At 32.7% G+C, this 66,425-nt stretch overlaps 7 protein-coding genes across 9 annotated transcripts; 4 read left to right on the top strand and 3 right to left on the bottom strand.

The window, feature by feature from the left end:
* Positions 1-11,684: 11,684 nt before the first annotated feature.
* LOC110629928 (beta-1,3-galactosyltransferase GALT1) lies at positions 11,685-17,516 on the top strand. Of its 2 annotated transcripts, XR_006350708.1 has the most exons (9): positions 11,685-12,004; positions 12,391-13,421; positions 14,619-14,833; positions 14,928-15,209; positions 15,355-15,483; positions 15,550-15,729; positions 16,382-16,489; positions 16,661-16,801; positions 16,953-17,093. XR_006350708.1 is itself a non-coding variant. In XM_021777147.2 (8 exons), exons 2-8 carry the CDS (start codon positions 12,659-12,661, stop codon positions 17,163-17,165), a joined length of 1,890 nt encoding a protein of 629 aa, XP_021632839.1. In that variant the 5' UTR covers positions 11,694-12,004; positions 12,391-12,658; the 3' UTR covers positions 17,166-17,516. The 2 variants fall into 2 exon arrangements, 1 of the variants encoding a protein (XP_021632839.1); XM_021777147.2 differs by lacking the exon at positions 16,661-16,801 and having other exon boundaries at positions 11,694-12,004; positions 16,953-17,516.
* A 151-nt stretch (positions 17,517-17,667) lies between these two features.
* LOC110629937 (pentatricopeptide repeat-containing protein At2g36730) lies at positions 17,668-19,656 on the top strand. Its single transcript, XM_021777158.2, has one exon. The coding sequence runs from the start codon at positions 17,804-17,806 to the stop codon at positions 19,352-19,354; it is 1,551 nt and encodes a 516-aa protein (XP_021632850.1). The 5' UTR covers positions 17,668-17,803; the 3' UTR covers positions 19,355-19,656.
* A 160-nt stretch (positions 19,657-19,816) lies between these two features.
* On the bottom strand, positions 19,817-21,705 carry LOC110629944 (amino acid transporter AVT1I). Its single transcript, XM_021777167.2, has 3 exons — positions 21,435-21,705; positions 20,650-21,257; positions 19,817-20,559 (listed from the first exon to the last, which is right to left on the bottom strand). The coding sequence occupies exons 1-3, from the start codon at positions 21,586-21,588 to the stop codon at positions 20,044-20,046; spliced, it is 1,278 nt and encodes a 425-aa protein (XP_021632859.1). The 5' UTR covers positions 21,589-21,705; the 3' UTR covers positions 19,817-20,043.
* Positions 21,706-29,581: 7,876 nt separating this feature from the next.
* Positions 29,582-30,831, bottom strand: LOC110622046 (amino acid transporter AVT1I). The gene is made up of 2 exons (XM_021766398.2): positions 30,242-30,831; positions 29,582-30,163 (listed from the first exon to the last, which is right to left on the bottom strand). The coding sequence occupies exons 1-2, from the start codon at positions 30,731-30,733 to the stop codon at positions 29,642-29,644; spliced, it is 1,014 nt and encodes a 337-aa protein (XP_021622090.1). The 5' UTR covers positions 30,734-30,831; the 3' UTR covers positions 29,582-29,641.
* Positions 30,832-36,366: 5,535 nt separating this feature from the next.
* On the top strand, positions 36,367-39,235 carry LOC110622032 (aquaporin NIP2-1). 2 transcript variants are annotated; one of them, XM_021766381.2, is made up of 6 exons: positions 36,367-36,478; positions 36,577-36,728; positions 36,850-37,074; positions 38,092-38,286; positions 38,381-38,442; positions 38,801-39,235. In XM_021766381.2, the coding sequence occupies exons 2-6, from the start codon at positions 36,600-36,602 to the stop codon at positions 39,054-39,056; spliced, it is 867 nt and encodes a 288-aa protein (XP_021622073.1). In that variant the 5' UTR covers positions 36,367-36,478; positions 36,577-36,599; the 3' UTR covers positions 39,057-39,235. The 2 variants fall into 2 exon arrangements, with proteins under 2 accessions (XP_021622073.1, XP_043812672.1); XM_043956737.1 differs by having other exon boundaries at positions 36,427-36,444.
* A 3,309-nt stretch (positions 39,236-42,544) lies between these two features.
* LOC110622612 (gibberellin-regulated protein 4) lies at positions 42,545-43,667 on the bottom strand. The gene is made up of 4 exons (XM_021767181.2): positions 43,507-43,667; positions 43,344-43,388; positions 43,225-43,258; positions 42,545-42,954 (listed from the first exon to the last, which is right to left on the bottom strand). Exons 1-4 carry the CDS (start codon positions 43,567-43,569, stop codon positions 42,773-42,775), a joined length of 324 nt encoding a protein of 107 aa, XP_021622873.1. The 5' UTR covers positions 43,570-43,667; the 3' UTR covers positions 42,545-42,772.
* An 18,744-nt stretch (positions 43,668-62,411) lies between these two features.
* On the top strand, positions 62,412-63,943 carry LOC110601815 (zinc-finger homeodomain protein 10). The gene has a single exon (XM_043956717.1). The coding sequence runs from the start codon at positions 62,735-62,737 to the stop codon at positions 63,683-63,685; it is 951 nt and encodes a 316-aa protein (XP_043812652.1). The 5' UTR covers positions 62,412-62,734; the 3' UTR covers positions 63,686-63,943.
* The last annotated feature ends 2,482 nt before the right edge of the window (positions 63,944-66,425 follow it).

The raw sequence follows: 66,425 nt of genomic DNA, 5'->3' as shown, positions 1-66,425 counted from the left end.
CACCCATCATGAGGTGTTTTTGGTGGTCAAACTCCCACTGAGCTACAATGCAATTTTGGGGAGGTCGGCGTTGTTCAACTTCGAAGCTGTCACTAGCATCAGGTATCTGGCACTCAAGTTCCCAACGGAAGGAGGAGTGGGAATGGCCCGGGGCAGCCAGGAAGAAGCAAGGGCAGTATACTTGGCCACAATAACGGAACCAAACTCAGCCGGAGAAGCACTTGATTCGGAAGTTTTGGAGATCAGGGATGAGACAAAGGAAGCCCGGACAGAGCCCGTTGGAGAGCTGGAGACCTTCCCCCTATCAGAAGAAGAAGCGAGTAAGGTCTTCAGTCTCAATGCCGGCCTCACCAAAGAACAAAAAGGTGAAGCCATGGCCCTGATCCGAAGTCACTCGCCGACCTTCGCATGGAAGCCCTCAGACATGCCGGGAATTGACCCCAAAGTAATGACACACCGACTGAATGTCCTCCCCGAGGCCAGACCAGTAAAGCAAAAGAAGAGAGTAGTGGGAAGAGAGAAGCAGCAGGCTACCCAGGAAGAAGTGCAGAAGCTAAAGGAGGCAGGCTTTATTAGGGAGGTTATGTACCCACAGTGGTTGGCAAATCCTGTGTTAGTCAAAAAAGTCAATGGCAAATACAGGATGTGTATAGATTTTACTGACCTGAATAAGGCCTGCCCTAAAGATTGTTACCCCCTCCCCGATATTAATAAGATGGTCGATTCAACGGCCGGTTTTGATTATATGTCTTCTTTGGATGGTATGTCTGGTTACCACCAAATCCCAATGGAAAAGACGGATGAGGAGAAGACCTCATTTATAACTGAAGACGAGACTTACTGCTACAGAGCTATGCCCTTCGGATTAAGAAACGCCGGGGCAACTTACCAACGATTAATGAATAAAATCTTTAAGAACCAGATCGGCAGGAATGTAGAAGTGTATGTGGATGACATGGTGGTTAAAAGTTCAACTTTTCAACAACACATAACGGATTTAAGGGAGATATTTAGGGTGTTAGATCAATACAGGATGAAGTTGAATCCAGCAAAGTGCGCTTTCTTCATCAGGGGAGGAAAGTTCTTGGGATACATGGTGAGTGGAAAAGGCATTGAGCCCAATCCGGAGAAGGTAGAAGCTATATTGAATATGCCAGAGCCGACCTGTGTAAGGGACGTCCAGAGATTAACCGGGAGAGTAGCGGCGCTTCATCGATTTATGTCAAGGTCGGCAGAAAAGTGTTTGCCATTCTTTAAAAAATTGAGGAAGGTTCCGAATTTTGAATGGACAGAAGACTGCCAAAAAGCCTTCACAGAGCTTAAGGAATACCTCAGCTCGCCTCGCGTGCTCAGCAGTCCTATAAAAGGGGAAGAACTCCTGATATACTTGGCAGCCTCAGAGCAAGCAGTCAGCGCAGTACTAGTAAGAGTGGAAGAAGGGGAGAAGAAACCTGTTTTCTACGTCAGCAAGGTACTCAGAGACACTGAGGTCAGATACTCGAACATTGAAAAATTGGCGTATGCCTTGTTGTTAGCAGTCCGGAAACTCAAAGTTTATCTGGAAGGCCACCAAGGAGTTGTGGTGACGGACCAACCCTTAAGGAAGATCCTACGAAGGCCGGAAACTTCAGGACGGATGTTAGCATGATCCGTGGAAATCAGCCCTTACTGTCTGGAGTACCGACCTCGGACAGCTATAAAATCTCAAGCGCTGGCTGACTTCATAGCAGAATGCTCATTCAACGAGGAGAAGGAAGGATCATCCTCGGAGATACCAAGAAAAGAAGGAGAGGGAGAGCTTTCCCAAGAGTCCAGCTGGAAGCTGTATGTAGACGGAGCATCAGGCTCTGAGGGCAGTGGCGCTGGGATAATACTTAAAGGGCCGGAGGGCTTTAAAGTATGTTATGCCTTACGGCTAGACTTCAAAGCTTCTAATAATGCCGAATATGAAGCCTTGGTGAACGGAATGTTGGTAGCTTTGGAAATAGGGGTAACCGACCTCGAAGTAAATAGTGACTCTCAGCTGGTGATCAACCAGGTGACGGGAGTATATCAGGCCAGAGATCCCATCATGCAGAGCTATCTTGATAAAGTAAAAACTGTGGAAGCCGACCTCACAAGCCGAGGAGTTATTACGAGATTTCAGAGGATACCTCGAGATGAAAATGAGGAGGCAGACCTGCTTAGTCGACTGACCAAAGAAGAGTTAGAGCAACTCCCTGATGAAGTATACATACAGCATGTCGGCACACCTGCTTTCAAGAAGACAAACACAGTATTGCAGGTGGAGCAGAGCCCAACTTGGATGACTCCATACCTGAGATACTTGGAAAAGGGCGAACTCCCCGAAGATAAAGTTGAAGCCAAAAAGATAGTAGCTCGAGCTGCCAATTACCAAGTAATAAGGGGAACTTTATACAGAAAAGGGAAGTCCAGCCCATGGCTCCGGTGCGTAAGCCCGGAAGAAGCTGCAAAGGTAATGGAGGAAATACATAGAGGCCTATGTGGGGCTCACGAGGGAGCAGGTACATTAGCTAACAAAATATTCAGGCAAGGATACTACTGGCCCACTGTTAAAAAAGAAGCAGAAGAGTTTGTCCGGAGGTGTGACGTATGTCAGAGATTTGCCAATGCCATCAGGACCCCTGCCACTCCTCAAGCAAGCATATCCAGTCCATGGCCTTTCTCACAATGGGGAATTGACATCCTGGGACCTTTCCCCAAGACTACGGGGCAAAGGAAATTCGTAGTGGTGGCTGTGGAATATTTCTCGAAATGGCCAGAGGCAGAAGCAATAGCCACAATCACAGCTCGCAAGATGATAGATTTCGTATGGGGACATATCATCTGCAGATTTGGCATACCAAGAGTACTTATCTCAGACAACGGCAGACAGTTCGACTGCAGCACTTTCAGAGCCTTTACGACGAACATGGGCATATGGCATAAGTTCTCCTCCGTGGCTCACCCTCAGACTAATGGCCAAACGGAAGTCACTAATAGAGCTATCCTTCAAGGATTAAAGAAACGGCTGGATGGCGCAAAGGAGAATTGGGCAGAAGAACTCAATAGCACTCTATGGGCACTCCGAACCACTCCTAGAGCGCCCACTCAAGAAACCCCGTTTGCACTTGCTTATGGCACAGAGGCTGTAGTCCCAGTTGAATTGAAGATCCCCACTCATCGAGTTCAATTCGTTAGTGAGAACGCTAATGGGGACAAATTAAGGAGCAACCTAGATGCTCTTGAAGAAATTAGGGAAGAAGCCCAAGTCCGAACTGCTGCTTATCAACAACGAGCGGCAAGATATTACAATCAAAAGGTCAGAAAAAGAAGCTTGAAGGTGGGAGACCTGACTTTAAGAAACCTGGAAGTTACTGGAAAAAGAGCAGCCGCCGGCAAGCTAGCACCGACCTGGAAAAGTGGTTAAGCCCGGGGTATACCGAATTGAAAATATGCAAGGAAACCCTGAGCCCCACGCTTGGAACATCCAGCACTTAAAAAAGTATTTTCCTTGAAATATTTGTAAAATTGTATTTTGACAAAAATGAATAAATAAAAATTGTTTATACAATGTGATTATCTTGGTGAAAAAACATTTTTCCATGATAAAGAAAGAACAGGGCTCAGAAAGATCCCTTGCAAACAAGACCTCAGTTAGGCACAAAAACCAGCTGAGATGACGAAGCGACAGTAAGGCCAATGAGCCTGAATTTTGTACAAACAACCGGCGAGGCCCCGAGGTCGTCCCGGAAGTTCAAAGAAAAATAGGATCCCGTAAGATCTCCTGGAAACAAAAACAACCGGCGAGGCCCCGAGGTCGTCCCGGAAATTCAAAGAAAAACAGGATCCCGTAAGATCTCCTGGAAACAAAAAACAACCGGCGAAGCCTCGAGGTCGTCCCGGAAATTCAAAGAAAAACAGGATCCCGTAAGATCTCCTGGAAACAAAAAACAACCGGCGAGGCCCCGAGGTCATCCCGGAAATTCAAAGAAAAACAGGATCCCGTAAGATCTCCTGGAAACAAAAAACAACCGGCGAGGCCCCGAGGTCGTCCCGGAAACTCAAAGAAAACCAGGATCCCGTAAGATCTCCTGGAAACAAAAATAGGTCGGTAAAGGACTTAAGAGCCTCCCGAAATGAAAAATTTCTCCACCGGAACAACTTATAAAATCCAATTCCGACCTCGGAAAGAGAAGAGCCCAGAGCTAAAAAAAAAAAAATAAATAAAAGGCTTGTAGGGGGCCGAGCTACAGCCCTACAAGCTCGGATAGACTTATATTCTTACAAAACTCAAGGTCGAGCTCTTAGCTCGGACCAATATTCACAAAGGCCCAAGACCGAGCTCTCAGTTCGGATAGACTTATATCCTTAAAGGATCAAGATACGAAGGCCAAAGAGAAAGACCGAGCTCCCTCCATAGAAGGACTCATAAATGACGATATCCTTAGGAGGATAAAAAGGCTATAATCAAAGCCTCAACCAGTTTATCTGAAACAAATATACGAAGTCACAACGAAGAAAGAAGGACTAAAAGCCAAAAACTGACATGATAGTTAAAAAGGTGCAAGATTTAATCTCTCAGACTATCAGCTAAGAGCTGAGCTCGCAACTTAAGATTAATTCAGAGCTTCTGAATAAAAATATGTAGTTTATATCACAAATACGAAGAGTAGATATAAATGTCAAGAAATATGAAAGACAAGAAGAAAACTAATATTTCATTAATGACTATTACAATTTATTTCTCCGGCGAGGAAGGAGGATAAATAGTCCTTAAGGGACTTGCATCAGTAAGAACACCCTCGCCTGCATTATCTCTATTTACAGCCACCTCCGAAGGAAGCTCGGTGTCCCTTGGGCCAGAGCTCTCAACATTAATAGTAGGGGCAACTTCTGACCTAAGGTGGAGGCCGTCTTTCTCAGAATCAAGATCATCTTCCTCCGACCCCACCTCGGATTCCCCTGACGAAGACTCAGCTGTCCGGTCTATGTTCCTCCGAGAATCTCCTCAGGGCAAAGGGAAATCATCCTCCCCGTATAGCACTGACTCGCCATCTGAGTCCACCTCACGCCTACGAAGCTTGGCCAAAGGAATATCAGGAGCCTGTCTAGCTTCTCTTAAACCGCGATTGTAGCCAGTTACATACATGCGGTAGGCCTTATTAAGGATAGCCTTTTTCATTTCACCAGAAGCTTTATACTCATCAAGATGTTCTTCACAAGCCTCAGCCACAAATTCCTTGAACTCAGAAGAGTCTTTGTAATCCTGAAGATGAGCTTCACAGGCCTGATCAATTTTAACCTTCAGCTCATCAGACTCCTGATACTCCGCTATATGTTGTTCACGCTTCAGCTGAGCCTTCCCTTCGGCATACTTTACCACCTCAAACAGGGCTAAATATTTACGTTCCAAAGCCCTGACTTCATTTTTCAGCTGTTGTTGACGAAGGTTGAACTCTTCAGCCAATGAAGACAGATCTTTGATACGTTCAGAACTTGTGCCCAATTCCTGCTCAAGGACCTCCACCCGGGCTAGGGCACTTTCCCTCTGAGCCTTCACCTCATTCAGGTGAGCTTGAAGCCCCTCAAAATCAGCCTTTAAGGCCTCATGTTGGCGCTGGACCTCGGCTTTTTGGCCAACAGCCTCATCCCTCTCCTGAAGGGCCGTTGTCATAGAGGACAGCTGTTTTACAACCTCTACACAACGAGCTTCCACTTCAGCTGCCCTCTCATAAGACTCCTGGAGAACCCTGCGAGTACGAGACAGCTCTGATTCCAGGGATTTGCTATGCTCTGCTGCCTCAACCGCTCTGTCCTAAGCTCTTTTCGAGGCCTCCAGCGCAGAATGTAACTCCACCTGGAGAGACTGGATCTGCTCCCGGGTGGCTGCCAGGTGGCCCCTCGCGTTGCTGGTGGCAGTCAGGTTCTCATCGCGACGCGCTTCCTCGATCCGGCGGTCCACGGACTCCCGGAGAGAGAGATCACGGGCATCCACCTCCATAACCAGGCCTAACACCTAGTACGGAAGAACAATTGTCAAGAAAAGAAACAAAGCAAACTCAAAGAGAGGTGAAAAAATAACTTACCATCAGCAGCATTTCTCCAATTGTGGATCCGAGCTCCTCACGAGAGCGAGATTGGAAGGACACCTGCTCCTTGGTAGAACTGGCCAAGTGACCAGTCAGGGCCAGAAGACGAGGATCCGAAGCCTCTGTTATCCCGCCGAACATCCGTTCCCGGAGTAGTGCGGCAACAGCGGAGGCCGGAGACTTCGAGGAAATGCTTGACAGGTCCAGAATGTTGTCAGTAGGAGACGATGAAGGAACAGCAGAAATACCCTTCCCTTTCCCCATGGGAGGAAGAGGTGCGGAAGGACCTGTAGCAGTCCGGGATTTCTTCCGAGCAGGAGATGGGACAGGCGTTCCAGCAGGGGTCGGACGCTTGCCCCCAGTCTTGGAGGGGACACCCTCAGATCCCTCAGGTTCAGTCCTCACAGGGGCAGGGATACCCTCACCAGAAACCTCCGGGCTTTGATCCTCCAGGAGGATGATCTCCATCCCTGTCCTAGAGATCTCCTTATCTCCAACAGGGGACTTAAATTTCCCCCCTAACACCTCCTCAGTAGAATGAACGGCACCCTGCCCCACTTGTTCAGTAGTTTGGGTCTGCTCCACAACAGCTAGGGCAGTTTCCCTCACGACCTCTGAGGAGGCTGGAACGGATCTAAACCCTTCAGCAGGCGTCGAGGTCGAGCTCGACCCACCATGGCTAGATGACCGAGCTGATTTGGTGCTGCGAGAGCTCGGCTTGGAAGTTCGAGAAGAGGCTTTGACGGGAGGTCGGCTGATCTTCTTGGAGGAAGCGGCCTGAGCCAGCTCTGCAGCAATCTCAGTTACAGAACGCCCATCCCCAAAGGCGTCAAAAATTGCATGCATGTTCTCCCGAGACAGGTCAAAATTCTTGGGGAATTTGATGCCATCCATTCTAACCTCAGACGCTGCAAGAAACAAGAAGTTATAAAGAGTCAGCATACTTCCTGATATCATGAGCAAAGAAGAAACAGAATAGCCGGACAAAGCACTATACCCTGTCCCGGATATCCCTAAGGTTGGACGCAAACATACACTTCTCGACATCATACTTCCTCTCAACGGAAGTCAGTCGAAGCAGCCCGACCTGCTCAATAAGACCCAATTCGGGTAGATCGTTGCAGCCCGGAAAGATCTCCCCCCACCTTAGGTCCACCTCCCATGATCGGCAGGACCCTAATTTCAAATCCGCCACAAGGAAATTCTCTACCCATCCCTTTATAGAATCCTTGTAGCCCGTAAGAAGAGACAGCCCATTACGGGGGGAAAAGTAATAGAAGTTTTGCTTCGCCCTAACCAGGCGGAAAAAAGTGACAAATAGACAGGCCGTAGGGGCGAAACCCCAACCCAGGCAGATAGACTCGAAACAGGACATGAACAAAATGGAATTTGGGGATAACATTCGAGGAGTTACCCCAAAGTATTCAAACACCTCAACAAAGAAAGGGGTAAAAGGAAGCGGTAGACCAAATTCTCTCTGCTTCAGGAAAAACACTATGCTACGAACCTCTTGGGGATCCACTAAACCAGGTGGGCGAGGGTAAGGAAGCACTATCCTCTCATTTGGAAGAAGTGCTCGAATAAGATACAACGGAGTATCTAAAAGCCTCCAAGAAATGTGATTAGTTATGTTGGAAGGGGTAATATGCGACTCAAGGTCAAAAACATCAGGAAGCTTTAAACTTGCCATGGAAGAACAAGGAAGCGTACCTGAGAACACGATAGGATGAAAAAAGAGACGTAGAAGGAATTGCAGGAAGACAGAGAGCAACCAAGAACTAGTTCTTCAAAAGGCAGAAGGAATTCAAAAAGAAAGAAAGAAAGGCTATTATGAGGCAAGGCGTTGATACTGAACAGTTTTGTCCTGGAACGGCGCGATCATTAATTGTTCTCGAAGTTTACCCTCTCGACGGTTAGGAAATAACCGGCGAGACGGTAAAGGGGCAAAAGGACGATCGCTGGGCTTCTCTACATCTATCAAGGGCCAAGTATACGATGACAGTCCCTCATTTAAAAGCCCATTCGCCATCCACATAGTACAGGCCCAACTCATCAGTCAGAGCAACTTAGCCTACTACTTTACCATCCCTATGGTAAATGCCGAGGAAACAGAGGGGCAAGTCACGAAAAGACTCAACAGTACAAACAAATAGGAGCATGATAAAGGTCAGACTTGCGCATCACTTAAAAAGTTATAAGATTTGATTTACCGCTACTAAACAAAGGGTGGGAGATCGGAAAGAGGCGCCAAAAGCACCTCGGAGTCATACAAAGCTGAGAGCTTAGAGCTCAACTCATCAGAAGCCGAGCTCAGAGGTCGGATTAGTCCAGCTCAGACAGCATGACTTGAGAGCTCGGCCAGCTAAAGGAAACTCAGAGCTTATCTCACTAAGCAAAGACATAACTCTCAGGTCGGCCAGTTCAGCTCGGACAACATGACCTGAGAACCCGTTCGGATAAAGGAGACTCAAAGCTCAATTCATCGAAGTAAAGACCGAGCTCACAGGTCGGTCAGACAGTCCAGTTCGAAAAACTTGAAAGCCCAGTTGACTAAGTGGATCCGGAGTTCAACTCATCAAAGCTCGCAGATAGGTTAGATTAGCTCGGGAAAAAGCAGGACAGAGCTCAGTTGGCTAAAACTATAAGGCGAGCAATCTAAAGTATTTCACACATAATAAGAGAAGAACAGCTTAAGCCTGAGAGCAGAACAAGAACTTCATTAAAAGAAAAGCACATTACAGCACGTTACAAAGGCCTACACTACGGGATGAAAGACTATCCTTAAAGAATTTACATATCCAGATACTTCCTCATCTACGACTATCACCTACCCTACTATTCTAGTCTTCAGCTCGGAGGACTTCTCGTAGCTCGGAATGAGAGTTTTTCAGAAAAGGCCAAGATCTGTCTCGCTATTACAGGGGAACTGAACAAGTTGATTCCCATAAGCATTTCTCACTGTTCCCCTGGGCGAACGTCCGGTTACCCAAATGTGATGCACGGTACATTCGAACAAGCTCAGATATGGTATGCCGGCCGTGCACCACACATGAAAAACATAAGTCTTCGAGGCTATGACCCCGAAGAGATCGCGAAGTACACATTTGAAAAAATCGCTGGAGACCTGACTGAGTGCAGCAGATCCCAGTCTCACGTAATACTGGTACTTCACACCAAAGGGAATAATAATACTGGTACTTCACACCAAAAAGAACAACAAGCTGAGCGCCGGCGCCACTCCCATTTATATCAAAAGAGGACAACAGGGGTATCGAGGAAATTCCCTGTTTCTCTGTGGAAAAAGGCGAAGTTAGATCGAACCCCTCAACAGTCCAGAACTTCTCTGGAGCCTGGACAACAAGCAGAAGAGGAGGCCGGCCAGACGACCTGGGTAAAGCAGTTTCAGCAGCTTGCTGGATGGTCCCGCCCTTCGCCTGCCATACCCGAAGGATCTTCAATGCACCATCCAGACGCCTTAGAGGTAACATCAAATTTTCAAGAATTTTGAACTGACCCATTTTTATTTCAGGAACTGCAAAAAGTTTCAAAACAGTGACAAGTCAGAAACAGTTCTCCCCTAAGATGATAAGAGCAAAATCAAAGCAAACCTCTGGGGCACAAGGCAATCTGCTTGAAGAAGGCGTCGAATAGACCTGCCACAGATAAAACAAGAATTTTTCATTTCAACAGAAGGCTCAAGAATGAAGAAAAGCTGGCGCTGATATATACCCGGAGCCTGAGAATTTAGCACGGGGCAGAACTACACTAGACTCTAAGCTAATGGTGTCAGATTTCTAAAGATATTCACAGAAAAGGAAAGAAAGGAGATGTCCAGATAATGATGACAAGAAAGTAAAGGCGGCAGAGGACAAGAAGAATAGAGAAAAGACAGAAAGAGGAAAGAGCAGATAGAATTCAGAAACTGTGCAACGACTGAAAGATGAAAGGATGTTATTAAGGCACCTGAACCCGAACAGACGCGATCATAATAGTTCTTGGTATTCACCCCCTCGACAGTTGGAGCAATAACTGCCGAGAAGGTGAAGGGGCAATTGATGACCGCTGGATTCCTTCACCCCGGACCAGGGGCTTGACCACAGCCCAAGGCCCATGACGTAGAGGCCCACACACCTGATATACAGAACAAGCCTGGCTCACCCGACTCTCAAGGCCGGGCTCGACCCATTTTCTTCACTCAAGCCGGCCTGGCCCACACGAAGCAGGCCCTCTCCACTCAGGCTTAGCGTCTGGCCCAACTCTCGGCCCAGCCCAGGATCCAGAGAAATATTCACCAGACAGCCTGGCAGATCCGCTCGAACGTACGCACGAGGAGAATCAGAGGCCGCTACGCATGGAGCAGGCGGCTGATACCCTAGTACCTCCGAATCTGCATGGCAGAGACGCGTGGCCCAATCCTGGAGAGACCTTTACACGTCACCAGCAAGCAAGACAATGTATAAAAGAGGAGTCCCCTCCTCAGAAAGGATAGGCCTTATTCAGTAATACAAAAACCATTGTAAAACCCTATTCTATTGGATCTCAGATCATCAAAAACCATGGAGGGCATCAATGACCCACCATCGAAGGATTTTTATTTTTAACGGAATTAAAATTTAAATATAAAAATATTAGATTTTAAAAATAAATCAGTATATTCATTAATTACATTATTAATTTTCTTTTTTTTTTTGGTATTATTCATTTTGTACAAATAGAATTTAAATAAATTTTTATAAAATTATGAATAATTTCATTTTATTTTAAAATGAAAATTTTATAAACTAAATAATAAATAAATTCTTTCATTTTAAATAAAAAATTGATAAAAAATAATTAAATTAAATTAAATTAAATTCTTATAAAATTATTGACTCTAAATAGAAATTTAGAATAAAAGAATCTATTTCTTTTTAATTTATAAAATTTCCTTTTCAAATAAAATAAAATTATATACGATTTTACAAAGTATTCATTAAAATTTTTTATTTACAAAATAAATCATGTTGATAATAAGGTTTAAGATTCAAGTTAATCTATTAGAAATGAAATTATTTGGCATTTTTAAGATTGATGTAACGAGAGAGTAAAATATATCTCTAAAATACACTAGTTAAAAATGATATTTTCATAAGTAATCTAATGTTTATAAAAATATTTTTGAAAATAAAATTTACATATATATATTGTTTTTTAGAAAAACCCAGTCAAAAATCACATTTGACTACTCTGAAAAATACCATTTTAACTGTGGTTTTCAAGAGTAATCCTGACTCCACTTATCACATCAAACCTTAAAAGCACCTTTTTCAATTAAGGTTTTCTTTTGAATTAACTTTAAAAAAATACACTTCATGCATTCATGTTTTTTCTAAAATAAATATTAATTTTGTAAATAGTTTGAAGACAACCTTATTTTTAAAATTATTTTTAATTTACATTATTAAAATGATATAAATGGTGTATTCAATCAATAATGTTTCTTTTAATCTTTATTCTCTTATGCCTCAAGTAATCTGTCATTTTACTGAGTTTAATTTTTTTGTCCACTTTTTTCCTTTAGCTGTGATCTAAACGACTGTCTGAAGCAGAACAAAAGCCGGCCGGGTAATTGCTAAACCAGGGCACACATGGAGAGAAGAGATTGGGTCCAAAACCTATAAATAAAGAGCAAAGACTAAGAAAGAAAGCAAAATAAAAAAGCCCATCAGAATTTAGCAAACATCGACTCTCGACAACAACCGCCCTTGGCGTAGACTTCAAGTGTTTGTTTTTCTTCCAACTGCAATTTGTTTGAAGCTTCCTCCTTCCAGATTTTTTTCATTTCCTTCTCCATTCAATTCAATTCAATCCTCTCTTTCTAAACTCCCTCTTCCTCTTCATCTTCCTCTTCCTATTCATTCTTCCATTTTCAGGTATGCCTCTCTCTGCAACTTCTATGGTGTCAGTTATATATATATATATATATATATATATATATATATATATATATTTGTATTTTCTTAGTTACTTTCTGTTTACTTGATAAGGTGGTTGTAGGCTAGTTTGGCTTCTTGCACACGGTTACCTGATTGTTTCCATCTAAGTGCTTGGTTAAGCTTTTAAGTGTAACGGTAGTTGAAGAGTGTTTGAAGCATAGTACCGATTGATGATTGAAGTTGCTCCTCCTTTTTGTTTTGTCTGCGTATATCATTACGCAGGATAGATGGGTTCTTTAACATTCGTTATGTTATATGGTATGTGATTTTTATTTTATTATTACTCGTTTTTACTCATGTCCTGTTTCTTTTTATGATCACAGAGACAAATGGGCTATTAAATTTGATCTACCGTTCTGCCTTATTGGTAAAGTTTTAAAACTTGATAGTTTTAAGCATTGGATTGTGAATTGTAGCATATGAGTTGGGTTGATAGCGCAGGAGTTTGTGAATTTGGGTGGGTGTTTGTGATTGTTGCTAAACGTAGTTGCTGTGACCTCTCCCCGTCGCTCTTGATGCGTTTCTAAATTTTCTTGGGGGTGGTGGCTTTAGCGTTTGGAACCATTGATGTAAAAGTTCGGTTGAGCAAAAATGAAGAAATATCTCTGGGGTGTTTTCTTTGGGTCCTTCTTTATGCTGATAGTTCTACGACTGGGAGTGATGAAAAATCCATTTGGGGAAAGTACATTACTGAGTCCTGTAGCTGTAAATTTATCTGATCCTCTTCAGTTGATTAATCCTGAGGCTCCACCTGCATTCCGTAGCCCTGAATCTGCAGGTCCATTGATTTCTACAGCAACACTGCTGTCTAGTCTCTTTATTGACAGGAACTTTTCCCATGAAGTTGAGAGTTCATTATTGACTTGGAATCGTATGGGACATCTAGTCAACTATTCACAAGGTTTGCCTAATGCAATAGAGGCCATAAGGGAAGCTCAAGTTGCATGGGAGAGTCTAATGGAGTCCTTTAATAAGGGGAAACAAGGTGATCTTAATGAAAGTTCACTTCATGAAGTGAAGGGGAAACAATGTCCTTATTTTCTGAACAAAATGAATGCTACAGAATTTGGCAGTGATGGTTATAAGCTACGACTACCGTGTGGCCTTATTCAGGGTTCCGCAATAACTATAATTGGCATTCCAAATGGTCTTCTTGGCAGTTTCCGGATTGATTTATCAGGGGAACAACTTCCAGGAGAGCCAGAGCCTCCTATTATTCTGCATTACAATGTTCGACTTCTAGGTGATAAGATAACTGAGGATCCTGTAATTGTCCAAAACACATGGACAGCAGCTCAAGAGTGGGGTGAAGAGGAGCGGTGCCCCCCATCTGTTCCTGGTGAAAATAGGAAAGGTACTGATACTTGTCTAATCTTCTTTGGGCCACCATATTACTGTGAAGCTCAAAATATACAACACACACAAGTTTTTGAAGAAAAATTCTCTGCTGGAAATATTAATAAAAGATGTACATGGAATTAAGTGGTTTATATAGATTAGGCTCCCAATTTACTAGGAAAATAAAAATCCTAACTGATGTAGGAAGTTTAATTATACCTAAAAGAGAAATCCTAATAAAATAGGAAGAAATATTTTAATCATAATTTGAACTGAAAATATACTAAATAGGAATGAACACTACAAAATCTGATCTAAGTAGGAAAATAAAAGACAATCAAAGGGGAAAGCAGACAGGAATTCAAAAAGCTAGTCTTCACATCTGGACCAGTAGGAAACATGCCCTGGCTGTGTTTCTAGGCTCTGGAACATGCCTGGGGCTTGTTCTGTTTTATCCCCAAAGCTATGCTCTGCATCACTATAACTGAACCCTAATGTATTTGTATCACATTTATTTTAAATGTGAGCCAGTTTCTCAAACAGAATGCTCATTTTGGTTTTGGTTTTGCTTTAGCCTATAATGTTTGTGTCGCTCAGAATCTCAGGAGGAACTCCTGACTTGTTGTCCATTAGGAAACATTTGGTTTCTGCCTTTGGCTGTGTTGACATTTTTCCACTGCTTGGAGCCTTACCATGGTGATTCAATGGTGATGTTTTAAGATTTTGCTAAAATCAACTCGAATATAGAAGTAGAGGTTATTATTTGATCATTTTTATGTTCCTCTAGGTCATACTTCTTTCTCATAATCTCAAGAAACTACGATTACTATGCCCGAAATTTATACATCCTTTCCAGCACAGGGTCTGTGTAGTGAAAGATACAGATTTCATAATTAAATCCAGTGATTAACCTATTGAGATTGATTTTGGATCTCCTAAATGGCAATCTAAGGACTAGAATGAGAATATGAAACCAGATATCATTACAAAACCAGCTCATATTTGTACGCAACTTTCTCCCAGTTGCCAATCATATTTTTCTGTCAGAGTTAATCAATGCATAATGGATTTTGAAGCAGCACATGTATCAGCTGGGAGTAGGGACAAAAATTCATAACTATGGATGCATATTCTTCTCTTTCATATGTTGCGGATATTCAGCGAGGTTTGTGCTATATCACTCAATTTTCTTCTTTCTTCTTCTTATGAACAGTTGATGATTTGAACCAGTGTAATGAACTGGTGGGCAAAAATGAAAGCCACAAATTTGCTGCAAGTAGGTCATCAATATCCAGGAACAGATCCAGAGATGGACGGTATTTTCCATTTAAGCAAGGGTATTTGTCTGTTATGACACTTAGGGTGGGAGAAGAAGGAATTCAGATGACAGTTGATGGAAAGCACATAACTTCTTTTGCTTTTCGCGAAGTATTGCTTTTATCCTTACTTGAATTTGAACGTTTGATTAGTTGCATCCTTTCCCTTTTGCTTGTTTTTCATTTGTGCTTTATGATGTTGTCAGAGTTTGGAGCCATGGCTTGTTAGTGAAGTAAGGATATCTGGAGACTTGAAATTAATCTCTATCTTGGCCAGTGGCTTGCCCTCATCGGAGGAATCAGACCACATTGTTGATTTAGATTCACTGAAATCAGCTCAGTTATCACCAAAACAGTCACTGGACCTCTTCATTGGTGTCTTCTCTACAGCCAATAACTTTGAGCGCAGGATGGCCGTTCGCAGAACATGGATGCAGTACCCTGTTGTGAAGACGGGAGCAGTGGCTGTGCGCTTTTTTGTTGGTCTGGTGAGTGTTGTTTGTTCATCTCAATATTATCATTTAGAGTATCTTGTTTAGTTTAGATCCTAGAAAGCTGTGACATAAAATTTTCTTTATTAACTGTGTGGCTGAAATGCACATTGGAAACATAATATGTTTGCAATATTTGCAGCATAAAAACCAAATGGTGAATGATCAGCTCTTGAATGAATTACAGACATATGGAGACATTCAGCTCGTGCCTTTTGTTGACTATTACAATCTTATAACCTGGAAGACTGTAGCAATCTGTACTTTTGGGGTAAGATCTCACTTCCTTGAGGAAGTAAAAAAGGCTGTCTTGTTGGCTCATTATGTGTTTTGACAGGCAGAAGTCATTTCAGCCAAATATGTCATGAAAACAGATGATGATTCATTTGTTCGAGTGGATGAAGTGCTAGCTTCTTTGCTTAGAACAAATATCAGGCATGGGCTTTTATATGGTCTGATCAATTACGATGCTCAGCCTCATCGGAATCCTAACAGTAAATGGTATATCAGCATTGAGGTAACTTTCTGTGCAACACCAGCTGATTTTATCAGATTGATCAACACAGCTGAACTTGATTGGTGGTGTAATCATGACAATTGAAATCCTAAGCTGATCATATTTTTTCTCTCTAGCTGGAATTGAATGCTTGTAAAATATGCTTGGCCAGTGGTGTTTTGAATTAAAGTCACCTTGGTACTATTCAACTAACCCAGAATTACTGCCTTCTTTTAGCATCATGTTTGACATTCGAATTGATGGGAAAAAAAAGAGCGCAGCCTATCTCATATTTCTGACAACATACAAAGTACTTTTATCAACTTATCTTCCAACGCAAAAAGAGCATATTAACGTGTATTAATAGGAATTTTTAGGCATGGTGGGTGAACAAAATAACTAAGACAAGGTGGAGTGAGCTTTGGGAGAACAGGAAGGAAGGAGAATAAACAGTGCAAAAATTCACTGTTTGACTGCAGTAATATCCATCGCCCGTCTTGCACTGATGGAATAAGAAATCAATATTTGTTATGATGATATCCCATGTTTATCCACTACATATACATCTAACTGGTCTAAATAACGCATGCTCAGTGTATCTGTGCACATCTTCTCAAGCATGTCATTTTTCATTATAGATTGATCTCTGACTTCCTCTCTTTGCATCATGAAGGAATGGCCTGAGAGTTCTTATCCACCTTGGGCACATGGCCCTGGCTATGTGGTATCACAAGACATAGCAGAAGCTGTTTATAAAAGGCACAAAAAGGGTCAGCTAAAGGTATGAATACATGGTAAATATTACTTGTTATTTTTCTGTGCATTTGTGTGCATTCAGATTAACAGAATCAGTAGGTCCATTTATCCTACTTTGCTGTCCCTTAATTGTAATCTTCTTTTTTTGGTTGGTTACAACAAGCTTTCTTTAAGCATTCTCCATTCTTCACTGCAGTGTCGGGATTCATTCCTTTCAGCCTTCACTTGTTCATTAGCATTTGAAAGGATAGCTTCAGATGAACCTTAATGCTATCACGATTTATCTTCATTAACAGACTTGCTTGAAACAATTAGTAATAGTTCGCTGCCCTCCTTAGTGAGTGTGAGCTTATAATTTCGAACATTTGTTATTGTTCATTTTCACTCTAGTCACTTTAACATACATAACTTGTCTTGAGCATGTTGGGATTATCTGATTTTATAAACAGAGAATTTCTGTTAATATCAATTGTCAATGAACCATGCAGATGTTCAAACTGGAGGATGTTGCAATGGGAATTTGGATAGCAGAACTGAAAGCAGGAAGTTTGCGTGTTACTTATATAAACGAAAATCGGATCTACAATGAGGGATGCAAGGATGGTTATGTTGTTGCTCACTACCAAAGCCCCAGAGAGATGCTCTGCCTATGGCAGAAGCTGCTAGAAGGGCATGAGCCTGTATGCTGTTCAGGTCGATGAGCGAAATCTTAGTGATTCTCAACTCTTTTGCAAGTGGATACCACACAGAGAGCCCCTGTTACGTAGTTGAATGGAGGGCAGAGGATTGATATTTTAGCCTACAGTTTAGTTTTATTAGACACACGGTTTAGTACTTAGGTTATACATAAATGTAGTTCTGAAGTTCTGAGAGATGCACACACAATTTGATTACAAATATAGAGTGAATTGTAATAGGTCTAGCTCAGAGGATAATTCTTGGGAATCTGTGGCTTTACACCATTATTCCATTCTTTGTACAATGATCTTTGTTTTGTACCAATCTCTCTTTGCAATCAAAGCTTTTGAGGAGATTTTCTCCATTTACCTCTAGGCTTGAGTTGAGGAACCCTAGAATAACTATGTGGACATCTAATTCAACAACTTCAACTCGACCATAGGACATTTAATCAACAACTTCAACTCGACCATTAGGACATTTAATCAAACTCTGATTAAAAGCTTCTTTGTCCTAAAATTACGTTCACGTTCAAGGATCCACAGCCTGTATTTAAAGGATTCTGGTCGTCACGATTGAAGGAAAAATCCATAGCAGCCCTGCCCCTACTTGCGGCCGTAGTTTGCGCCCAGTTCACTGTTTGGCCGCACAAGCCAAATGCATGGTTCGACTTCCAATCCCAACGACAGTTCCCATTTTCCCTCCCAAAACCGTAAACGCTCATTCATATTTCGTTTCTACAAAACACCAATGCCTCTCTCTTCTGAAATCCTGCTCCTCAATCAAACATCTCTCTCAAATCCATGCTCAGATACAAGTTTCTGGTCTCCAACAAGACAACTTTCTCGTATTTGAACTCATTCGGTTCTGTTCTTTGTCTCCTTCAAATAACTTGGCTTATGCCCGCTCCCTGCTTTATCACTCTGTTAACTCAATCCCACCATCTTCTTGGAATATAGTCATTAGAGGCTATTCTACTAGTAATACCCCAAGAGAGGCTATATGGGTCTTCCGTCGAATGCGAAGAGAAGGAATTAGACCCAATAACTTGACCTTCCCTTTTCTTCTCAAAGCATGTGCTTCGTGTTTTGCAATCAAAGAGGGAAAACAAGTACATGTGGATGTTATTAAGCACGGTTTGGATTGCGATGTGTATGTCAACAATAATTTGGTCCATTTTTATGGGTCATGCAAGAAGATTTCGGATGCATGTCAGCTGTTCGATCAAATGTGTATTAGAACCGTGGTTTCATGGAATGCAGTAATTACTAGTTGTGTTGGGAGTTTGAGGTTGGGAGACGCAATTGGATATTTTGTGAAAATGATGGATTTTGGGTTTGAGCCAGATCAGACCACGATGGTGCTCATGCTTGAGGTCTGTGCCGAAATGGGGAATTTGAGTTTAGGTAAATGGATTCATTCTCAAGTCATTGAGAGAGGGTTGCTACTGAATTATCAATTGGGTACAGCTCTTGTTGATATGTATGCAAAAAGTGGAGCCATTAGTTATGCTAAGCTAGTTTTTGATAGAATGAAGGAGAAAAATGTTTGGACATGGAGTGCAATGATTTTGGGGCTAGCTCAACATGGATTTGCCAAAAAAGGGCTTGAACTTTTTGTTGAGATGATGAAGAGCTCTTCCATACAACCAAATTATGTCACGTTTCTTGGTGTTCTTTGTGCTTGTAGCCATGCTGGTTTGGTAGATGATGGATTTCGGTACTTTCATGAAATGGAATATAGATACAATATCAAACCAATGATGATACATTACGGTGCCATGGTTGATATCTTAGGTCGTGCTGGCCGTCTCAAACAGGCTTTTGACTTCATTATGAGCATGCCTTTCCAGCCTGATCCAATTGTATGGAGGACATTGCTTAGTGCTTGCAGCATTCATGATGTTAACGACATTAATGGAGTAGCAGATAATGTAAGAAAGAAGCTGCTTGAACTAGAGCCAAGGAGAAGTGGGAACCTTGTGATGGTTGCAAACATGTATGCTGATGCGGGAATGTGGGAGAAAGCAGCAAACGTCAGGAGGCTAATGAGAGATGGTGGCTTGAAGAAGAAGGGCGGGGAGAGCAGTGTTGAATTAGCTGGATCCAGCCATCAGTTTTTTTCTGGGTATAACTCTCAGGATGATGACCAAGGTATTTACCAGTTGCTAGATGTACTGAACTTGCACATGCAGACGGTAAATTTATTGTGATTGAAATTGCTCGTCATTTCTTATTATCTAGAGCAGTGTGACATTTTCTCAGCAGCATTAGCACTCATTATTTTTGCGTGGTATGTCTCGGGTAATTTTCTTACCTTTCAAACAATGATACTAGGTCAGTGTTTCCTAAATCATTTATAATTGAGGTGAAGGCTGATGAGCTGACAGAAGAATAATTAACCTTTTCTCTTCTTTGTAAAGGTTATTTCCACAAGCAGAAAGGAAAATTGAAACATATATCTAAGAGGAATGCGCATACGCATACAATTTTGTTGTTGATGAAAATTAATTGTTGGGGTAGAAAATGTAGAGATTAAAAGAAGAAAACAAAAACTTTCGACCTTTTAGTTCTTTTTTTTAAAGATAATCCGAGCATGCAAGGTAATTAGCAGGTACAGTGTTAAAATATTGAATCCAATTTCCAGTTATATTGAAAATGTCTACAAGCTTATACGAGAAATAAACTAATTGAAGCTTCCGAAGTATATTACTAGCAATTAATGTCTACACACCTACAATACAATCAGGATATAAAAATTTAGTTATTGGACTAGTTAAGCACAACCCTTTGCCCTTTGCTTCTCTTGTAGTGTGGAAGGTAAGGATCTCAAATCTTGGCATCTCCCCTTCCCTTCTAAAAAATAATTAAAAAAATATTACCATTATGGTTTAGCTAATGATCACAAATGCCCTACAATTTGCAAGAGAGAAGTGTAAGTACCAAATATTACGACAGCAACACCCAATACTAAAATTCCCCCTATTACTACCACTTCACATCCAAGTCTCCTGTAAGTGCCTGAAATCTTCAGATAACATAAACATGGAAGTATAATTGAAGCTGTGGCACTTAAAAATGCTCCAACCAGGGACATGAGGTAACCAAACAAAGGGACAGCCAGGGCTACAATTACAGTGCTCATCAACAAAGCAGTACTAATGAAAATGTTGAAGGGCTTCTTGTTGCAGTACCATGGAAACCAATTCTTGGTAACATTCACTATTGGCGTAACCATCAACGCATATTTTGATATGGGATTGACCAGGGTGGTGTATATTGCCATTCTTGAGCTTAGCTTTGTGGTAGGGAGGTTTAAGGATACCTGTGATTCAACTGCAGACCCGAACATAGAGTATCCTATAACTGCCATTGATGCATAGCTGAAGGTACATGAAATGAAGCAAATAAGCAGGACCTGCAATCAAAGTTATTCAAGGAAATGATTACTGAACTCAATATGTTTATGAGGAAAAATCATAAAGTTCAAATCTTGACAAGAACTTACATTAGAGAACTGATGCTTCTTTTTCATAGATGTGTACAGGGTGGGGAAGACTGGATGTGCACAGTAACAAAAGGCATATAAGCTAACAGCAGTAGGGATTCCATCCCAATTCAGCAGGGTTCCCTTTTTTTGAAATCCAATTCCATCAAATGCTCCAGCCCAGAAGATTGAACAGAGAATTATAGCAGAAGCTAAAACTCCACTAGCGGAGACATAAGAGAGGATGCTCAAATTATCCAACCAAACTGTAGGCAAGATAATAAGAGCAACAATTACAACAAAGGTCTGTCTTGCACCAATGTGGAATCCTGCCATTTCAAGTTCCACATTAGGAAACAAGTTCTGCAAGTTATCTCCTTCTAGAATCAGAAAACCAGTGGCGACTAGGTAGAGCTCTGTGTACATGAAAATCGATATCACAAGTCTTCCTTTGCTACCAAAAGCACGTTCTCCTATGTCCGGATAAGTTCTGATGTTTGAATCTGCTTCCATACACTTCTTAATCAATAAGCCTGAGTAAAAGGCTGAAATGGCAATGATAAAGAGAAGAATCAAGCTCAGCCACCCTCCTGATGCTACTGCATATGGAGTCGAAAGTATTCCAACACCTGAAAAAAAAAAGGGTAAGCTAGAGTTAGCTGTAAACAGATAAATCCATGGAAAAATTTCAAGTTAAGAGATGATTCCAGGAAATCCAACCTAGTTTGATGAATGACAACTCAGCATGAACAGACAATAATATATACACTGAAAAAAGGAGTGAATTTAATTAGGTGAAATAGAACCTGACAAAGCATTTAATCCATTGACAATGGTCTTGAAGGTAGAGGTTGTTCCTTTGGTATAATGAGTGTAGTTTGACTCTAAATCTTCCTGTCTGAAATTATGTTCCTTCTCATCAACGATGAGAGGAGCAGTCAATGTCCCATCTTGAGCCATGACTGCAGAAACTCGCAGAGGGAGAGAGAGAGAGAGAGAGAGAGAGAGAGAGCAAATGGAGGCAGATGAGCAACTTAAGGGGAAAATGTGGAGAAACCAGATGAGTATCTTCAAAGATCTGTAACTTAAATAACCAAATAAAATACGGCTGCTGCTGCTGCTGCTGCTAATAGTAGGACCGGTTTGAATTTTGAACTGATTCACGATTAAGGAATTTAGTTTTCTGCATCTTCAATGTCTTACTTGGGGTAAAAAAAAATTACTTACATGTAATTGCAAATTTCCTATAGAAATAAAATTACCCTTTTATCCTTCTTTCCAAAAAAAGTTATCAATTTTTTTCACTTTTACATTCTCATAACTATAAAAATTTTATTTGGTTTAATTACTTCTTGAAAAGTTCATTTTTCATAAACAACTTGGTTAGGCCATCAAAAGAAGAGAAGACTCTCTGATTTTCCAAAAAGTAAAAAAAATAAATAAATCAAACAATCACAATTTTAACATAACTTTAAATTATTTAACTAAATTACCTTAACCAAATAAGATGTAAGAGTACAATAGAGATGGCTTCATTCTCTCTTTTTCCTTAACATCTGGGAGCAAAATTGATGGAAAAAAAAGGGAAAGAATTCCTCAAATGTAATAAGATAGTTTATAGGTTGTTTATCCAATGACTCTTTTATAATTTTTTCTCACCAGCGCATATTGGTCCAATTAGTATTAAATTAGTTAAAAGAATTATTTCCAAATTAATTTTATATTTTAATAAATTAGTTTTTTGAAAATATATTAATAAATTATTTATAATATATATATATATTTAAGTAATAAATATTATATAATAAAGTGTTGCTTATATATATACTTCAATAATAAAATAAAAATAATATAATATATATTTTTATTCATCATTTTATAGTTATACTAAGTATTACTGCACATAATTCCAGACATATTTAATAGTAAATATATTTTTCATTGTTAATATTCTTAAGGCTTTTTTTAAAAAAAAAAAAAAAATCAAGCCTCTTTTTCAAACTCATCCTCACCAGGATCAGGTTGAAACTAACATGGACTTTAAGGATATACCTATCGTGACTTGATTTAATGGTTGAAAACACATATAATTTACCTAAAAATTCAATTTCGGGTTCAAATTTTCCGATCTAATGTTAAGAAAATGATATGATTGGAGTTGGACACCAAATTGAGTTTGTCCTTTCTTCTGGGACTGGGGGACCATTAGCCTAAGAATACTTGGTTATAATCCACCAGTAATTTTATGGCTCAAAGTTTTTCTAGAAATATATATAATTTTTTGATATTTAAAACGTACAAGAGCCGAATAGAACTGATAGATAGAACTGATAGATTACACAATCAGAAGTCTTTACCAATATAATATATAAATAGAGAGATTAAAATTTAAAATTTCGCATAAAAACGATTTTACAAATATTTTTTAGTAAATATGTTTTATATATTTTGAATTTTTTAAATACACACAGCTTTTTTTATGTTAATACACAATCTGGTGCTTGTCATCTTACACTCGATCAATATAATATCTGAGCACTGATTTTTGATCTCATATTGAAGTGTCTGCATCTCTACTCTCTACATGGCTTTACTTAGGGTTCCATCATGCAGATTATGATCTCTTGAGTCTTTACAATTCTTCTTTTATTATTATGATTTTTTTTCAAAATTATCTAGAATTAAGTGTATTCAATGATTTTTTAATTATATCAATTGTTATTAAAAGTGTTTAGTTAGTAGCCGAAATCACAATATTTTTTCATTGTGGGGCAGAATGAGCAGTATTCAGTTCAAATTGAAAAAATCGATCGAACTGAATTAATTTAAAAATTCAGTTTGATTTTTTTATTCAATTTAGTTCCGTTTGATTTTTAATTTCGGTTATTTCGATTCGATTCGATTTTAATCAGAAAAAATTAAAAAAATCAAACCGAACTAATTAGTGATAATAATATATTATTTTCAATAAGAAAAATTAAATTATATTGAAATTAAAATATTTTAATTAAATTTTAAAATATTAAAAATAAAATATAAAAAATTAAAAAATTTATTAAAAATTGAAATCGATTAAATCAAATCGAATCGAATCAGATCGGTTCAGTTCGATTCGATTTTTAATTAAAATCGATTCGATTTTTATAAATACTAAAATTTTAATTTTTAATTTATTCAGTTCGGTTCAATTTTAAATCAAACCGACCGAATGCTAACCTTAACCGTGTGATTAATGATTAAATACATCAAGCATTAATCACGTGTATTTAATAATTTTCTATTAGATAATATGTACAACTCGTGACTTCTGGTCTTTTGGGTTGTCTGCCATAAGTCCCCATGCTAGTGACAGGCTGCCAACTACCCCCAAATTATAATTTTATGAGGCACAATAGCTAAATTTTTTGGATTTTTATCAATTATAACTAATATTTTTAATTTTATTTAATTTAAATTAATTTTAAAAATTAATATAATTTTTATTGAAAATATTTGTTTATGCAAATTATTAACTAAATATAAAAAAATAAAATTTTTTGGATAATAAGAATCGTGATGAATTTAAACAATTTTACTTTCTAAAAATATTTTGAATATATTATTATTTGAATTTATGATATTTTACATTAATTCTTAATTTGGATGGAGAACAAAGGAAATGACAGAATGAATACGTATCCTATATTAGAAGTTTTATGAGGAAAAATTAAAAAAAAACAATAATAATGGCGGATGCCTTACTCAACTTTACTTTCTTCTCAAAATTGATGAAAAAAGATTTGTCTCTTCCATAATATCAACAAATATTTTCAAATATAACCATTTTTATCCTCAAGGCTAAAAACCCTATCCCATTTCTTTTTTATCCAATAAAAAACTTCCACATACGGAGGAAGAGATAATTTCAACATTAGACTAAAAAAATAGGTGAATTATCTTTTTAAAAAAAATCTAAAAAATTTCCATAGTATGAATAGGCAAGGAAAATTTCTAACTTCTATCTATCGTCCATTTGTACTGAGTGTGAAAGTTGATGATATATATAAACTATGTTATCATTCGACAATGCAAAACTACTACGGAATTTATGTTGGATTAGAGCAAGCGGCCAAAATCTTTTTACGTGAGTTGCTCCCAGCTAGTCACGTCTTTGTAGAAAACGACAGCATTTTGATCAAGTGTACCTGCCCTATTACATAATCGCAGCCGTAGTTTAATAATTTTATAATTATTGCCTAAAATTATTTTTTAAAAAAAAAATTAATAAGTTTGAATTGACACTAAAATGGTCTTTTTAATTAAATGATAAAAATTTGATTTTTTTTTTAATTTTAATTGGAGCTAATTAATATACTAAAAAATTACTAGTGAGAAAAACCAGCTTTGAGGTCAATTTACTAATTAATCTTTTCCTCATAATTGACATATCAATTATTATATGATAATATTATTAGGAAACAAAGATTTGGGTATCTGAATTTGAATTCAGCTAGAATTCTTTTTCTTACGTTTTTTTCTTTATGGGGTTGTACGAAGTTTTTTATTTTTTTAAAACATGCATGGAGTGCAATGATGTAGCCAAAGTTGTAGGAAAGCTGGTTAGGCAAAGAAAATCGACATGAAAAGGACATATTAAGTGTACCCATAATTAAAACATGCATAATAATTCCAAAAACAAAAGAGAAAGTTGGTGAGATGGAACCTGACAAAGCATTGAGTCCATTGAAACAAGTCATGAAGAAACTTGTGCTATAGCCACTGGTGTCTGGATCGCTTTCATCACCCTTTTCTTCTGCAAACCCTAGTTTTTGTCTCTTCTCTTCAGGAATGAGAGGCACGGTAAGGGAGACCGCCTCTTCTTGCCGATCACCCTCCATTGCATGCATGTATGTATTGTTATTAAGGAGATTGGCCACGTACTGTCACTTATGCTTGATCTCTATTGTTGAATCTTTAGAGAGAGATATGGGTCAATGAACTCAAATTGTTCAGACATACATATGGTTGGAACATATATAGGATTGAAATGTTGAAATCCTAAAGAAATAGCAATTGCATGGGTAGAGTAGAAGATCACGTAGATGTCTTTGTGGAGTGTTTAGGGTTTCAACACTTTTAAAGGGAGGCCACCCATTTATACAGGACTCTGCCGGTTTCTCGCAACTCAGGCCAGTTTGTGTATACATTTGGTATCATCTCAACCTTAACTATTGCATCACATTTTAATTAATGTTGTTTCTATTTTTTAACTGTTCAATGACTTATGAGTTGTACTACTCCCTTCTTCCTATACTCTTTGTCTCAAAATATACACATACTATATGGTAATTTATTTATACAAAATTTATTAGTGTTACGAAAAATACAATAAATTTATTCCTAAAGTTTTAGAAAATACAATATAAAATTTATTAATTTACCTATATTAACTATAGTTTTTATTATTTAGCCTGACTTATTAGTAGTTAAAGGTATATGCAATGTAACTCGTTTGATAGATATTCAAATTCAAATTTTCACTCCTTTTAACTCTTTAATAGTGAAAATTATAGTTTTTATTAATTATTTTTATTAATGAAAATAATTAGGGATTAGCAATTCTCTTATAATACGTCTGAAAATAATCTCTAGAGAACAACATCCCAATCTAATTCTCTTATGACACGTCTGTGGACAATTATATACGTGTGGATTTCTATTATAGGAAGTAACAACATACAGTATTCAATTTGTACATTAAAAGTTGTAAGGGATATCTAAAAAAAGGTTCATTAAAGCTATACAGTATTTATTCCTTGTGGAGTCAGATACTTAACTTTTAATTCAAGTTATAGCTGATCCCAATTATTAGGATTTCTTATCATTTGATAGTCTTATTTTTTATTATACATCTCTTATTCGGAGATAATTTTTATTTTTATTAATTTTGTCTGTAAGTCTGCTAATGGTGTACCTCATGCGCTTGCTCGAGCTAGTAATGATATTTCGGACCTAATTGAGGTCTTTTTCTCACCTCTTAGTTATATTTCTATTGTTCTTGAAATTTAATGAAATTTATGTTTTATTCAAAAAAAAAATATTTTGTGAAGTTTTTTAATTTAGAGAGATTTATAATTTAGTCCCTGAGTATTATTATTATTAACAAGTCAGTCCTTGTATTTTTAAAAACCTATTAAAACGTCCTTATGTTTTTTTTCCGTCAACGAAATAGTCCTTCCGTCCTCTTTTCCGTTAAAATTAGATAAAAGAGGAGAGAAAATTTTTAAAATCCAATTTTACCCTCAAATAAAACCCTTTATTTAGTCTCTGGATATTATTATTATTAACAAGTTAGTTCTTACATTTTCAAAAATCTATTAAAATATTTTTATTTTTTTTTCATATCTATTAAAACGCACTTATCGTTTCTTTCCATTAATGAAATAGTCCCTATTTTTTCTCACATCTATTAAAACATCCTAATCGTTTCTTTTTGTCAACGAAATAGTCCCTATCTTTTCTTTTCTCCTCCTCCTCCTCCTCCTCCTCCCTGGAGGAGGAGGAGGAGGAGGAGGAGGAGGAGGAGGAGGAGGAGGAGAAGAGAAAGAAGAAGAAGAAAAAAAAAGAAGCAGAAGAAGAAGAAGAAGAAGAAGAAGAAGAAGAAGAAGAAGAAGAAGAAGAAGAAGAAGTAGCAGAAGAAGAAGAAGCAGAAGCAGCAGAAGAAGAAGAAGCAGCAGAATAAGAAGAAGCAGAAGCAGCAGAAGAAGAAGAAGAAGGAGGAGGAGGAGGAGGAGAGAAAGAAGAAGAAGAAAAAAAAAGAAGCAGAAGAAGAAGAAGAAGAAGTAGCAGCAGAAGAAGAAGAAGCAGAAGTAGCAGAAGAAGAAGAAGCAGAAGAAGAAGCAGAGGAGGAAGAGAAAAATAATGGGGGGTAATTTAGTCTTTTACTATATTTTTAACGGCAAAAATAGACGGAAAGACTATTTCGTTGACGGAAAGAAAACATAAAAACGTTTTAATAGGTTTCTAAAAATACAGGGACTGACTTGTTAATAATGGCAATATCCAGGAACTAAATTGTAAATCTCCCTTTAATTTATATATATATAAATATTTATTTAAATTCCGTTCACTATAGAGTACAAATAAATGAATTTATTTATGAGAAAGTATCTATTTAAATATTTTTTAAATTCATAATAAATTAGGTTTATCTAAAAATTTATATATATATATATAAAAAGCAAGAAAACAAAACTAAACTATAACACTGCAAATACTAGGCATGGGAATGTAACAGTACCGGCAATGTTTGAACTGCCGAAACCATTGAAGAGAGTGTAGGCAAAGCGGTAAACTCACACTTGATCATTTTCACAACCACCTGGTTATCACATTCAACAAGATGAAAATGTCACAAATTCCATGCAAGCTTCATAATAATAAGGGAGAGCGAAAAAAATCAATTAAAATCGAAATAGAATTTTGTGCAGTGGAGCTTGGGGGGATTGATTTTGTTAATCTGTTGCTGTTGTTGAGTTGAATTATTCTTAAGGGCTATTTGGTTTAACAGTTAAATACAATTAATAACGGATGGTTATAGTTATTTACATTAAGTATTTACTATAACTTTATATAGTTAATTGATATTGATGTTATCTATATCATCAATGTAATAAATATATAATTACTTTTTTATTTTATAATTTTCATTTATTTTATTTTTTTATATATATTAAAAAAATAATTTTTGTGGAGCTACTTTAGGCTTGTGGGATGGACATTACAAATGAAATTGAAATTGAATATATATTACTTAAACTATAAACTATTAAATAATTTTGATTTAACTATTTTTGCTCAAGTATAATTTTTTATTGATTTTCTAAGTATATTATTAAAGAATATTTTGAATACTCATTTAAAAAATAACAATTAATGAAATATTAAAAAAAATAAAATTAAATAGAATTATAATGGTTAATTTATATGTTATTATATATAAAAAAAATAATTTTAAAATAAAAAAATAAATAATAATTATAAGAAGAACCATTTCAAAAAAAATAATTATAAAACGAAGTGAGTATTTATTAATTATATCATTATTATTTAGGATATGTTTAATTTAATTATTGAATAAAATTAATAGCTGATAGTTGTTACATGTTTAATAAATTATATTTAATTGTTACAGTTAATATATAAAATGATGATATATCATATTATTTATTTGTTATTTAAAAATAGATAAAATTAATAGTTTATTATATAATATTTAAAAATAATAATTATTAATAAATATAATCTATTTTTATGTCCATACATATTTTTATATAAAATATATTTATAAATAAACGGATCTTTCCTCTTCTTCTCAAAGCATGTGACATTTTCTCAGCAGTATTAGCACTCATTATCTTTGTGGATGCAAATAATTCCTTCCAAGAAAGATCAATATTTCCTTCTTCATTTATAATTGAGATGAAGGCAGATGAGCTGACACAAGAACAATTAACCTTTTCTCTTCTTTGCAAAGGTTATTTCCACAAGCAAAACAGGAAGATTGAAATATATATCTAACGGGATTATTTATACGCATGCGAATATAATTTTTTTTAAAATTAATTGTTTTTTAAAAAATATAGAAATTAATTAAAAACAAAGAATAAAAGCTTTTGATCATTTAATTTTTTTATTTTTTTTTTATTCAAAATTAAAGAGAGTCGAGCTGAAATTATAAAAATAGATATTTAATCTGTACATGTAAAGTAATTGGCAGGTGTAGTGTTAAAATTTTGAATCCATTGAAATGTGTACAAGCTTATACAAGAAATCAACTAGGAATAATGAATCTAGTTTAGGAAACTAATGTCTACAACACCTACAATACTAGTATCAGGATATTATTGGAGTAGTTAAAAGCACAATTGCTTGTCTTGTAGTGTGGAAGGTAAGGATCTCAAATCTTGGCATATCTCCCCTTCCCTTCTAAGAAATAATGTTTTTTTTTAAAAAAAATTACCATTATGGTTACTTAATGATCAGAATGCCCTAGAATTCGCAAGAGAGCAGTGTGAGTACCAAATATTACGACAACAACACCCAATACTAAAATTCCACCTATTACTGCCACTTCGAATCCAAGTGTCCGGTAAGTGCCTGAAATCTTCAGATAACATAAACATGGAAGTAAAATTGAAGCTGTGACACTTAAAAATGCTCCAACCAGGGACATGAGGAAACCAAAAAAAGGGAAAGCCAGGGCTACAATTACAGTGCTCATCAATAAAGCAGTACTAATGAAAATGTTGAAGGGCTTCTTGTCGCAGTACCATGGAAACCAATTCCTGGTAACATTCACTATTGGCGTAATCATCAATGCATATTTTGATATGGGATTCACCAGGGCGGTGTAAATTGCAAGTCTTGAACTTAATTTTGTGGTAGGGAGGTTTAAGGTCACATGTGATTCAACTGCAGACCCGAACATCGAGTATCCTATAACTGCCATTGATGCATAGCTGATGGTACATGCAACGAAGCAGACAAGCAGGACCTGCAGTCAAAGTTATTCAAGGAAATGATTACTGAACTCGATATGTGCCATAAAGTTCAAATCTTGACAAGAACTTACATTAGAGAACTGATGCTTATTTTTCATAGATGTGTACAGAGTGGGGAACACTGGATGTGCACAATAACAAAACGCATATAAGCTAACAGCAGTGGGGATTCCATCCCAATTCAGCAGCTTTCCCTTTTCATGAAATCCAATTCCATCAAATGCTCCAGCCCAGAAGATTGAACAGAGAATTATAGCAGAAGCTATAACCCCACTAGCAGAGACATAAGAGAGAACGCTCAAATTATCCAACCAAATCGTGGGCAAGATAATAAGAGCAACAATTATAACAAATTTTTGCCTTGCACCAATATGGAATCCTGCCATTTCAAGTTCCACATTAGGAAACAAGTTCTCCAAGTTATCTCCCTCTAGAATCAGAAAACCAGTGGCGACTAGGTAGAGTTCTGTGTACATGAAAATTGATATCACAAGTCTTCCTTTGCTACCAAAAGCACGTTCTCCTATGTCGGGGTAAGTTTTGATATTTGAATCTACTTCCATACATTTCTTAATCAATAAGCCTGAGTAAAAGGCCGCAATGGCAATGATAACAAGAAGAATCAAGCTAAGCCACCCTCCTGCTGCTACTGCATATGGGGTCGATAGTATTCCAACTCCTTGAAAAAAAGAAATTGCTAAGCTAGAGTTAGCGGTAAACTGATAAATCGACGGAAAATTTTCAAGTTAAGAGTTGATTCCAGGAAATCCAACATAGTTTGATAATTGGCAACTCAGCATGAACAGACAAGAATATATAAACTGTGAAAAGGAGTGAATATTTAATTAAGTAAAATAGAACCTGACAAAGCATTTAATCCATTGACAATGGTCTTGAAGGTAGAGGTTGTTCCTCTTGTAATATGCGTCTGCTTACAAAAAAATATGTTTTAGATTTTAGAATAATAACTCAATATTTGAAGATAGAATAAAATTTAAATTATTTATATTCTATTAAAATTTTCTGTATATTTTTCCTGTATATATCCATCTTTCAATGAATAAAATATCACCATTGTATTTGATCTTTTCCTCCTTTCCAGAACCAACAATTGGTGACATCAAAATCATAAAGTTATTCTAAATAAAAAATAAAAATATATTAGCAATAATCAATAAGTTGTCGAGTGGCTACCTAAGAGAACCAGGATCGAGACACACACCCTAATCCCCAACCCAAAAAACCCATCTTTGAGAAATCTTTTCCTGACAAACTGACATATCAATTATTATATCATAATATTATTAGGAAGCAAAGATTTGGGTATCTGAATTTGAGTTCAGCTAGAATTCTTTTTCCCATGTTTTTTCCTTTTTGGGGTTGTATGAAGTTTTTTATTTTCTTATTCTTTCTTTTATTATTACTCTTATTATTTTTTTGTGTCCAAAGTTGTGTAGGAAGGCTGGTTGAAGGCAAAGAAACTCGACATGAATAGGAAATATTAACTATACCCATAATTAACACATGCAAAATAATTGCAAAAACAAAAGAGAGTTGATAAGATTGAACCTGACAAAGGATTGAGTCCATTGAAACAAGTCTTGAAGAAACTTATTATTTTCTTCTGCATGCCCTAGTTTTTGTCTCTTCTCTTCAGGAACGAGAGACACGGTAAGGGAGACCGCCTCTTCTTGCCGATCACCCTCCGTTGCATGCATGCATATATTGTTATTGAGAAGATTGGCCACGTATGGTCACTTATGCTTGATCCCTATTGTTGAACCTATACAGAGAGGGAGAGATCTGGATCAACGGACTCAAATCGTTCAGACATATACATGGTGGGAACATATACAGGATATATTGAAATCTTTAAATCCTAAAGAAAGTAATTGCATGGGTAGAGTAGAAGATCACGTAGATGCCTTTGTGGAGTGTTTAGGGTTTCAACAATTTAGGCCCTTTTAAAGGGAGGCCACCCATTTATACAGGACCTGCCGGTTTCTCGCAACTCCGGCCAACTTGTGTATACATTTGGTATCATCTCAACCTTAACTATTACATCACATTTTAATTAATGTTGTTTCTTTTTTTTCTTCCTCTTGTAATCCTCCCTTCTTTCTATAGGCTTATTGTACTACTAGATGTTAATTTATTTATAGAAAATTTTAGTATTTAGTTTTTGAGCTATGCAAAAACTCTTATGTTTATCTCTTTCTTTTTAAATATATTAATATATATATATATATGCTCATTAAGGTGCAAGCATGGTGCATGATGTGAATGCCCCCTTTGGCTTCTTGTTTTTATTCTGCTCATCAACTTGCAATTTGTATATAACTTTTTTTTTGGAATTGATTTTGTTAATCTCTGCTGTTGTTGAGTATGAATTATTATCAATCTTAACGCCTATTTAATTTAATAGTTAAATACGGTGGATGGGTAGATGAATATTATTGATTAATTGTTGATGATATTTCATTTTTTTAAAATATTTGGTAAAACTTTGTATAGTTATTGATATTGATGTGTAAAATTATTAATAATAGTATATCATATAATTAGTTTTACTGTTAAGATAAATATATATTATTTCATTGATTATGTCATTATTATTATTATTTAAATAGACATATTATTTTTATTTTTCAAATCATTTTTTATTTTTATTTTTAAAATTGATAAATAGAAATTAAAAATTACATTGAAAAAAAAAAGTAAATTGGTCTTTTTATATATCTTGGAATAGCAGTAGTTATTGCAAACCGCTTGAATTTTACAACTTTCCAAAATGCACTAGTTCAAGAGTTTATAATTTAAATAACTTATTGATACTTTTAGCAAATGGGTGTTGAGCAACTATTGGGTATGCAACCTCAGACAACTACACTAAACTTTTGATCTAAATGTCTCCTTAATTTTATTGAGTTGTTGCGTATTTGTCTCATTATTTTGTTTTTGGCATTTGTTTCTGGATAGGAACTAAGAAAGTAGAAAGATAGTTTAAACAACTTCCACTTGCTTGAATTTCTGTTTAATTGTCAAATACAAATTGATTTAGTTTTTATCTTTTTCAATTGCTATATTTTTATTATTTCAATTTTTAAATTTTTTAATTTTAATTTAATTTAAATATTGATCGCAGTTTTTAATTTATTTTTAATTTTAATTTAATTTAAAATCGAATCGAAGAAATATCGACCGCCTAAAAACAATTAGAGTCAAAAGGATACATGCTTAACAGATGCAAGGAGTGAAAGCAACATGCAGTGAAAGAAAACTATTGGACCAAGGGGCCTCAACACCGCTAAGAATAGAGGTGGCATAACACTTGGGCATTTTATTTTATTTGTGCCTTTTACACTAAAGCCTCGCAAGCTATCACCAGCCAACCGATTGCGTGATCTTGATAAACAAAGAAGAGAGTAGATCTGAGCTTTTCCACAGCTTGTAAACACAAAAAGAATCACAATACAATGATCACAGAGAAGCAGCCGTTCTGCGTTGTAATTAGAGCACGACTGCGCGCATGCACATAAAATCAGGTTGACGTAAGAATTTCTCTGCGCTGCCATTGGTACATCTCCAAGTTTTTCTCAAAGAAATTAATTAACCAACCCATGAAAGCTGCGACTTAAGCATCGAATAATTACTTGGATATTGCGTGGTCCAATATGCATATCATGTGGTACACAAAAACACAATAATTATTTTTTTTTCGTAATTAAAAAATATAATTTATTCATTAATACTGAAATTTTCTAGAATTGAAAATATCGAATTTTAATTTCAGTTGGAGTTAATTATATATATGCATGGGTGATCTTACCTGAAAAAGGGGAAATCTAAAAGCATCTTTGCCTATAAGAATTTGATTCCTTTTTTGATAAGTCTCTCCACTTGTGTAGCTAGTAGAAGGCAGGGGAAAAAGCACATATTCTCTTCCTGCTGAGGGAAAACAAAGAAAAAATATATTATTATTTAAAAAAAAACTTTTATTAAATCAAAGAGAAGTACGAATTAGCTTCAAATTATTAAGTAAGCCATTATAAAAATATATTAGTAATTAATTATCTTATTTTCAATTGAAACAATAAAATATTTTGTTATTCAATTTGGTAGAGTATGCTTATTCAATGATATTGATAGATTACCACTTCTCAACTCTAAACGTATTTCAAAAAATCTGATTTAGTAACTATCATATACACTAAGTTTGATAACCCTTGTCATATATAATCACCACCTTGATTTTTTTCTTTAAAAAAAAATAAAAAAATTTGCATGCAACCTTTTTTTTTTTTTTATTAAACTCATGATGCTAAAAGCATGATGTAATCACCTTGAAAACTTCATAAAAAGACAAAAGGAAATTTAATAGAGTTCCAACAGAGTCTGGGAATTTTGCTTTTGTCAACTGCCGATTATGCTCCATCCATTCGGTGACCTGCAATGTATTTCGGAATTTTAACCTTTCATTTACAAAAATTATTTTTTTAAAAAGTTAATTCAAACAAATTTTTAGAAAATTATTTATGATTTTTTAAAATAAATTCTTTTCAAAATTGAAAAATAAATTTTCTCATTGAAAAATTAAATTAAATTTTTACAAAATTTTAAATTTCAAATTGAGAGCGAAGAGAAGGAGACTGGAAGAATTTTGATGACCGCTGGATTTCTCCACCCCGGTCTGAGGGCCAAGTCCATGATATCAATCCATTATTTAGAGGCCCTCAAGTCTCTCTTATGATTCAGGTCCAGCCCACCAGTCCGCTCAATCTTGAGATCGGGCTCTATTCCGACTCCACGATCAGGCCAGTCCAGCCTTTATGATCCGGCGATCCTATCCTCTCTAGACCCAACTCTAATTCCATCTTTCGGCCTAGCCCAGAGGAAGGAAGGCGACCAACTCACTCGTCTGGTAGGCCCATTTGCACGCGCGTCTGAGAGAATCGGAGGCCGCTACACATGGGGCAGTGATCTGATCTCCTCATACGTCCATATCAACGTGACAGGAACAGGTGACCAATGATATACATTCTGTTACACGTCACTAGCGGACAAAAGAAAACATATAAAGGGAGAAATGTTCTTCTCTACGTCTAAACTTTTTCCAATTTTACAGAACCTTTGTAAAATCCTATTTTCTGGATCTTATATCATCAAATTTGAAACTAAGTCTAACTAACTATAAACTATTATAAATAGAAGGATATTTTGTCGAGGATGAGACAGAAATGCCAGATCAGTAGCCACGTCTATTATGCGTTGAAAGAACAAGTTCAAGCTAAAAATATTTTGTAAGTTAATTATATAATTAATGACTAGTTGAATATGTAAATTAATTAATTCTAATAATTAAATATGACTAATTAACACATTTTTTAACCTCCAATCCAATTGTATCAATCATCAATATGAAATCCTTTTTGCCTTGTAATGTTCATGCATGCTTCCTACCAAAATAATTAAATAATTAAATTCAATATAATATGATTTGGGTTATAAATTACATTTTTTTCAAGTAAAAATATAATTTATAAATATTATCATAAAAATATATTTCATATTTAAATAATTATATTTACATTAAACGAGTTGAAATATTTTAATTAAGAACTTAATAATAATTTATACTCATTTTAAATTGTCCAGATTTTGACTGCTACCGACTGGGAAGATAGAGTTGTGAGTGCGGTAGGTCTGTGCTCTGTGGAAGCAAAATCTAGGCAAGTAAAAGAGATTAATTTAAAGAAGAATATGTATTGTTAAATCTTTTATTTGGAAAGATTTATTTTGTTTAAAAAAATTAAATAACTTTTTATGAATTTTTGTATTTTTTTTTAAATATTTTTTTAAAAAATAAGAGATTGTGATGATAATGGCAAAGTGAGTGAAGGATGTAAAAATTTATGAGTTTTACTCTTAACCAAGTGAGTAATGTTTATATCATATAGCTTAATTAATTAATTCAATTGTACAAGTTTAATTATCTAGTATTTATTATCAAAATTATATAGAAATTTTTTTTTCCACAAGTATCATACAGATCCAAGAAAAATAATATACGACAATAATTTCATTATTATTAGCAAAAAATTAAATCAATAAATCTGATGAAAAAAAAAAAAAGTTGACAACTTTAACGACCGCAAAAGAAATCCTTGTGTTACAACCAAGGAAAAATAAATTAAAAAAAAAAAAAATATATATATATATATAATGAGCTCTGCTGCTAGTAATGGATATATTTGATTTTGCAGAGAACCTGTAGGTACAGGGTATATTAGCAACTTGTGTTAACTTGGGTATCTTTTTCTTGATTCTCTAGCTATCTCCCTTCTATATTTATATAAATAATTCATTTCCCTCAATCATTTTCTATATCGTTCCATCAATTTTGCAGGCTTCTTTTTGGATCAAGAAATAATGGCGACAATAGATCCAAATCTCAACACCTCAGCTTCCATGGAAGATAATCTGGTCTCTGTGGAGAACCCAAAGTCTCAACTCGTTCAATCATTTCGAAAAAATTATCCTCCTGCTTTTCTCAGAAAGGTAATAACGATCATTTTTTTTCTGCTTTCCTAGGAAACAAACACGTAGAAAAGAAAATACATATAAAGTGAATGCATGGTCTATTGAAGTTCAAAAAACGTACTGATCTCAGCAAACGCAGGTGGTGGCAGAGGTCATGGCAACGTATTTGTTGGTGTTTGTGACATGTGGAGCTGCTGCAATTAGTGCAAGTGATGAACAAAGAATCTCAAAACTAGGAGCCTCAATAGCTGGAGGGCTCATAGTGACAGTGATGATCTACGCAGTGGGACATGTCTCTGGTGCTCACATGAACCCTGCAGTCACTGCAGCTTTTGCAGCTGTTCGCCATTTTCCATGGAAGCAGGTGAAAAAACAAACATTAATTCATCCTCTATACATTATTTGGTAATTTTTTTTCAATTTTCTGCTTTGATTTGGGAGTATGTGGATAGGTTTCATCGATCAGTAGACAATATAAGGCCATGCATATCTGGTGACAGGCTTAGGATACAGATAGGACAACAGTAATAATCTGACCCACCGCCCATTATATGAGGTTCATCGCTTCAGGTTTTTTGCCAGCCACTCGTGGCCACAAAATTGCTTAAATGTGAAAACTTGTCTATTTGTCAGTTTCCTCTTTAATCATCTCCTTCTTCATTGTTATTATTTGTAAAACCAAGAAAAGATCATGGAAGCTAATAACAACGTTCGGTTTAATAATACTGCATGCCAAATGTCACAATTTCAGAAGATTAAATCATTAGATAAGTAATGATTCCACCTAATAGAAATCGTTTTCAAAACTGTTAAATTTCGAGTTGGGATTCTAATTATTAAGCTTGTAATAGATAAATTATTCCCTTAATTTCAGAGAGAAATTGTTTTTCCCTTTTTGAGAGAGGGGGGAGAGTAGGGTTATGGATAGGAAAAAGGGTGGTTGCCTGGCCAGTGGCCACAAGATGAGGAAAGAGGAATCTTTATAAAGGGCATATGCAAATAGACAAAATTAAATTCTCATTTGACCGCACAATACGCATTAATGGGTCCTCACAGAAAACAGCCAAACCAAAAATTGTTTATTATTTTTAAAATAATTTTTCTTTTTTTTGATCAAATAATTGTTACGTACTATTAAATGTATTCCTGTTTTAAAAATAGCTAGTTGAACCTATTTTTTTATTTTCCAACTTTGACAAGCACTCCACGTTCCACAATGCTATAGCATAGTGACAAATACAACTGTATTTTCCTGCGATTAAATTAGAAGAAAATCCATTAATAAGAGTAATTAATTTCGATAATGATTTTTTTAAAAAAAAATCTCAGTTCATGTGCTTCTTCTAAAATAGAATGATTTTTTTTTTTTTAATTGTTACAGGTGCCATTTTACGTAGCAGCTCAGTTAACTGGAGCAATATCTGCTTCATTTACATTGAAAGTGCTACTTCATCCTATAAAACACGTAGGCACAACTTCACCTGCAGGGTCAGATCTCCAAGCTCTCATCATGGAAATTGTTGTAACGTTTTCTATGATGTTTGTCACTTCAGCAGTGGCAACTGACACAAAGGCTGTAAGTATTTCAGGAATAAAACATCCTCAATTAACTCAAACCTTTTGCCTTTTTCTTTTTTTTAATTAATTATTTTGCCTCTTTTTAACTGTAGATAGGAGAATTGGCAGGTATAGCAGTTGGTTCTGCTGTGTGTATAACATCTATACTGGCCGGGTAAGCCATACCCAACAGAGTAGGCACTTCCCTTTTTTAACTTCCAAAATCATACAATATCAATAAATTAACTTTTTTTTAATATATATAAATAAATTAACTCTTAAGATATTCCCTTTTGTGATTCATGTGACCTACAAGAATTGGACCTACTCTCCACTACCATTATGGGTCTAGGCCTTCATTTTTTTTTTATTATAAGATATTTTTTCTAATTAAGAAAATGCCAAATTGAAATATTTATGAAAACTACAAGGGGATATGGCCTGGTAAACTTGGAAGCAGAGCCTTGGGAAACCCTAGTTTGATGTGGAGAATCCACAGCTATAAAACTAATAATTTGTCTAGTGATCCTCAGTCCAGTATCAGGCGGCTCTATGAACCCTGCAAGGACGCTAGGGCCAGCAATTGCTAGTGCACACTACAAGGGGATATGGGTCTACTTGATTGGACCAGTGGTGGGAACACTGCTTGGAGCATGGTCTTACAACCTGATTCGAGTGACTGATAAGCCAGTCCAGGCAATTTCTCCTCGCTCTTTTTCATTCAAACTTCGTAGAATCAGAAGCAAAGACATGGAGGCTCACAATAACGATCCTCTCGATGCTCTTTGAAGTTGTCTCCCACTACAATACCATAGAATAGAGAGAATAATGCTCTTCTTCACTTGTAATATCTTCGGACAATCTTTACTGATTGCATGTACTGAATTGTTAAGTGTCAACATGGTTAGCACTTAACATGCTAACAAATTACCAAACACATGCAATACAACCTCTCAATCTCCTTCAAATGTTTTATGATTTTCTTGAAATATTCTCTCCAAACAAAATGACAAAAATTAATAGTTTGTTTTCTGTCCAAGGTAAAGAAGGTTCAATTGATAATAATTGTGGTACAGAGCAAGGCTGAAAACCAAGTAAAATGCAAGCCCAAATACAAAGAGAGTGGTAAAAAGCACCCTACTATCTCTTACAACTGGGCCCAAGCCCTTAGACAATCAAACCCTAATAGCTACAGAAGTAGAAGGGCACTCCAGTGCCCTGTTCACATCTCCTGCAACAGGAAGGCAAATCATGATGGCAGAAGAACTAATCTCCATTGCCACACATCTTTAAACTCAAAGCTAGAGTAGAAGGGAATTTCAACAAGCAAGCAACAGGTCGGTCCAAAACTCTGTTTAATTTTTTCTATAAAGAAAAAAAAAATAAAGAAAAGAATAAAAGCAAGGAGTTTGCTTAATTTGTTGTGATTTCCAAATTTCTTAACTATGAAAAACGGTTAAAAATGAGAAACAACCGCATATGCTTTTTCCTACTTCCTAGAGATTTTTTCTTTTTTCCAATTGGGAATATTTTGCAATTTGGTCTCCGACCACCACATGAACCATTTAATTTTAAGGAAAATTCTAACCATTTAATTTTAAGAAAAATTCTTCTATATATCCAGATGTGCATATTGATTAATATAATTTTAACACGTAATTTAAAATTAAAAAAATATTATTTCAAACGTGATGAGATCTACATATTCTAACCTGTTATATGTGCAAAACAACTTGTACATTCAAATACATATAAGAATTTTCCTAATTTCAATTAGATTCATTGTTTTTGCCTCTAATTTGAGGCTTAATAATAATTAATTAAAATAAATAAATTATTATGTTCGGCTCAATCAATTTTTTTTCTAGATTACAAATTAAATCAGTTTGGTTAATTTTTCAGTTTAAACCGACTTCCACCCACCCTTACCACCATTGTAAGAAAAACAATCAGTACTCTGGCCAACACCACCAACTCCAATTTGTATCATCTTACCAAATTGTACAATCGTTTGAACCATACTAGTCACCTACAAGTGTAGGGAAGAGCATGACCATCACAACACCACCGCTATCATTGCTGCCTTCATTGCCACAGCCACCGGCACCGCACCAGCAACATCACCAACTACAAACTAAACCGGCACATCACCGCAATTGTAAAAATATTAACATGTAATTATCTTGCAAAATTTAAGAAGAAGAGACTCACTCCTTGCATAATTCTTCGATCTTTTGAACATGTTTGTCAGTCCCACTTGCGTCTTCTACTAGATTTTCGGAAAGGCAAGAGTCAAAGGAGGGAATTTGAAAATTACCGAGTTGTTTTCATGAATTGTTTTGATGTAAGATCTATATAATTGGAATTTTCTTAAATCCATTTTCATTTAACTCCATATTTGATAATTTTTTAAAGAAAAAATTTAAATAAATTCTTATAAAATTAAAATTTATATTTTTTTTAAAATAAATTTTTTAAATTTTAAAAAAATCAAATTTTTTTATTCAAAAAAATTACAGAAAGAAAAAATTAATTAAAATAATTTTTTACAAAATTTCAGCTCCACTAATAATAAGGCTCAAGACCAGAAAAGGATACATCATTAGCACGAGGCTTAAATAAAAAAAAAAAAAAATAAAAAATAAAAAAAAAAAAAAAAATTCTGAAGCCAAATAAACAACTGCAATGCAGGGTTTAACATTTGATTATATTTTTTACTATTTTGAAGAAAGCAATATGAGGGAGAGGTATATAATAGGAAACATAAATGAAACTAGTTATTTTAATTATATTAATTATAATTTGATAATTTATGTAAAATATATTAAGTAAAGAGGGTATTGCATTAATTATATTAATGAATGTGATGTTAATATTTAATTATATTTACTTACATATTTATTTAATAATAAGCATTAAATATTAAATTATATCTAAAGTTTTTTTTTTTTTTTTTTGTCGAAGATGGATTTTATTGAAATATTAAGAGGGCATGTTGCCAGTGTAAAACAAAATTGATTATAACGGCTGTGAAGGAAAGAGGTATCAAGATGGCTATAAAGGAAAGAGGCATCAACAAGGACTTTAGTGGCTAAAGCGTGAGTTACTTTGTTGCCCTCTGGATGAACATGCTTGAAGGAAACATCTCTGAGACGGGTTGCCAATTCATGAATGCTCTTTATCAAATCCTGAATGGTAAGGGGAATAGAGTGATCAGCCATGGCTCACATCACCATCAAGAAGTCTTCCTCAATAATAATATTTTGTAAATTATAGTTGAATGCCAATAAGAGGACTTCACGACGAGCTAAACATTCCAAAACAAGAAAAAATCGCTGAGACGCTTGCTTCAAGGTTTCTCTCTCTCCACACCATTTGCTTGATGGATCCATATGAGACAATGTGTTATTAAAGTGATCATTGCAAGGATGACGTTTAAGTAACATCCATTTAAAAAATTAGATAGTTTAATAGGCAAAGGAATTTTTCAAATATTCTCCAAAAAGGATACTAGGTTGTCAAAGTTACTCGTACTTGGTTCCACTGCAAGTGAAGCACGATGAAGAATTTTTCGAGCAACCCAATATCCAGGGATTAATGATTAATAAATTTCAATTCTAAATAATTCCTCTTGTATTATAGTAACTTCTCAATGATTGAACTCCACGCATTATTTACCCAATCCTATGACCAATTTAACAAGTTTAACGATTGTGTGTATTTTAGGATTTTTTTTTTCTTTTAACATTTCCACAAATAATAAGTCATTTTTATACATGTAGTCCTCAATCCTTGACGTTTGGGCTCAATCAAACCGTTACTCGTCAATCAACCACAACTAACAACCAGAGATGGTGAATGATTTCATTTAGAATATTATCAACTTGAAAGAGTTGAAAATTTCGAACAACTTTCACCAGCCAAATGTCCCACAAATGGGAATTTAACTCCTTTGGCATAATGAGCGTCCCCACACCATTCCCCTGCCTATTTAGCATGCTTGTCGGTGCCCACAAGAAGCGGCCTCATGTGCTTTTCCTGTTTCTCTCATCATGTGTCCAAGATTCAAACACTATTCATTTCCCATACCCAATTTCAATTAGTCAGGCCATCCTCTGATAAATCAATCAAATTGCTTCAAAATTGAGAAAATTCTGCTAATAAAGCAAGCCCACATGAAAAATCTTCACTTTATGATCAAGGATATCTCAGATCTGTCATAATTTAATAGCATATGAATCCCAATATCATCCATACACATGGGATTGGGAGCAAAATCCATAAAACTATAAAATTCATTGATAATATGAATAATAAATTAGCCATCCTGACTCTGAGATCATCAAGTAATGACTTGAAACAAAGAAAACAAACCCACCATAAATCTTATAGGGAACAAAACACACAGTGTATATAGTTAGCAGAACGACTGAAATGGCAACGCACTGATGATTTAAGACCACAGTACTAATATTTATGGTAATAATAGGAATGAGAGATTTGGTTCAAGGGCATTTGGGTCCTCCTTCCTTGGTCTTCCAGTTGTTGTAGCAAGGGCACACAGCTTTATTCCCATAATACCCTGGAGGCACACACAGGCACTTTCTGCAGCATTTCTGACAGAAGAACATGCATGGCTTGTGGTATTGTGTCTTGCTGCATCTCCTCGAGCATTGTGATGGGCATTCTGGTCATTCACAAAACAAACAAAATCATTATCTTTAATGCTTCGTTTCCAGCTTCCCAAACTCATTTTCTAGGTAAAAGGAAGGGTTAATTTCAAGAAAATGACCGCAGTCGAAAGTCACTTGTTTGACTTGGGGTGAATTAGCCCTCGTCTAGATCTCGGAAGTGTGTGAACTCTGTGGGGCTTTCCGTGTAAACTTTGGTTGTTTGGAGGAAAAGAAAAGAAAATAAGAGAGATTCAGCAGAAAAAAACAAGAATGTAGGTGCTTACGGTAGCTCTTAAGACTCCCTGGTCCATATCGCCTCTGAAATTATACCACGATTAGCACTTACTGAATACAATCATACGCATTATTAGCTAAGCATAAGAGAGATGCAAAAATAGCTCACTTGGCTGTTGTAGTGGTGACCTCCATGCCCATGAGATGACATAACCTGATGAACACAGCACAAAAGGGGGGAAAAGGGTTAAATTCTTGCTTATTTTCTTTGATTTTCTTGCTATGAGTTTTGTAATTTTCTTGTTCGAGATGGGAGGAAGAAAGTTTCTTACCAAAGTTTGGAGCATTGAAAGGGCAATGAGGGCCAAGAAGAAAGCAGCAACAAATTTAGCCATGGCCTCGGCCACAGTGCAGAGTCAGTCAGAGTAGAGATCAGAGGTGAAGAAGAGAAGAGAGGAGAGTAGATTGATGGAAAGAGGGGTTGCAGTGTGGGGGTATAAATAGAGATTTTAATGGCGATGATTTGGGCCAAGAGCTTATTAGCTGTGATCCTTTTCATGGTTCACTTTATGTTCTTGCTTGCAATCAGGCCACACCTGCACTGCGCATGCTACATCTGCAGTGTATATAACTTTGTTTATTTATTAATAATAAAATAACCTGCATAGAATCCTTTAAATATTACTGATTCCGTTATTTGGTTAAGGTATTTCAAAAAGTGAATTTCACTATTTTTTTAAATTAAATTAATTTATAAAGTATTAAATTAATTTTTAATTAATTAATAATTTTAATAAGTGTATAAATTTAATTAATTATTTATTTATTTAAATTTAATTAATAACTAAATTATATTATTTAAATCAAATTACTTAACTTTTTAATATAAATAAATATAATAATTTTTATTTATTTTAATTCAATTAAATAATTATATATTTATTTGAGTTAATTAACAAACATATTTTCTAATTAGGATACTCAATACGTCTTGAATATCTAAAAAAATAATAATAATAATAATAGTGTTTCTAAAAAATAATAAAAACAAAAATTAAAATAAAAAAATCATTAAATCTTACAACTTAATAAAAATCTCAAATAGATTAATGTTTAATCGAAAATAAAAAATGAATTTAGAATTATTTTCTTACTTCTAAAACGGATCTTATATAACTTTTTCCGATTAAAACATTAAATGAAATATTTAAATTTAAAAAAAATAAATAAATCAATAAATGTTTTTTTATTGTTGTTAGCATAAATTTTTTATTGTATTTGAAGTTATCTAAAATAATTTAAATTCTATGCTTCTAACAAAATTCAATATGTGTTGTTTATTCATCGAATTTGGATCATAATTTTAAATAAATTAAAATTTTAACTCAAAAATAAATCTAAAATAATCTAATGTGGATTCCTTTTCTTACATTTTAGCATTAAATATGTTTAAAATTAAAATACAAGTAAAAAATTTTGATAAAAATATAACAAAATTATAAAAATTAATATAAAAAATAATGAATTTAACAACTCATTATAAAATAAATTATATGATATATATAAAGTTATTAATCATTTTACATATAAAAATAGTCCATAGATAAAATTACATTCAATAATTACATTAATTACGAAACAAGACCTAAACCTTTTGATTATCAATCCATAATCAACGGTCATTATTCAATCCGCCATATCCGCTAAATAGATCAGGAGTAAAGAATAAAGAGACTGCTCTGCTCTGTCCCCATGTAAGGAAATTCCATAAAGATGCAAGAATAAAGAATCCATTTATCTTGGGAAAAATAAATTTTACATTTACAATAATTAAAATGAAATTAATTAATAAGTAAAATATATCACTAAAACAGTCACCCTTTGTTGACACCGTCATACTGAAATATGGGTTGAAATATTCCATATATTAATGTATAAAAAAACAATTTTCATATATATTGAGATTCATTTATTTAGAAAAAATATTTTTCAAAAAAAAAACTTTCTTACTTTTTTTTGTATAAATTAACTAAGATTTTATTTGTTTTATAAAATATATTTTTTGATATTTAAGATATTTCAAAATTAATAAAAAAATTTTTTTAATTAAAATAAAAATTAATTTTTTTAATGAAAATAATTTCATTTTTCAAAATATCAATCCACCCTTTAAAAATTTTATTAAATACTAATATATAAATTTATCTAATTTTATTTATTAAATAATAACTTAAGGAAAAAAATTTGTTAAAATAATATATTTTTATAAAAATATTTTAAAATATAAATTATTTTTTGTAAATAAAAAGAGACCTTGCGACCCATATGCTAACAATAAATTTGAACCAAATTAGTGAACATGCCCATCTAACTTCGGCTCCAAGCCTTCATAATAACAAATTTCAAGAACTTCTTAAAAAATCATTTACACAGTAACAATAAATTTTCAAAGGAGTCCAAATCAACAATGAAGGATTAATTTTTACCTTATGTTGATATGATTCATTTCATAAAATAAAAATTTAAATGAATTCTAATAAAAAGTATACGTGATTTTATTATTTTTTTTAAATAAAAATTTTATAAATTACACATTTTTTATTTTAAATAAAAAAATTGATTAAAAAATTGGTTAGAAAGAGCGATAGCAAAGGCGAAAGAAATATTAAGCGATGGTTTTAGGCTCATATGTCATTGGGTAAATCACTCATGTGTACATGTTTTAAGTTTCTAGTCTTTTAGTTGATTTTTCTTGAGTTTAAGTGTGGTTTTTTATTTTTATTTTTATTTTTTTTCTGTTTGTAGGTTTCTTTTGGAGTTTGTATTTGTTGTTTTATTGTGTTTGATTTTGTTAATACTCAACTAAGTTGCAGTGGATTATTGAATATTAACATTAGAGTATAGTATATGGCTCCATCACTATACTAAACTGAAAATTTTATGGTTCGATCATCTTACTACTTACTAATGAACATAAAAATTTTAATGATTGCATGTACAGATTTTAATGATTGCATAGTAGGTGATAGGCTATGATCTGTGCGATATCTATGAGTGCATGAAATCGTAAAAAAAAAGAGTATCATATTCACTTAAACGGTAAATTAAGTGTCAAAATATTTATAAAAAATAATTGTAAACTTTAAATAAAATTAAATTAAACACTAACAACATAAAATTTGTAAAATAATTAATATTAAGTATTCCAATTAATATTCAACCATCAACAAAATGAAATTGGTGAAATAATTAATATTTATAAAATAATTAATATTAATTACTTTAAAATATTCAATTAATTCATTTGATTAACAATTCAATTTTAATTATCAAATTTATAATAAATAATTCTAAGGTAAGTGACTTCCCCTCCCAAGTAAAATTAAATTAATTAATTATAAATTATTATCTATTCTCTAATAATATAATAATTTTTTAATTAATTTTATAAATTCTGTGATTATTTTATATAAAACTCTATAAGTTAAATCTTCCTTCCTAATACAAATAGTATTCTTGTGATATCTCAGTATAAAATCATTCTAAACGTTTTATAGGTATTCAAAAATATTAATTTTAATAATTGATTAATAGATGGGTAAAAAAAATCAAATCAAATAAATTAAAAAAAATAATAATCCAAACTACATTAAATTCTCTAGTAAATGAATTTAGTTGTTTATATTCAAAAATTCAACGATAAATTCTATTAAAAAGTTATCCAAAATTATCATACAGTAATTGTGAATAATAAGTCAAAAGAATGAGAGAGAAAGAAAAATTCTAGATATATGAATTTGTCTTCCTAGATATTTTAAATCATACTTTTTAAATTTTTCACAATTTTCGCTATATATATGTATTCATGATTCAAAAGTTATGTATATGTATTCAAATCTTACTTTTTAAAATTTTCATGATTCCTCAGAAGTATTTTAACAGTAAAATATTAAAAATTTTATTAATTTTTCATTTGTTATAAATAATTTTATAAAAAAAAATTAATAAATTTTTGTAAAATTTCAACTAAATTTTTAAATTTAAAAAATTGAATTCTTTTAATTTGAACAAAATAATTATAATAAAAAAATTAATTAAATTAAATTCTTACAAAATTTTTTATTTCAGATAGAGAATAAAAGGATTGTAACTAATAAAATTATATTATTTATTAAAAAAATTGAAAAAAATAAAATAAAAAAGTAAAATTTACCCTTAATTGAAAAAAAATGATTTTAAGAGCAGGTACACTCAAAATCAAGGCAAGACAGCTTACTTTCTTGGTCTCGTGGTAAATGACAAGAAATATTCATCATAAAAATTGCTGACAATAAGTGTATAAAAAAATATATCCTCTTAAAATCAGGGAAGATAATAAAAGCAAGGTAGGTATTAATAAATAAATAAACTTTCAAATGATTATTTATGCAACTCATTATTAGTTTTTTTTTTTTTTCTACATTTTCAGAATCTTATAAAAAATATAAGAAAATTAAAGTTATGGTGTATGTCTGGCTTAGGAAAAAGAAGCATAGGTTAGCTTCGCCCCAGCTGATCGGTCGGTGTCGGTGCGTTTGCTCGTTCAGGATCCGGCCTTAGTTATATTAAAAAAAGTTGTAATTAATTACTATAAAATATTTACTAGGGCAAGATTTTTATGATATTATTATAAAATTGTTAATAAAAAATAGTTGGATGCGATATTCAGGCATCGGCTTGTACTGTTATTGTTCTCACTTCATATTTTAAAGATAAATCTTTTATTTTTTATTAAATTTTTTATTCTATTAATATTTTGGTTGATAAGTTGACTAAAAGTTGTTTACATCATTAAGTGCTTTCTTGAGATTTTCTTGGATCCTGTCTAATTAGTTTTTATATAAATTGTGCTGTTTCTTTTGACATGCACTTTTACATTAAAAAAAAAAAAAAGAGATAATTGAGTAAAAAACGTACTAAGAAATTAATAAATATTAAAGCATAAATATTTTCATAAGCATAGGCATTCCAAGATATCTCGCCATATCATTCTCTTTCACTATACCCAACTCATTATAAATAATACACTTATCATTTTGTAATATATTTTTACTAAATTGAATTGATGATTTAGAAAAATTAAACGCTTGACATGAAACTCCATGATACATTTCTAACGCCGCTTAATAACCAAACACTCCTCCTTTTTAGCCTGAAAAAATAACTAGAAGTCGTCTGCAAAAATATAAGTGTGAGATCGTGGGAGCTGAACTTGCCAACCAACACTCATGTATCAGCCCCTCAGACTCATATTTACAGATCAATTCAGAAAACCCTTCAGCTCCAATAATAAACATGTAGGGAGAGATTGGATCTCCCTCTCCTAGGCATAATAGACCAACTATATCCTCTCCAAACAGAATAAAGTACTGAGCAGTAACTTCATGAGTAAATAAGCCAGTAAAATACCTATAGATATGCTCCTCCAATCCCTTTCCACTCTCTTTCCATTCGCCATTATCATTTCTCAGCGAAGTGATTTTGTTTTGATGAGCATGGCCTTTTACAGCAGCATAGAAGGCTTTTGTATTGAGGTCACCTTCTTTAAGCCAAAAGATTTTGGCTCGCTGTCTCCAAAACTCCTCCTCCTGCTTGTAAAGTTTCTGAAGTTGGATTTTAGCATCGTTTAATTCATTAACCTGGTCAACTCCACATCAATCCTTCACTTTCTCAATGGCTGCTTTTGAATTTGATTATGTTCTCGAAGCTTTCCCCGGTTATCTAAATCTCCTTTACACTACTTCAATCTATCCTAGATCAGTAAACCTCCAGATTTGCCCCAACTTTCTTTCACAATCCTACCACATTCCTCTTCCCTATTCTAGAAATTTTCTTATTTAAACCTCCTCCTTCTATAGACTTTAACGAAGTGCTTAAGTTCAAGGAAGATGGGTAAGTGACCAGACGAGGAGATAGGAATATGTACCATGCGAGATTGGTTGAATCTCTCTAACCAAGACTCCGACGCAACTGCTCTATCAAGTCGCTCCTCAACCCAGTTGTGTAAGTCACGCCATTTCTCCCACGTAAATCGGTGACCAACAAAACCAAAATCTTGCAATCGAGTATCCTTAAACTTGTTACACAGATATAAAGAATAGGGCAAACGATCTCTTTTTTTATCTGGACTGAGTAACTCATTAAAGTTCCCCACTACTATCCAAAGCAAGTTAGATTCATGGCCCAATTGTCTCATGAGAGCCCAAGAAAGGTGCCTTCTATAAGTATCTTCTCGGCCCACCCAGACCTCAACCTCAAAACTTAAAATTTATCCAACTGCGTCAGGTTTGTTTAGCGACCAAAGTAAATCCGAAACCTCCACCGCTATTCGTTTCACACACACTGTTAGTTATTTATTAGTAAATAAAATATTTTAGTTAATTTATTAATAAAATTATTATGTGTTATTTATTATTAAGTAAAAATTTAATTTGAATAGCTGAAAATAATAATAATGAGTTTTAAGTTTTAAAATAATATTTTTATATTGATATATGATAGTTTATCAATATTGTAATTTTATATAAAATAAAATAAAACAATAAGTAATATTTTTATGTTTTATTTTGATTAAATATAAAATTAATATTATTTTTATTTTTATTTTAAACAGACTTCAATGCAAATAAGTGTAAATGTATTCCTTCATCCCTTTCAATTTCAGTATCTGAAAAATCCTTCCAATTAAATTTATTATAATCCATGTTGTTATAACTTATAATTAAATTTTAGTTCATAATATAACATTAAAATAAATTGATTTATTAATAAAGAATTATTAATTAGTTTAATTATAAATAAGAAAGAGAAAAAGAAAAAGAAAAAGGGAAATTAGAAATTAGAAATTTTTTTCTTTTGAAAGAAAGGATAAAAGGGTAATTTTATTTTAACTTTAAAATCTACTATATATTATAAATTAGTGATCATTTTTTAAATAAAACTAAAATTGAGATATTTTACTTTACTGAGCTACTAAATTTAGAAGACATTTTATGCAATTTTTTCAAAAATAATAATAATAATAATAATAAAAAGCTGAGATCAGCAATCACTATTAGTTATATTATTATTAAGCCAATTAAGAAAAATAGAAAAAGTTTAGGGTCCTTATGAAAGGATCTAAAGATCAGAGGAAAATAACACAAAACTCTTTAAATATTAATTTAGTTAATATTTTTTTTAAAATGTAATAACGAGTTTATCGATTAAAAATAATTAATAATTTAACATATTTTAAATTAATAAAAAATGATAAATACTTATATACCTTTTTTCTTTATTTTTTCCTTCACTTACTCTTCGTCCATCTCTTCCCTACCCATGATCTCTCAAAACATCCCTTCTCCCTCATCTCTCTCCCACTTCCAAACTTCACAAAAAATTAAAGCTTTAAAAATATTGTTGGAGGAATAAAGTCTCAAAACCTCTCTAAACATCCACAGTCCAAATTCCCAAATATAAGATCAAAGTCAAAACCCCATAAAAAATCAAAGTTTCAAAACCCTGAGTAAATCTTCAAAATCCTTTGTTTACACTTAGAAATTGAAAATCTTTATCATAGATTCAAAATTCCCAATCAAAACTATAAAAAAAGGCTTATTGTAATCGTTTGCAACCTTCTTCTTCCCCTTACACTTTTCTTTACTTTATTTTTTAAGAGATAAAAGAGCAAAATATGTAAAAAGAGCCACTTAGAAATATAATGGAGAGACCGTGATGATATTGTTAGATATAAATAAACTACGACAGAAAGTTAGAGGGAAAGAGATTTAGGAAGAGTATGTGAGATGAGAAAGAGAAAGAAAGTGAGTTAAAGGGTATTAAACTCATTCTTATGATCAAATATTATAGATAAAAATAACTTTTATGTAAAAAAAAAATTGAAAGGTGATGATATGAGATCCAGAAGAGAGTAGAATTTTGAATATGTATATGTACGTTTAGTCAGAATGGTTCACGCTCTCTTTTTTTATTTTTTTTTCTTTTTGTCGTCTAGTTACATATAATTTATTTTTTTTTTCTTTTTGTCGTCTAGTTACATATAATCGCGCTACAGTGTCAAGTGTCGCTATCATACAAAACTGTACGTACGTATAGACGTAATGTCTCTTTTCTCCATTGTCGGGCGGCTATTTAATTATGGTCCTGAGTATGGAGAGGTCTATTCCTCCACTGATCCATTAAGCCAGGTGAGCTGAATTCTTCTCTATTGGGTCCGAATCCCATTTTGTCCGGCCTGCCTAAGCGTGGTTTGGGCTGCATGCTAGAAGATAGGCTTGCATATTAAACTCTGATGGGCTCTCCTATATAGGCTCGACTACGATTCGGATAGTAGAAATCCAGTAGTCATCAAAGGTATTTTTACATTGAGCGATAATATTATAATAAAATCCTAAATTTAAGAACTATAAATAAAATTTAGCTAAATAAGATATTCTATATCTTAAAGCAATCTAATTTTAGATAAATTTTAAGTGGATTTAATATATATATATATATATATATATATATATATATTTTTTTTTTTTTGGTTAAAAGTAAGAATTTATTCATTACAAAAGGCTCAAGTCCAGGGTTATAAGTTTAAAAAATTAAAAAAAAAATTGAAACTCATCTCAGCAAAAGAAAGGCCGTAGGCCCAAAGAAAAACCCTAAAACTAATAGAGAGATCTCGCACTTGCCACTTGTATCGTCTCCTTCATCACCATCTCCATTGCACAATTGTGCTTAACGAACTCTAATGCCACAACCAAATAAGCAAACACATTGAAGACATAAGGAAATTGTAGACATAAAGAAATAAAGAAGGTGAAGAAACCCTTGCGAAGTAGCCCAAGAAACAAATTAAAATAGCTAAAAAAGATAAACCAATAAAATTGCCATCCTAAAAGGATAGTAGACAAAGACCCTTGTATCATTTATGATTTTAGGATCGCCTTGTGGTATGTAGACGATACCAACATCAGAAAAATAACTATCAATAAAATAAAATCCTTTCGCCGATTTAACTTTTTAAATAAAAAATCAACTGCAATTAAAAAAGTTGTCTATCCTAAAAGGATAATAGACAAAACCCCTTGCATCATTTATGATTTTAGGATCACATTGTGGCGTGTAGATAATACCAACCTCAGAAAAATAACTACCAATAAAATAAAATTTTTTGGTCGATCTAACACTTTGAATAAAAAATCAACGGTAATTAAAAAATTTACACTTTAAAAATCACATGTGCCATAAAGAAAAATCAATTAAAAAAATATAATAAATAAAAAAAAAATCTTCACCAGAGTTAGAGGGAGAGGGACAACCCACAAACCAGTGAAAGAAGAGAGTCTCCCCTATCTAGAGATAGAAATAGAGAAAGCCCCATGATCCGGCAGAAAAATGAAGACAAATTTCTTAGATGAAAGAGTTTCTCTCTAATTTCTTGCTGGTTGTCTAATGGTATCTAATAGATAGTTAATTGCCTTTGATTTAATATAAATTCAGATATTAAAAATGAGTGGATTTGATATGACAACAACCCTAGATTTTAGGGATTTGCCAAGTGAACCAAGTGGCCAAAATTTCTTGATTGACAGTCACCTATGCCACACCATACTTTTATCAATACCTCCAAAATTTAAAAGATAACTTATTACATCCTAACGCTGTGTCAAACTTTATGTTGGAGATGACTCTCTAATACAGCGTCAAAATTCACGAGATTTTGATAATGTGCTACAGTGTCACGTCAAAGCGCTATTTTCCTTTTTTTTTTAATTTATAATAAAATTTAAAATTTTTATTTTTTTAATTTTTTTTAATTTATAATATAATTTAAAATTTATATATATTTTCAATTAAATTTATTTTTTTCACTCTCATAATTTATTATATTTTTAATTTATTTTATATTTTTATAATTATTAAATTTTAATTTAAATTAATATATTCACAATTATAAATAATATTTATAATAAATTAATTTATTTATAATATATTATATAAAATAATATAAATAAATTAATAATTAAATAATATATTATTTAATTAATATATTTTTATAATTAATATATTTTTATTTGTTTATTTATAAAATAATTAAATATTTGAATATTGATTGAAAATATAAAATATATAAATATTTAGAGTGAATATATAAAATTATATAAATTTTTTGAGTGAAATATATAAATAAAATTAAAATAAAATAAATAATATAATATTCAAAAGAAAAAATAATATAAATAAAATATTTTTTTTAGTGTTAAAAATAATGCAGAAGATTGGAGATGATATTGCACTATTTTAATATAAAACACTAAAATAGTATAAAAAATAATGCATAGGGTTGGAGATCACCTTCATGGCCATTTCAGAAACCAATCTTAAAATCAATTGAAAATTCTAAATGCACTAAACCATAGAGAAATGCACAATCAAATACTAATTTCAAGATTTTAAAAGGTATTAAAATTATATTTATTTGTTTGATTAGTTTTTTAATTTCTTAAAAAATCAAGATGTCCACTTCCTTTACAGACATTTAAATTATATCTATAATTTGAATAGGAAGCTCAAGAATGTATAATTGAAAATAATTACTATACCATCATTTTAAAATAAAATCATAATGGAAAATAGAATTATTGAAATTAGTGTTTCTTTAAAAAAAAAAAAAAACCTTTGATGATGGGTTAGGGTTATTAGCTACCACGTGGAGAGAGGGGCCGACAACAGTGAATAATGAAGGTGGTTAAATGGGGAGGTAAAGCATAAGATTGATGGGTTGTTGCAAGCAACCTCAACCTCCGCTGCACTCATTGTTTGCTCCCTTAACTCCTGCCTTGCTAGCTGTGCTAATGACATTTCATTTTCTATCACCCAATCATCAATCATCAATCATCCCCTTTTATTTTTTTCTTTACCTTTACATCCTCCTCCATTTAGGGTCCCCTACCCTATGTTAAGTACTTTGTTCTACCTCAATTCCCTAATAACAATAATAATAATAATAATAATAATAAATTATAGTAAAAACAATTTAAATATTTACAATAATTTATATTTAATTTAATTCTTTAAATTAAAAAAAAATAATTTTTTTAATTTATCACAATTACAATTAAAAATTAAATTAAATTAAAAAAAAATAATAATAAATTATAATATATTTTTTTAAATAAAAAATTAAAAATTAAAAATATAAAAGTGATTGAGAATAAAAAAGTAAAATCCGATACTTTTCAGATTTACTCAAATGCATTTTACCACCAGATTAAGGATGTAAATTATAATATAATCTTTTAATTTAAATTTTATATTAAAATTAAATGTTATCTTATATTTTTTGTTTGTAATATTAAATATATTATAAATAAATCTATATTATATAAAATATCATATATAAATAATATATATTAAAATATTTTATTAAATATTTACTTAATATTATAAATTATGTATTTTTTATATTTAAAAAAATTTACATTATTAATGATATTCTAAACAAAATGAAATATTATATGTTTTAAATTGTAAAATATTTTTGTATATATTTTAATTTTTTTATTATTAATTTATGATATTATATAAAAGTGAAAATAATAAATAATAAAATTTTAAAAAAGATATTATTATAATAAAAATATGTATTTAAAAATTATTTTATTAGTCAAATAAAATTTTAAAAATTATATTATAATTTATTATTAATTTTTTTAAATTTAATTAATTTTTTAATTATAATTATGATAAATTGAAAATATTTAATTTTATCATTTAAAATATTTGGTTTCTTTATTTAATGCTCCTAATAAAAATAATAATTTTTCACATTTTTTAATTACTGCACTTAGCTCTTATAGGTCCATATATTTGATAGATTTGTCAGAAGCAATAGTTGTTTCCTTTGTTCCTTGTTTTTATTTTTATGGGTTTAAATTTTGTGCCTTATGTTATTTTTTAAAATTTCACTTTTTTTAAATGAGTCAAAAAAAATAAATGACTTCTTCTGAAAAGAAGTTTTATTTCAATTAAATAAGGTTTAAAAATTATTTGTGAGAGTCATTAGGAGTCTAACCACAACACTTACCAGAAGAGCATGAGTGGGCCCAATCTGAGAATTAAAATGGCATTTGATTTTTTGAGTTCTGAGGTGTGTGGGCCCAATTAAGAAAAGAGCATGAGTGGGCCCAATCTGACTTGCTTTGAGCTTTCAAACATTTCACCGTAGAAATAACATCACAGAATGGGGGCCCTAGACGTAACAAATAATTAAATAAATAAGCATAAGAAAAAATATATATATAAATCTTTCTCGGTGTGCGTGTGATTTGTGATACAATAATCATGCGCATCAATCATGCAATGCAGCCTAAAATATTTCTATAATTAAATAAATAAGCTCAACTTAAACCTATATTTCGTTTAAACATTAAACAAACTAGATTTGAATTCAACTCAACATAGAAAAAATTAAAGGAGTTAAATCTGAGCAAATAATCACACAAGCTAGCAAAGAAACTGATTGATCAGAATTATTCATCACGTTCCACAAATAAAGTAGGTAGATAATGGGCATGGCTGGAGCCTTTGGAATGTTATCCTTGTAGGACATGCTTCTATGAAGAAGAAAAATAAAAGAGAAGACATCCCATTATTGCACGAAAGTTATGCTGGCTGTTGCCTTCACTGCCACTCCTATTATTTAGTCTAGGGAGACAATGAATAATGCTTCTCATCTTAATCTCTCAACGTCTCAACTTACTATAATTAATTAACATCTACATATCAACAATATAATAACACTCCTTTGAAGGGGACATATAATTCCCTAATTATATAACCCATCAATAATTTTTCGTAATTAAAAGATTAATAAGAATTTATAATATCTACAAATTTATATAATTTTTATCATTTTAAATTTAGTTGATTTTCTTTTTTTTTAATTTATCAATAATTTTTTTCAAATTTCTTTGTACAACAGAAAAATAAGAGAAATTATGATATATTTTACTATTCGAGAGATTGTTCAACCTCTATAATTATTCAATTGTGTTGTCTGAATCTAATATATGTGTGGGATGTTTTTTTAAAGATATATTTCTAATTTTTATTTTTGACGTTTACGTTATGATTTTATCAAAATTAATCAGTATTTGCACGTATTAATTAATATTTGCACGTGTCTTGCTGACAGCCATTGAAATAAGAGTTAAAATTCAAAAAGTATTATAGTGGATCTGTCATAATCATATTAAATTGACTGTAGTAACGTCTAATTATTTCATATGAGTAATTTTAAAATGTGACTTGATTTGTATTTAATGATATTTGTTGTTTGATAAATATGGTTTTTTTCGAGAGATGCTCTGCCTATAGTTACCGAGTTCTCCTCCTTGAGCTTCCTGGGTTCTTTTGGAGACTTTGATAATTAGGTGGTGCTTTCCCTTGGTGTTGAGTGTTATCTTCTGACCCGTGTTCTTTGGCTTCCGAGGTCTCTTTGATCTCTAGCAGGGCGATGCTTTCTAGACATTTACTGAAGGCTAAGTCTATAAAGCTTAAGAGTTGGGTCTAGATTAGGTTTTTCAAGTTAGTTTAGTATTTGCAAGTTACGCTATATATCTTTGTTCTTAATGCCCTTATAAACTTTACCAATTCAACTTTAATGCATTTGCATGTAAAAGAAACTTAAGAAAAAAAAAAAAGAGGCTAATCAAGATTTATAGCATATGTACATATCTTTATAACTCTATCGTCCCACCTGGGGCATGATTGCAATCCACCATGGATTTTTTCATTATTCCATTGAAAATTTAATTTTATTTCAATTCACAATATGATCATGTGTATTTTTTTTTAAATATTAAAGAAAAATATATGATATATTCATTAATTAATTAAAATGACATATTATATGCGATAATTTAAAAAAGTTAAATTTAAAATAACTGAAATAAGTGAATGAAATTAGAAGTCTGTATTCAGTTAGTTTAATTTTGAATCGAATCAAAATTAAAAAATTAATATGATAAAAGAACTAACTTTCACTGAACTGAAATAAAAAAATAATTAAATTATTTCAATTTAATTTGATTTTAAAATTATATATTTAAAAATTTGATTTTAAAATTAAAGATGCCTGGATTTATAAAAATAAATTGACAGTAATAAATTCAATGAACAATTTGATAAGAAGAAATAAGTAAACCGAAAAGAAACACAGAGTGCTTTTGATAGTGTGATGTTCATCCTTTGCACGTAGATGCAAGCGGCTGGTCGACATGGTGAGATTGATGCAAAGATAGTCTTTCCTTGATGATGTTCAACAAATATGTATATAGCTTGTTAACATGAAGAAGAAAAGAATGATGTTCAACAAATTCCTTTATATTATAGATTTTGTTAAATATAAAAATTAAAAAAAATTATTTCTTTTAAATTCTTTTAAAATTAGACTATTAAATAAAATTTTAAAAATTAATTTAATTTGAGTTTTTTATTTTTTAATAAAAAATTAAAATTAAATAAAAAATAAATATAAAATCAAATTAAATGATTACGCTAATTCAATTCCATCTAATTTTTCGGTTCAATTCAATAACCGCTCTCCCCTAAATGGAATTAATATTTTTTTTAGGAAAATGGAATTAAGTAGGTGACTAGCTTAACTAGGAAATCAAGAAGGACAGAAGGGATATAGGATAGAGAGTGGCAGTAGTTTTTGATGTAACACCCTATGGCCTATATTATGTGACCTTTGTCCCTATGCCTAAGCTGCAACAACTTACTCTGTCCTTGTATTATCCACACCCCAATTCCACCCACAATGCTGCCTACATTATTGGACATTTCTTCTTTAAATTATATTAGGTACATGACAAATACGTCTATTTTATTTATTATTTTATCATATTTATTATATATTTAATTTATTCTTCACCAAATTTATATTATTTTCAGACTGACTGATTGTATTTCTCTGTAACACGAGCTTTCAAATTGCTCTATTTTATTTGCTCAAAGATCAATGAGCACTGTCTTCCATAGTCTGGTTAAGACAATTTGTTGCCGGTTAAATCTTCAGGAGTGGCAATCTGTTCCTCCTTATCTGCTGCTTGATGTATTTTTGTTTTGATCTTATCTAAAAAATAATTTTTAAAAAAAATTCCAATCTTGTACCCCTTGGCCTTCATGATGCATCCATTATTTAGTAGATTTATATCCATTTACAATGTTAATTTCAAAATTCAGAAAGCTTTTATTCCGTGGATGTAGATTGAAATGAAAGTACAATGCTTGTTGAATAGAGTAACATGTTCTAGAATTAAGTGAAGAGAAATAAAGCAATAGAGAGCAAAATCGTGCAAGTTGATTTGTCTGTTGCCAAAGTGAAGGCTTTTGCCTTCTTTCTTCATTCGTGGCTATATAGTTTTTCTTTGTTTTATTTTCAATTGATGTTGGTTTTCGGTGTTTGTTTTGAGTAGTTTGATTTTTTTAGGTTATTGATTACGCTACATCTCGAAATCATTCGGCTACATCTAGCAATTTTTGTTTCGTGAACTCTGTCACCTTTTGTATGGTACCAAAGTCTAAAACTTTGGGATGTATTGTTACTTTCCTACTAGGATCAGTGGATTTTAGTTTGGTGGTTGGTTGATTTAGTTGTTCTTTAAGCTCATTCCTATGAATGACAAATGGGTTGGATATTCTCAGACATCCAATTCAAGTAAATTATAATAGAATCGGTTTGAATAAATATATTTGAATTTGAGATTGATTCAAATTTAAAAAAAATATTTGATTTGAATTTTATATATAAAACATTCATTATTCAAATTCGTTTATATAAATAATTAATTTAATATAAAAAATAAATTATACTTTAATTTTTAAATTTTAATATAATTAACGGATTGATTTTTTTATTTTTAAAATTAAACATTTAAATTTTTTATAATCATTTCGTTCAAATTGAAGTTATTTCAACCATAATTTTATTAGTCAACCGATCAAAATGAGAATAAACATTTTAAATACCTAAAATATTTAAATATTTTAAGTACTCAAAATACTGTCGTAAACACTTAAATGTTACATTTAAATATTTGTGAGAATTTTATATTATATAAACTATACTTTGATCTCTAAATTTTAGCGTAATTGATGAATAAGTCATTATATTTTTAAAACTAAAATTTTAAATTTCTCTATATTTAATCTGTCTAAAATTATCCTTTTTTCATCTATTATAAATATTAGTTCAAGATAGTAAGTGATCAAATTCTTATGAGAAGTACATTTTGTTTAAAAATACTCTTTAGTTCATACCACTTAAAAATAATTGAAATTGTAAATATTTTTTTAAAGTTTTAAAATTATAAGTGTTGAAATATTTTAATAAATAAAAATTAAAAAATAAAAAGTGTTGAAAATTAGTTAAATGATATATAATAGAGAAAAATTAATGGGAATATAAGTGTTGATCAAAATAAAATGTTTAAATTATAATAAATAAAGATGAATTAATTATAAAAAGATTTAAATATATAATTTTTAAAATATAAAGATTAATTTATTAATTATGTTAAAATTTAAAAATTTAAGTATAATTTATCTATTTAAAAATAATAATAATGATACTTTTATACTTTTAACGGTAGATAGAGGGATTTGTAATTTGAACACACTAATTATGAAGGAATTTAAGTATTCAATTTTAAAAATATAAAAATCGATTTATTAATTATACTAAAATTTAAGAATTAAAATATAATTTATTTTTTAATTAAAATTAATCTATAATTTTATTTTTAATATAAATCTAATTAAAATATTGCATTTTTGTTAAAAATAAAATAAGTTCAATTTAATTTTTTTAACCAATTAACTCTACTTTTGTTAAGAAGTAAATAAATTTTCATTTAATATAATATTATTTTTTAATAATAAAACATTAATTTTTATAATAAAGTTGCACTTTTATAGTTTTAAAAATGATTTATTATTTCTATGTATTTTTTAATTTTAATTTAAAAATATGAAATTTTTAATTAAAAAAATATAAAAAATAATATTTTATTATGATATTTATAAATTTTATATATTTTTATTAAAAATTAAAATATTTTTAAAAATATTAAATTTTTAAATAAAAAAATATTTTTTTTATATAAATTATTAATTAAAATATATGAGAGTAAATGAATTAAAATTTTATTCGGATAATAATAATTGGGTTTGAGATGAATTTAAATAGTTAAAATTAATTTTTAATTGAATTTAAAATGAGTTTAAATAATTATAATCAAATTTAAAATAAATTTAAATTTAAAAAATATTGTAGTTCTATCGAGTTTAATTTTGTTTATAATTTACCTACAACCCAAATTTATTTATATAAATAATTAATTTAATATAAAATTATATAAATTTTATAATAATATTTATAATTTTTATTAAAAATTAAAATATTTTTTATAAATATCAAAATTTTTAAATAAAAATTATTAAAAAAATAACTTTATATAAATTATTAATTAAAATATACAATACTACTTTAAATTTTACTCCAATAATAATAATTAAATTTGAAATGAATTTTTTAAATTAATTTTTAATTTTAAAATAAATTTGAATAATAATTATAATTGAGTTTAAATGAATTTAAATTTAAAAATAATATTCTGATATGGGATTGAATTGTCTTTTATTTATAAAGTACTTATAACTTAAATTTATTTATATAAATAATTAATTTAATATGAAATAAATAATAATAATAAAATTAAATTTAATTAATTTATATTAATATTTAATTGAATTTGGAACGGATTTATATGGCTCTTGGGTTAAGCTATGAGCCGGGTGATTTGTAATTTTGATTTGGGATTTTGATTCATATGACGAGAATTGGTGAATTTTACCATTTGCCTTTGGAGTTAAGCTACGAGCTCAGTGGTTTGTAGTTTTGATTTCATATAAAACATGAATGGGGATTTTAATAAAAAATAAAAAGATATAATTAAATAAAAGAAAAACTAAAGAAAGAAGACCTCCACGAATGCTGAACCATGCTAGTACGACATCCTATGCTTGAAAAAACGCCAACATCAAGAAGAAAATATTTTTATTTAATTTCTTTCATATATCATAATATGATTAATCAATTATCCCTGCGAATCCAAAAGCAACGTGGCAGCTTTTAAATTTAAGTGATCGCCCATGTGTCGACCTATCTACGTTCTTAATGGAAACGTGTCACCTTTATGATTAGAAAACCTCTTAACATGTTAATTGTGATTAATTAGTATTTTTTGTAATTGCGTTACTAAAAAAAATCTCTGGTCTTTCAAGCACTATGTTCCAAATCAGTTGATTGATGGAACTAATGGCTGCTCCATCTTTCTGCCACATTTTTAAGGTCAGTTTCGTAAAAAAAATAAAATAAAATAAAATAAATTTAAGAATGATCCTGCTGGAGCCCATGTTATGTTTGAGAAACGGTAAAAATGTTGTCGTTTCCTTGTAGATGTAAGTTGTTCTGTGCTTTTATGTTAAAATAAATATTTATTTTGATAAAACTATAGTAAATTAAAAAAAACCTGTAGTTAATTTAGTAAATTTTATTTATCTTAAAATATCAACTTTCACTAATTTCCTACAAAAGAAAATAAGGCTTTTTGTTCAGATTTTAGGGGATGATATAAAAATGAAAAAATTTTTGGTGGGAAAAAAACTGCAGTTTTTTAAAATTAAATATTAATATGTAAAAATTAAATTTATATTGGTGAGCGGGTCCAGACCACAGTCATTGCAAGTTCCAAGTTGACAAACTTGAGAGGAGAGGTAAGATGTCCCTGACAAATACAGTAATTAAAGGTCCTCTGTCAATCCTGCCATCATTTTTTTTTCCAAAAAAAAGCATTTACTGCTCCTAACTCAAACGAGTCAACTCGGAAATGTACTGAGTTGAGAATTTTAAATTTGTACATAATTACATTATTATATTAATAATAATTAAAACACGTAGTAAACCATGAATGGAGAATTAGGAAATGGGTACAATAGGGTCAATGGCGACATATGCATATTTATTGCATAATTAAATAGATCTAACCCCAGAGCCACTTAACCATGGATGTTAGAACCAGGGTTAAAATCACACAACTGGGTTAAAGGTTAAGAAGGACAACCACAAAAACACAGATTTTTATTATCAACATTCAACAGTCATCACTGCTTCTCATCATCACCAACCTCTTCTACCACCTTCTCCACCACCACCACCACCACCTGCTCTCAGTCTCTATCCCTCTCCCCACCTCAATACTAGAAATCCATCGGCCTTTTTCCCCTTTACAAACCCCACCACCGTCTACTTCCATGTCTGCCTACATCACCACCAACCTCTACAAAAACCTAATTCCATAAACCATCCTCCACCTTCATAAATCTTAATTTCTTTCTCTTTCCCTTTCTTTATTTTTTCTTTATTTATTTTCTTTTAAACTTCAATTAAATGTCTGAGCCATGGACATAGCCCCAACAACCACCTCCACTAACAACAATACCCCAACTGCAAAATCCCCTGACCTGGAGTCGGAAACGCTTCCCCGAATCCAATCACCTAATCCCGTATCTTTCACCAACGGTGTTCTCAAACGCCACAGCTCCCACCACCACCACCTCCATCTTTCTCCTCCTCCGGTAGTCATAACTTACAAAGAATGTCTCAAGAATCACGCTGCTACCCTAGGTGGTCATGCTCTAGATGGATGTGGAGAGTTCATGCCTTCTCCCACAGCTAATCCCAACGATCCCACCTCCATAAAATGCGCTGCCTGCGGTTGCCATCGCAACTTCCACCGCCGTGAACCAGAAGATTCCCCTCCCCCGACAAATACCACCACCACCATTGAGTACCAGCCTCACCACCGTCACCATCCTCCGCCCCCACCTCCACAAGCAGTACCACAACCTTATCGAAGCCCCAATTCTGCCTCTCCACCGCCGATCTCCTCGTCATACCCCTCGGCGCCGCACATGCTGTTGGCGCTCTCAGGAGGTTTATCTGCAGGTTTAAATGGCAATTCGACTATAAACGTTCCAGGTGGTTCTTCGGGGAGAAAACGTTTCAGGAGCAAATTTAGCCAGAACCAGAAGGAGAGAATGCATGAATTCGCAGAGAAAGTAGGATGGAAGATTCAGAAGAGGGATGAAGAATTAATTCAAGAATTCTGCAACGAAGTTGGAGTTGACAGAGGCGTGTTAAAAGTGTGGATGCACAATAACAAGAACACTTTGGGCAAAAGGGATGCTAACGGGAACGGAACTAGAAGCAACGATCTTGGAAACAGCCACTACACCACCACCACCACCACCACCACCAATAACAGCAGTGAGAACGTGAATCATCACCACCTCTTTGAGAGTGATAATGTTGCTCATGCCGGCACTAATGGGTCGTCTTCATCTTCTTGATCTTTTGATGTGGAAGATGATCATGATTATGATAATAAATATTAGCTAGATGATATAGAGAGTAAGCATGGTAGTATTGTTTCCTTCTTTCTAATTTCTCTTTAGTTCTTTCTTTCATCTTCTGATTTTTCGTTTTTTAGTTAAATTAGTGAAGATCTCCACTTTGATGAGGATTTTACATGGGGAGAAGATATCGATCCAAAGGTGCAACAACATTTTAAATTTAAGGTTTCATTAATTGATCTGTTTTCTTTGTTCTTTTGGGTTTACTTCCATTTCCATGTTTAGCTTTATTCTGCCTTTTCTGTGGCATGATTTGTTTTGTTTCCTTCGACTTTAGTGTCAGTAGGTGTCATCCATCGAAAGTTTCAAACTGATCGGTTTTAATTAACCTTCATTAATCTTTCTTCTGGGTTTAAATTTCTGAATCTAATGTCTCTTCACAGAAGGCAAGGGAGACATACAGAGAGAGAGAGAGGGGGGGGGGGGGGGGGGGGGAAATATTCTTACTATCTTGTGTCCGAGAGAAAGAAGCAAAAAGTGGTGTCGCATAGATTAGGAGGGTTACACATTATTCTAACATATCTCATTAGCTTTTAGACAATAGTTTAGGATTTTGGAAAGATAGAATAATTCTGGTTATACGTGTTTAGTTTAATTTAATCAGAACTGTATGATTGCATGACCTTTTTCAATGTTCAGCAATTATTATATTTTAATTGGAGATAGAATGATTTCGGTTATATATGTTAATTTAATTAATTTAATCAGAAAGGATAACCCTTTTCAATCATCAGCCATTTCTAGTTTTTGTATGTTTGTTATCTATTTATAGTAATTTTGGCTTCTGCTAAAGAAACATATTCTTCAGTGGAAGTAACTAAAAAAGTGCATGGAGGGCTTCTTGCCCTCTTCTGTTGCTTTAGCTTTAGTGGATTTGGATTTCGTGGCTATGATATTTAATGCTAAGTGGGGAAAAGTCCTAATATTTAAGTTAATCCCAAAGTATGAATAATCTAATCTCTGGTCGGTGAAGTAGCTTATTTGAATTTTTGAGAAATTAGGTTTGAATTTTATATTAAATATGATTATTTATATAAAATTACTATTTTCAAAAAAAGTTAAATTTTATTAATAGCTTTCTGTATAAAAATATATGATTATGGCCTACAGCCCATTCCATCTCCCATTGAGTAACCTATACCCTATGGTATGGACCAACTCCTGCCCCATAATATTCCCTTATGTGTGCTCTTCGGAAAAGCTACTAAGTAAATGGGCGACTTACGCTTTACTTTTCTTTTTCCTGGAATTTATTGGTAACAAATTCTCACCTTTATTTCTTCTTATATATAATTCAAAAACGGTAATTAATTATTTAATAATATCAATATATTTGAATTATTTAAAAATAAATTAAAATGATATTGTAATTTTAATCTATAAATATTTTAAGACATTTATATACTAATTTGAATACAGGAGGAACATTCCTTGGTTTTAATTCCAAAATATACTTAACTCATTGCATAAAACTTGTTTACTTGTGTAAATCATGGGTGAGAATCATGTGTCCACCACGTGCCTCTGTCTGAATGCAGGTATCAAACTTCAATACTACTTTCCTTTGTTTTTCACACATTTGACATTGAAATTGTTTCTGACATCCCTTCTGCTTTCATATGAGTTTGCAAGTCGATTTGCCCTAATAATTTTTCTTTTCTTTTCTTTTTTTTAAAAAAAGAGATTTTTATGGTGTTTTAAGTGTTTTGCAATTGTAGGGAAGCAAAGATGCTCCTCATTCTCATGGGAAAGCCACTTGAAAAATAAGACAAGAAAATAAAGTGTTAAAGCTTTAAAGGGTCTTACAATGCTGGAAAAAAATTCAAAGAAAAGGAAAGGAGCATGTAATGTAATAAACACAAGTTAAATGGAGGACCACACAAAATTATTTGGAGCATAAAGATTATTGCTCTTCACAACGTGGTCCAAACAATTATCAACCCATATGCTCTCTTTTAATCTTCTTCTTTCATATTCTCTCTTTTTTTTTTTATTTTTTTTTATTAGGCTTACATCCACTAAACTTGTTTGTTTGTGGACAAATTGATCATATTCTACCCTCCATTTGTTTGCAAATTTCAACTTCCCTCAATACTAATCCAGCCTTTTTCTATATCCCCCACTTTTTTTTTTTTTATTTAACATTTTTGTATTGGGAAAATTTATAAATTTAAATAAGGGCAAAGCGATTTTATATTATATATATGAATTTATGTACACCCGATTTGATTTGAGTAATTTTTTTTTTCTTCTTAGAAATGCAACACTCGCTCGTTTGCAACTGCTGTCGAAAGTACATGCTTTTAAGTCTTTTTAATATTTCAAAACCTTAAAAATGTATCTTAAAATGTTTTACACATTTGGAAAAGACATATATATATAAAAAAAATAACTAAATCGTTCTGCCTTTTTACATTAAAGCTGTGAACCAAAATTCTGACAGCCTAATCGAGATCTTTAGCATCTTCAATCATGCCTTTGAAACGTCTTGATTTCATTTAAACAATACTCTGATCAAATTAATTTATTGAACACACAAATAATTTGCAGTGAAACTAAAATCTATTCTTGCTTGCTTAATAAGTGAATCGCCCTCCTCCATCTCAAAAGACATAATCTTAACTATACCTAATATTGAAACAATCGTTTAGACATTTCAAATTGCTTTCTGAAAATT

The sequence above is a fragment of the Manihot esculenta genome, chromosome 1 (genome assembly GCF_001659605.2).
Source record: "Manihot esculenta cultivar AM560-2 chromosome 1, M.esculenta_v8, whole genome shotgun sequence".
Lineage (NCBI taxonomy): Eukaryota > Viridiplantae > Streptophyta > Magnoliopsida > Malpighiales > Euphorbiaceae > Manihot > Manihot esculenta.
This window is presented reverse-complemented; position numbering and strand designations above follow the sequence as displayed.

Bases quoted from the DNA above. Each gene is read 5' to 3' on its own strand.
- LOC110629928 (XM_021777147.2), top strand. From the start codon at position 12,659: ATGAAGAAATATCTCTGGGGTGTTTTCTTTGGGTCCTTCTTTATGCTG. The intron at 15,210-15,354 runs GTGAGTGTTGTT...CAATATTTGCAG, and splicing joins TGCGCTTTTTTGTTGGTCTG to CATAAAAACCAAATGGTGAA. The intron at 16,490-16,952 runs GTATGAATACAT...TGAACCATGCAG, and splicing joins ACAAAAAGGGTCAGCTAAAG to ATGTTCAAACTGGAGGATGT.
- LOC110629944 (XM_021777167.2), bottom strand. From the start codon at position 21,588: ATGGCTCAAGATGGGACATTGACTGCTCCTCTCATCGTTGATGAGAAG. The intron at 21,258-21,434 runs GTTCTATTTCAC...TTTTTTTTTCAG, and splicing joins TGGATTAAATGCTTTGTCAG to GTGTTGGAATACTTTCGACT. The intron at 20,560-20,649 runs GTAAGTTCTTGT...CTTTGATTGCAG, and splicing joins AGAAGCATCAGTTCTCTAAT to GTCCTGCTTATTTGCTTCAT.
- LOC110601815 (XM_043956717.1), top strand. From the start codon at position 62,735: ATGGACATAGCCCCAACAACCACCTCCACTAACAACAATACCCCAACT.
- LOC110629937 (XM_021777158.2), top strand. From the start codon at position 17,804: ATGGTTCGACTTCCAATCCCAACGACAGTTCCCATTTTCCCTCCCAAA.
- LOC110622612 (XM_021767181.2), bottom strand. From the start codon at position 43,569: ATGGCTAAATTTGTTGCTGCTTTCTTCTTGGCCCTCATTGCCCTTTCA. The intron at 43,259-43,343 runs GTGAGCTATTTT...GTATAATTTCAG, and splicing joins GTCACCACTACAACAGCCAA to AGGCGATATGGACCAGGGAG. The intron at 42,955-43,224 runs GTAAGCACCTAC...GTGAATGACCAG, and splicing joins AGGGAGTCTTAAGAGCTACC to AATGCCCATCACAATGCTCG.
- LOC110622046 (XM_021766398.2), bottom strand. From the start codon at position 30,733: ATGGAAGTAGATTCAAATATCAAAACTTACCCCGACATAGGAGAACGT. The intron at 30,164-30,241 runs GTAAGTTCTTGT...CTTTGACTGCAG, and splicing joins ATAAGCATCAGTTCTCTAAT to GTCCTGCTTGTCTGCTTCGT.
- LOC110622032 (XM_021766381.2), top strand. From the start codon at position 36,600: ATGGCGACAATAGATCCAAATCTCAACACCTCAGCTTCCATGGAAGAT. The intron at 37,075-38,091 runs GTGAAAAAACAA...TAATTGTTACAG, and splicing joins GCCATTTTCCATGGAAGCAG to GTGCCATTTTACGTAGCAGC. The intron at 38,443-38,800 runs GTAAGCCATACC...AGTGATCCTCAG, and splicing joins ATAACATCTATACTGGCCGG to TCCAGTATCAGGCGGCTCTA.